Source organism: Bufo gargarizans, chromosome 8, assembly GCF_014858855.1.
Source record: "Bufo gargarizans isolate SCDJY-AF-19 chromosome 8, ASM1485885v1, whole genome shotgun sequence".
NCBI classification, from domain to species: domain Eukaryota; kingdom Metazoa; phylum Chordata; class Amphibia; order Anura; family Bufonidae; genus Bufo; species Bufo gargarizans.
The window spans coordinates 1-72,089 of record NC_058087.1 but is presented as its reverse complement, the minus strand read 5'-3'; the positions used below and the strand labels follow the sequence as shown (position 1 = coordinate 72,089).

At 49.3% G+C, this 72,089-nt stretch overlaps 1 protein-coding gene across 1 annotated transcript; it reads right to left on the bottom strand.

Annotated features, from left to right (window-relative positions):
* Positions 1-41,579: 41,579 nt before the first annotated feature.
* Positions 41,580-71,151, bottom strand: LOC122945610 (SH3 domain-binding protein 1-like; the record flags this gene model as incomplete). The annotated part of the gene is made up of 9 exons (XM_044304722.1): positions 41,580-42,077; positions 42,197-42,327; positions 45,195-45,318; positions 46,629-46,726; positions 46,815-46,928; positions 61,216-61,296; positions 61,381-61,462; positions 62,127-62,238; positions 70,978-71,151. Coding segments are annotated over 9 exons (1,191 nt in total), but the record flags the coding sequence as incomplete, so codon positions are not given.
* Positions 71,152-72,089: the final 938 nt, after the last annotated feature.

The following is a 72,089-nucleotide window of genomic DNA, read 5'->3' as shown; positions in this document are numbered from 1 at the left end:
TAGGATGCTTTTTCACCTTTCTCAGAACCATTGACACCCCACGAGGTGAGATCTTGCGTGGAGCCCCAGAGCGAGGTCGATTGATGGTCATTTTGTGCTCCTTCCATTTTCGAACAATCGCACCAACAGTTGTCACCTTCTCTCCCAGCTTCTTGCTAATGGTTTTGTAGCCCATTCCAGCCTTGTGCAGGTCTACAATTTTGTCTCTGACATCCTTGGACAGCTCTTTGGTCTTTCCCATGTTGGAGAGTTTGGAGTCTGCTTGATTGATTGATTCTGTGGACAGGTGTCTTTTATACAGGTGACTAGTTAAGACAGGTGTCCTTAATGAGGGTGACTAATTGAGTAGAAGTGTCTAACCACTCTGTGGGAGCCAGAACTCTTAATGGTTGGTAGGGGTTCAAATACTTATTTCACTCAATGAAATGCAAATCAGTTGCTATCTTTTATTTAAAGTTATTTTTTCGATTTTCCTTTTGATGTGCTATCTGCCACTGTTACAATAAACCTACCATTGAAATGATGCTGTTCTGAGACTTTTCATTTCTTTGTCATTGGACAAACTTACAAAATCAGTGAGGGGTCAAATAATTATTTCCCCCACTGTATATGCACAACTGCATGTGGCTTTGAGCACTTCCTGCCTATTTAACACCACGCCATTCTTTTCAGTTTGTATATATAGAGATGCCTGGAGGTGTATAAAGTCCAATTTAAATTAGCCTGTTTTCCATGCACAGGCTACATTTAGGTGCACCTGCGAGGCCTGGGCCATATCAGCCAGTCTTGAGTGGGACTCGCAGACTCCTCCCTCCTCCCATTGATGGCATGGTTCCATGCTGGAGGTAACTGGTGAGTTGTCTGTGAGTCGGACCTCACGCACCTGTAATTCGCTCACTGGTATTGCCCATATGGCACAGGTAGTTGAGTGTTAGGTCCCGGGCTACTTGAGAAACCTTGGCGCGGTGCTCGGGCTCAGACATGTCCTACATCGTAGGACATGTTCACTAATCTCTCAATTTTAAAATCAGTTTGAGGGTTTAGTAAGACCACAGAGTGCACCTGTCTTTGCTATTATATTGTTATATTGATTATCACATCCACATTTATGCTATCTTGCGGGCATCCTCCACTGTATGCATTTTTTCTGTGGATCGCCATTAGCAACGGGCCACAAGTGCAGGATTTGCTCCCCTGTGTATATATATGCACAACTGCATGTGGGTTTGAGCACTTCCTGCCTGCCATTCTTTTCAGTTTGGGCCACTATGTTGACTCCTCGTGCTGTTGCCACCCTCACCACTATGTGATGGGGCCACTATGTTGACTCCTCATGCTGTTGCCACCCTCACCACTATGTGAAGGGGCCACTATATTGACTCCTCATGCTGTTGCCACTCTCACCACTGTGTCGCTGGGCCACTATGTTGACTCCTCATGCTGTTGCCACCCTCACCACTATGTGATGGGGCCACTATATTGACTCCTCATGCTGTTGCCACTCTCACCACTGTGTCGCTGGGCCACTATGTTGACTCCTCGTGCTGTTGCAACCCTCACCACGATATGACTAGGCCACTATGCTGACTCCTCATGCTGTTGCCACCTTACCACTGTGTGACGGGGCCACTATCTTGACTCCTCATGCTGTTGCCACTCTCAACACTCTGTTTTGACTCCTCATGCAGTTGTCAAGCTCAACACTATGTGACTGGGCCACTATGTTGACTCCTTGTGCTGTTGCCACCTCACCACTCTGTGACTGAGCCACTGTTTTGACTCCTCATGCAGTTGTCAAGCTCACCACTCTGTGACTGGGCCACTATGTTGACTCCTCATGCTGTTTCTACTTCAGCACTATGTGACTGGACCACTATCTTGACTCCTCATGCTATTGCCACCCTTACCACTATGTTGACTCCTCATGCAGTTGTCAAGCTCACCACTCTGTGACTGGGCCACTATAATGACTCCTCATGCTGTTGCCACCCTTACCACTATGTGATGGGGCCGCTATGATGACTCCTCATGCTGTTGCCACTCTCACCACTGTGTCGCTGGGCCACTATGTTGACTCCTTGTGCTGTTGCCACCTCACTGCTCTGTGACTGGGCCACAGTGATGACTACTCATGCTGTTTCCACCCTCCCCAATCTGTGATGGGGCCACTATTTTGACTTCTTATTAGTTTTCCACCCTCCCCACTATGTGATTGGGCCACTATGCTGACTCCTTGTGAGGTTGCCACCTCACTCCTCTGTGACAAGCCAATATGTTGACTCCTCATGCTGTTGGACCCTCACCACTCTGACTAGGCCACTATGTTGACCTCTCATGCTGTTGCCACCTCACCACTGTCACTGGACCACTATGTTGACTCCTCATGCTGTTGCCACTCTCACCACACTGTGACTGGGTCACTGTGTTGACTCATCATGCTGTTCTCAAGCTAACCACTATGTGACAGGGCCACTATGTTGACTCCTCATGCTGTTGCCATCTGTAATGACCGACGTCACGCACAGGGAGGAAAACAGGGAAAGCCCTGCCCAACGGAGAGGGAAAGGTGGTGACCCCTAACTCACCTTGCGGCTGGCACCTGACTGCCCTGACGTCCCTAGACGGGTTCCTCACCCGTGCGGCGATCACGTGCCTAAACCCTGGCTTTCCCTGAAATGAGCCCTAGATAGTGAACGGGCCGGTGGGATCGCTAGTCCGCACCACTGACACTAAGAGGGAAACACCAGGGAGAGGACAGACAAATACAGACAAACACATACACCCAGGTGGACGACAACAGCAGTCCACAAAGGTCCAACAGGGATCCGGAGGGTAGCGTTCTGAATCAACAATCAGAGAACGCAGCAACACAGCTCCAGTGGGTCAGAATAGATGTCCAGGCAGGAAGCTCTATCTCTGGAAACCAGAGAAGTGTGAGAGAGGAATATAAGGAGGTTTGGGAGTGCTGGACAAGGAACAGCTGAGGAGAAGGAGCTACGGATCCCTGAGTGAGCCAAAAGGGTTTGCAAAGCAAACCCAGAAAGCTACCATAAGGAAAACAGCCCTATCTTAAATAGAGCGTGCAGCCAACCGCTAGGACTTCCTGACCCCGGGTATAACGGAGTCAGGCGTGGTTCTCGATACCCTCGTGACAGTACCCCCCTCTCTACGAGGGGCCTCCGGACACTCAGGACCAGGTCTCTCAGGATGAGAGGCATGAAAAACCCGAACTAACCTGTCGGCGTTTACCTCAGACGCAGGAACCCACATTCTTTCCTCGGGACCGTAACCTCTCCAATGCACCAGATATTGAAGAGAGCGGCGGACCCGACGAGAATTAACAATTTTGGATATCTGAAACTCTAGATTACCATCCACGACAACAGGAGGGGGTGGCAGCGGTGATGGTTCTAGAGGTGGAACATATTTTTTGAGTAACGACTTATGAAAAACATTATGAATTTTAAAAGTCTGAGGTAACTCCAGGCGAAAAGCCACGGGGTTGATGATGGCTACAATCTTGTAAGGGCCAATAAACCTAGGACCCAGTTTCCAAGAGGGAACCTTTAATTTAATATTCCTAGTAGACAACCACATAGTCATTCACTCCTAGGTCCGGACCTGGCGACCGTCTCTTATCAGCCATGCATTTGTATTTACCTCCCATATTTTTCAAGTTAGCTTGCACCTTCTGCCATACCGATGAAAGAGATGACGAAAAACGTTCCTCTTCGGGAACCCCAGAAGACCCCCCCTCTTTGAAAGTACAGAATTGGGGATGAAAACCATATGCACCAAGAAATGGTGACTTGCCAGTGGATTCCTGACGACGATTATTTATGGCAAACTCGGCTAACGGTAAATATGATGACCACAACTCTTGGTTTTCAGACACAAAACATCTTAGATATGTCTCCAGGTTTTGGTTGGTACGCTCAGTCTGTCCATTCGACTGAGGATGGAAAGCTGAGGAAAAGGACAAGTGTACCCCCAAACGGGAACAAAAAGCTTTCCAAAATTTAGAAATAAACTGGGTACCCCGATCCGAAACAACATCGGAGGGGACCCCGTGAAGCTTCACGATTTCACTGATGAATACCTGAGCAAGAGTCTTAGCATTAGGTAGTGCGGGTAACGCAATGAAGTGTACCATTTTGCTAAACCTGTCCACTACCACCAAAATAACAGTTTTACCCGCAGACAAAGGTAAGTCAGTGATAAAATCCATTGACAGATGTGTCCACGGTCTATTGGGAATGACGAGTGGTAATAGAGACCCTGCAGGACGTGTACGTGAAACATTTGCGCGCGCACAGGTAGAACAAGAAGACACAAAATCCAATACATCCTGACGCAACCTTGGCCACCAAAAACGACGAGACAATAGCTCCAAGGTTGCTTTACTACCCGGGTGCCCAGCAAGTGCCGAATTATGATGTTCCTTTAATAATTCGAAACGTAGGTTCAGCGGTACAAACAATTTCTCTGCTGGGCAAGAGACCGGGGCGTCCCCCTGGGCCTCTAGCACCTTCCCCTCCAGAGCAGAGTGTACAGCAGAGACAACCACTCCTCTTTGTAGAATGGGCACCGGATCACTCGCATTACCCCCTCCAGGGAAACTACGAGAGAGTGCATCAGCCTTGGTGTTTTTTGCCCCAGGACGATGGGTAATTACAAAGTTAAACCTGGTAAAAAATAGCGACCACCTAGCCTGTCTAGGGGTGAGACACTTAGCTGATTCGAGGTACAGAAGGTTTTTGTGGTCCGTAATCACAGTGACGGGGTGGACTGCCCCCTCTAAGAAGTGACGCCACTCCTCAAACGCAAGTTTAATAGCTAACAGTTCCCTATTGCCAATATCGTAGTTCTTTTCTGCTGCAGATAGTTTTTTTAGAAAAGAAAGCACAAGGACGCCATTTGCCAGGAGACGGACCCTGAGACAGCACAGCCCCCACTCCCACCTCTGACGCATCGACTTCAACAATAAAAGGCTGGGAGACATCAGGTTGGACTAGTACAGGTGCTGAGGTAAACCTCTCTTTTAGAGAGGAAAAAGCAACTTTAGCGGCGTCAGACCATTTAGAAAAATCAGTCCCCTTCCTAGTCATGTCAGTAAGCGGTTTTACAATAAGTGAATAATCTTTAATGAATTTCCTATAGAAATTCGCGAAGCCCAAGAACCGTTGTAGTGCTTTGAGGTTCTCAGGAAGATCCCAATCTAAAATTGCCTGGACCTTCCTAGGATCCATACGGAAACCTGACGCAGATAAAAAATAACCCAGGAATTGTATTTCCTGAACGGCGAAGACACATTTTTCAATTTTAGCATATAATTTATTCGTCCGTAGGACCTGCAGTACTTGTCTGACATGCACCTCATGTGTTTTCAGATCAGACGAATAAATTAAGATATCATCTAGGTATATTACCACAAACCTGCCGATTAGATGACTAAAAATGTCATTAACGAAATGTTGGAAGACAGCAGGGGCATTGGTCAGGACCGAAAGGCATAACTAGATTTTCATAATGCCCCTCAGGGGTGTTAAGCGCTGTCTTCCACTCATTCCCCTCCTTGATATGAATCAGATTGTAGACCCCCCTAAGATCAAGTTTGGAGAACCACCTAGCACCCGCAATCTGGTTAAACAGGTCAGGAATGAGAGGAAGAGGGTATGGGTCTCGGATGGTTATCCGATTTAATTCGCGAAAATCTAAGCAAGGACGCAGGCCCCCATCTTTCTTTTTAACGAAGAAAAACCCTGCAGCCACGGGTGAAGAAGAGGGTCTGATGTGCCCCTTAGCCAAGCTCTCGGAGATATAATCTTTCATGGCTTGTCTCTCCAGACCTGAAAGATTATATAACCTGGTCTTGGGTAATTTTGCGCCGGGAATAAGGTTAACCGGGCAATCATAAGGACGATGAGGTGGTAACTTCTGACAACCCTTTTCAGAAAAAAAATCCGAAATAAATGTAGGTAGGGTAGTTATGGAGGCGACTAAGCAATTGCTATTTAAGCAATTTTCTCTGCAATGCTCACTCCACTCCAATATCTCCCTGGCCTGCCAATCCACCACTGGATTGTGCGCTACCAACCAGGGAAGGCCCAGCACCACCGGAGTGGGAAGCCCCTCCAGAACATAACATGAAAGACACTCGTTATGGTGGTCCCCTACCCGAAGGTGTAAATTATGAACAATGTGGGTGAGGTTTCTCTGAGACAGAGGAGCAGAATCAATAGCGAATATGGGAATGGGTCTCTGTAACGTACAGAGAGACAAACCCAAAGTGCGGGCAAAATGGGCATCTATCAAATTTACCCCTGCTCCACTGTCTAGAAAGAAAGAAATAGTCTCCGTCTTATCACCAAAAATAATAACCGCTGGCAACACAAATTGCGATGTTCGTATGGAGGAAACGTATACCCCCCGGCTGACATCCTCCGCACAGCCTGGGGTTAGTAGTTTTTCCGACGGTCTTTTGTTTCTGAGGAAAGAAGGACAGACATTAATGAAATGACCCCTCTCCCCACAAAAAAAACAAACCCCACGCCTACGGCGAAAGGTGGTGACCCCTAACTCACCTTGCGGCTGGCACCTGACTGCCCTGACGTCCCTAGACGGGTTCCTCACCCGTGCGGCGATCACGTGCCTAAACCCTGGCTTTCCCTAAAATGAGCCCTAGGTAGTGAACGGGCCGGTGGGATCGCTAGTCCGCACCACTGCACTAAGAGGGAAACACCAGGGAGAGGACAGACAAATACAGACAAACACATACACCCAGGTGGGCGACCACAGCAGTCCACAAAGGTCCAACAGGGATCGGGAGGGTAGCGTTCTGGAACAACAACCAGAGAACGCAGCAGCACAGCTCCAGTGGGTCAGTATAGATGTCCAGGCAGGAAGCTCTATCTCTGGCAACCAGAGAAGTGTGAGAGAGGAGTATAAGGAGGTTTGGGAGTGCTGGACAAGGAACAGCTGAGGAGAAGGAGCTATGGATCCCTGAGTGAGCCAAAAAGGGTTTGCAAAGCAAACCCAGAAAGCTACCATAAGGAAAACAGCCCTATCTTAAATAGAGCGTGCAGCCAACCGCTGCGACTTCCTGACCCTGGGTATAACGGAGTCAGGCGTGGTTCTCGATACCCTCGTGACACCATCTTACTACAATGTGAAGGGGCCACTATCTTGACTCCTCAAGCTCTTGCCGCCCTCCCCACTCTGTCACTGGGCCACTATGTTGACTCCACATGCTGTTGTCTGCCTCTCCACTCTGTGACTGGGCCACTACGTTGACTCCTCATGTTGTTGCCACCCTCCACACTCTGTGACTGAGCCACTATGTTGACTCCTCATGCTGTTGCCACCTTTCCACTCTGTGACTGGGCCACTGTGTTGACTAGTGATAAACTAACATCGGCCGGGATGTTTCATGAACATTTCGTGAACATTCACTTTAATGGCAGGCGAACCTGAAAAATCTTCAGGTCATATTTGCAGCCACCAAATATTTACTAGAAGTGCACAAATAGTCCCACAACATGGACAGTGACATACCAGATGGGGATCAATAGCAAAAATTCCCACAAAAAATATGTATTTTAATCCAGGGCCATTTTTATGCATCTTAAAGGGAAACTCTCAAAAATGTGCCCTGCTGGAGCCTAGAGAAATTTTATTTGAGGCCACGGGAGTACGGGCCCCAAAAATTATGCTCTCATCTGACAGAAAAGAACAAGTGACTATGTGGCTGGAGTAATATATGACGGCCAGTGGAGTACAGGCCCAAAACATTAGGCATTCACTGGACAAAAAAGTGATTATGTGGCTGGAGGTACAGTATATTTGTGGTCAGGGCTAGGACAACGTCGGCGTACGCAGAGAGACCTGCCCTGAACATAGTGGCTGAATTGTGCCGGAAGCCACGGACGCGGGCACACCAGTGAGAAAAAGGGGGCAAAAAACAACAGGTAGGTACAACACTTTTATTTACAAATTACAAAGCCAGTGATTGAAAGGCGTGAGATATCTCGACTTGAGGATCGGGTATATACCGGGTAAAGCAGGAGGACCGCCACCGCCCCATGGACCGGATGACGTGTGCCGGCACCCGATGTCGAGAAGCGGCAGAGGCCGCCCCTATGCGAAAGGAGTGTCCTGAAATTACCTTGGGGTCATGGCCTAGTCCCTGGGCGAGGGCGCGGATGTAGGAGATAAATTGAGAGGTGCTGAGTGGCTTGCCTGCATGCGGCAAGAGTGGGCTGTCGGGCAATGAACCTCGGGTGAGTGCCGTCAGTTGATGCAGCACTTGAACGGGGCACCATTTGTTCAAAGTTGGGTAGAACTTGACTTGAGTGGGGGGACCCGTCTGATTGGTTTTGGTGGAGGGTAGGGAGAGTGTGTAATGGCCCTGGCCCCATGACAAATGTTGCTTCAGAGGATGATTAGTACGATTTGGACCGGCCAAAACCTCTCCGGGCCGAAGGAACCCATAAAAAGTGAGAAACATGGCCGCTTTCAGAATCAGGCTAATGGAGGGCCCAAAAGGATTACCATCCAATGTCGAGGAGAGATCCCTGAATAATTTGCTGGACACTGGTTGCCTATGGCTCACGGACCCCTTCCCCTCCTTTTGAATGCCCCGAAGGGTGGCTTTAATAGCTTGGACGGAAAAAAAGGACCTGTGATGAGGAGTGGCCAGCATGGCATGATGTTGAAGTCCGGCTAAATAAAGTCTGATGGTACCATGCGATAGAGAGAGATGCGAGTGACAATAGGCCAGGAAAGCCATGATGTGGGAGATTTCGGAGTGTTGACCCCTCGGATGACTCTGAGAGAATTTATCAAACGCTCTTAGGCCAGCCCGATAATTTCTCGCCGTGTTGTGTGACAGCGATTTGGTGACCAGACCCTTGGCCTCCTCTAAGAGTGAGTCTAAACCAGAACGAGGGTGCTGAATTGGGGCACCAGCGTGCCTGAGCGATCCGCGTCGGGCATTTCCTGGAAGAAAACCGCAAAATTAGCACGGGAAAGCGCGTCCGCAGCCCTATTCTGTTCGCCTGGGATGTGCACGCAGCGCATGTGAAAATTGTGATGGAGGGATAACCACACTAGCTTGCGCAACAACGCCATGATCCTGGGGGACTGGGCCCTGCCCTTGTTGACAATGTCTACCAAGGTCTGACTATCTGTAATGAACGTCACCGAAGTGTTGGACCAGTGGTGACCCCAGACCTGAGCAGCCGCCACAACAGGGTAAAGTTCCAAAAGGGGGGAGGATTTTAGGGCTGCGGAGTCTGAGGCTAGTTCTGACGGCCATCCGGCAGCCAGCCAATGAGACCTGAAGATGGCAGCGAACCCGAAGGAACCAGCGGCGTCAGAAAAAACCATGGGGGAAGAGGAATCCCACTGCGGAACGAACAAAGAAATGCCATTCCAGTCAGAGAGAAAACCGCTCCACATGTCAAGATCTGCAATGGCCTGGCTGTCCAAATGGATGACAGAATCTTGCTTCGGGGCGGAGGGCAGGAGACATAGCAACCTGGAAAGGAAGGTCCTGCCTTGGGGCATAATTCTGGAGGCGAAATTGAGCATCCCCAGCAAGGATTGGAGCTCCGCCCTGGTCAGAGAGTGACACTGAACTGCCCGGGAGATGGCTGAGCGAATCCTGAGCAACTTCTCGCTGGTGAGGCTAGCATCCATTTTAACGGTATCTAGGATGATGCCCAGGAAGGTGACTGTGGTGGCCGGACCCTCAGTCTTGGCTGTGGCCACGGGGACCTGGAGTCGAGAAAAAATATCCAGAAGTGACTGGGGAATGGAAGGGACCTGGCTGGGCCTTTCAATGAGGAGAAAGTCGTCCAAGTAGTGAACGACCATGGATAAGCCACCGTGATGGTTGAGAATCCAGTGCAGGGCCTTAGCAAGTTGTTCAAAAAGCCAGGGGCTGCTCTTAGAGCCAAAAGTAAGCCGGTTGGCAAAGTAAAATTTATCTGCCCACTGGATGCCGTAGTACTTCCAAAGCTGCGGGTGTATTGGAAGCAGCTTGAAAGCATCGGCAATGTCTACCTTGGCCAACCAAGCCCCAACACCTGCTTGAAGAATGTACTGGATGGCCTCGTCAACTGAGGAGTACTGCATGGAATATTCCTCAGAAGGAATAAGTGAATTAAGACTGGGAATGGAGGACATATGAGGCGCGGACAGATCATAATTGAGACGTTTTTTATTTGAGGATAACTTTGTGACCAGGCCGATAGGGTTGATGCGCCATGACTGGAACGGGATCTTAAGGAAAGGACCGATGACTAACCCTTTGTCAACCTCTGCCTGAATGAGGGTGGTCACCGCCTCAGGGTCACCGGAGGCGGATAGTAGATTGGGGCCCATCCAGCAGCCCTGGGGGCGCGTGATAATGCCGGTGTGAAACCCCTCTCTGCACCCGTCCAATAAGAAGGTGACAAAGGAACGATCTGGGTGGCCTTGCAGGAGTGCAGCCAGCAATTCCAAATTGAGGTCGGCTAGTCAGGAGTCCCTGGCTGACTTCCTGGGACAAGAAGGACGAGGGTGAGCCCGAAAACAAAGGGAGCAGATGTGCAGTGCTCGGCACGCGTTGAACGCACAGCCCTTGGCATTAAAGTTATTGCACACCTGGCTACTGCCGAGGTACACAATAGGCCTACCCAGTTTATCCAATGACGAGGAAGACCTGGAGGATCCGGAGGGACCTGGAGTGGGTGCTGACCGAGGATCTTGCACCGGATTAGGGCACCATTCCGTGGAATGAAAGATGAATTGGCAGATGGCACACAGGGGAGCCTTCAGACCTGCGAAGTGCCGGCAAAATAACTCCATGTCCAAGTCTGCCCAGTTGGACATGAACTGAAATTGATTCAGGGCCGCGGCGGCTTTGGCAGAAAACGAACGGTGATGGTCGTAAAATGCCGAGCCGCCGTACTTGTGCCCCAAATCCGTAATCCGATACAAGTAGGTGTCTAATTCTTCCCTGCGATTGGGGTGAGCGGAGCACAGTACGTCCCTGTAGAGGCTGAAGGCCAGGACGAACTCAGAAACCGACAACTTCCTGTTTAGCCGAGCATCCTTGGCCTTCAACACCACGGAAACCTCTCCGCAATTGATCACCCGGTTTTCGGAAATATCCTGGGAGGCAATCAAAATGGATGCCAAATTAACATCCTTGCCTGCCAGGATATCCTTCTTGATGTGCTCCGGAACGAAATGGGAAGGAGCAATCTGGGGGGTGGTAGAAGGCCTACCTGCAACGTCCGGAGGGATGGCAGAAATGACTGCCGACCCAGGATATTGCGGCGAGGCTGCTGGCCTGGTTTCTAAAACCGCGACCCTATTCTGGATGTCCGTGACTGAGCTGACGAGTCCGGCGATGGATGACTGGATCTGGGCTAGTGCCAGCCGGACGGAGTCGTTGTTGGATCGCTCAGCTGTCGGACCCGGAGTGGTCATCAGGAGCCGGTATAATTCGGCCTTGCGGGCAGTCGCGGGATGCCGAATTCCCCTGCGGTTGAGTTCGGCAAGCAACCTTGGCACGGTCCAACTCCTTAATGAAGTGTTGCTATGATGCCCCGAAACGGATGATCCTGGCATGGAGAGGTTGTCCTCCATATCGGATATGTGAGACATGATGACCTGGGAAAAAAGGGGGAATTTGTATCTGTCGGAAACAAGAAGCACAAACGGAATCGGAGATAGCGGCCGGAAGAAAGTGAAAGACTGAAGCGTGAAAGTGATCAGCGGAAGCACCTACCTGACGAAATGCGAACAGATCTGAAAAGACGATTTCCAAAAACAAACCCCCAATCGTTTGAGAGGAACTAATAAAAAGAACGGACTTGAGTATCAAACTGACAGTTAACCCTGCCTCAGTGACCGTCTCTAAGCCGACTTACCTGGAAGTGCCTCGAAATTCCTAGATGACACGAAGGAGAGGAGGAATGAAAATAACAACTGCCCAATCTAAAAGAAGGAACAACCGACATCAGAATAGATGTAAAACCCTAGGATAAAGGGGACAAAACCTGGGCGATCCAGGAACACTGACAACCTGGGCGATCCAGGGACGCTGACAACCTGGGCGATCCAGGGACACTGACAACCTGGGCGATCCAGGGACATTGACCACCTGGGCGATCCAGGGACGCTGACCACCTGGGCGATCCAGGGACGCTGACCACCTGGGCGATCCAGGGACGCTGACCACCTGGGCGATCCAGGGACGCTGACCACCTGGGCGATCCAGGGACGCTGACAACCTGGGCGATCCAGGGACGCTGACAACCTGGGCGATCCAGGGACGCTGACAACCTGGGCGATCCAGGGACGCTGACAACCTGGGCGATCCAGGGACACGAAACGAAAACCCGCTGACTTAAAACAGGAAAGTAAAAGCTCCCCCACCTGGACCGCAAATTCTGGTACTATGATGCTTAATTCTGCTATATATGAATGAATACATACATATACACATACATATATACACATAGATATATGTATACGTGCATACATACACAAACATGTACGCACATATCCATACCATACGCATTTCTCTTTTTTTTTTTTTTTTTTTTTTTTTAACCAGCCTATGTAACGCTGCCCTGAGCTCTGAACGGGCACATGCACGGTGTTTTAACCCGCCGGTAACCCGCTGGAGGGGTTGGGGAGCCCAAATGAAGCTGCGACCCCCCCAGAAAACGGGAGTACCCCTGCAACATAAAGCCAGAATTTGCCGACACCTCCTGCGCTGGAAGGACAGTTTAGACTTAATTACCAGTCTCAAAATTGCCTCACACTGGCTCTGCCACTAACTGAGCTTGTAAACCCCTCCTGACACATGTCCTGAGCGGCATGTGACCTGAAGGGCACGAGGCTAGGACACCGCTCCCCCAGCCCAGCCGCCTGTAATTGCGTGGGCGGAACATACTGGGGGAGAGCGGCATCTCAACCCCGCACCACCGGACCCAGACCCGGCCGGACGCGATATACAGTTGGAGCGGGGCGAGCTGCGCCCCGATTACCTGGCTGGCGTGTGGCGAGGCTGACGTCGGCGGCACGTGACCACGGTAACCCGGAAGTGACAATACTGACCGGAGGAGGAAGGCGATGCCGCAGTACTGCGTGAGGCTCGGGCGCCTGGCTGAGCGAAGGGGAGGCGAATATATGCCAGACGCCCCTCCCACAAATGCAGGCTGGTCACAGCCTTATAATTAGTCGGTCATTGGATAACAATTTTACTGTAGGCCAGTACAGGCCCCAAACATTAGGCATTCACCTGACAGAAAAGAACAAGTGATTATGTGGCTGGAGGTACATTAGGCGGTCACTGAATAACAATTTTGCTGTAGGCAGTGGAGTACAGGCCCCAAACATTAGGCATTCACCTGACAGAAAAGAACGTGATTATGTGGCTGGAGGTAAATTAGGTGGTCACTGAATAACAATTTTACTGCAGGCCAGTGCAGTACAGGCCCCAAACATTCACCGGACAGAAAAAAAAACTTGTGATTATGTGTCTAGAGGTACATTAGGTGGTCACTGGATAAAAAATATTTTGGAGGCCACTGGGGTACAGGCCCCAAAAATTTGGCATTCACCTGACAGAACAGGCCTTTTATGCCGCTGTATATACATAAGACAAGGACCATTCTTTGTTCTGGGTTGTGGCGGATATGTGTGGGCTGGCATGAGGAAATTCAATTACACATGGTTGTCACAGGTGTTGAATTCCTCCGAGATCTATGCCTCATTCATTTTTAGGAAAGTGAAGTAGACGAGTGCGCTTATCAGTCACGATCCCCCCCCTGCTGCACTGAACGTCCTTTCGGACATGACACTAGACTAGGGGCAAGCCAAGAGTTCCATGGCAAATTCTGGGATTCGCATCCTCAACTATCCATTGGTTGAATTTGATGGACGTATGTCTTTTTTCAACCGTATTAACTATGTAACTATGTAAATTGTGCCAGCTCTGGCTACAGGTCAAGCCTTCACACCGAGTAGTCCAGGGGTTCCTCGCTTCTCAGAGCGTCCACATCGCCCGTTACCTGATGATGTAGTTGGACACCTGTCCATCTAGGCGTTCCCTGAGACTGGATCCGGAGGGCGGCTCTCGATGGGTTGATTGCAAGAAGGATCTCATATCGGAAGTGTCCAACACATCTTCAAACCGCCCTCTTCTTGCAGGTGCGATAGCATTGGTACACGCACCTGTTTAGCTGTGGATGGAAATTCGCCTGGAAATGCTGCATTCTGACAGCCCTCTGTAATGCTGGTAACATGTCTGCCATTTTATTTTTGAACCGGGGGTCTAAGTACATTGCCATCCAGTACTGGTCCTTGCCCTTTATGCCTTTTATACGGGGGTCCCTCTTTAAACACTGGAGCATGAAGGCCCCCATTTGCACTAAATTGGAAGCGGTGGAGCGCCCTGGCTCCTACTCATCGGCCAGGAGAATGTCGTCCTCTGTCTCCTTCCCCCCCTAGCCATGGACAACACCAGGGATCCCCGAAAAGTTAAATTTCCCCCTCAAAGCCTGCTCTTCTTGCTCCTCCTCCTCACCCAGCCACCATCCTCCTCTGTCTCCTCTTCAGACTCCTGCTGACTTGTCTCAGATGGAGCAGCCCCCCCTGGGAATTTGTTCAGCATTGCGGCTCCTTCATCTTCCTGCTTCTGCTCCTCGACGGCTTTATCAATGACACAACGCAATGCACGCTCCAGCAACAAGGCGTAAGGTACGATGTCACTGATGATGCCCTGGCTGCAACAGACCAGTTTGATGATCTCATTAAATGCCACAGAAGTCTGCATTTGTCGCGCATGAGAAGCCACTGGCGCAGTAAAAAGAAACCAAGCTCCCCAGAACCTGTCCTGCTGCAGAGTTCGTACAGGTAGTCGTTAACGGCACGTTGCTGCTGGAGCAGCCTATCAAGCATATACAAGGTGGAGTTCGAGTGTGTCAGGCTGTTACAAATCAGACGTCTGACGGGCAGGTGGTGTCACCGCTGAACATCAGCAAGGCGAGCCATGGCCGAGTAAGATCTTCTAAAATGGCCAGAGATTTTCCTGGTCTGCCGCAAGACGTCCTGGACCCGGGGTATTTGGCAACAAATCGCTGCACGACTAAGTTCAGGAAGTGTGCCATTCACTGCACATGTGTAATTTTGCCCCGTTTCAGCGCGCTCAGCAGATTGGCACCATTGTCGCACCACTTTACCAACTGTCAAATTGAGCGCGGTTAGCCACTGATCGGCCTGTGACTGCAGAGCTGAAAGCAGTGCAGGACCGGTGTGGCTCTTGGCTTCCAGGCACAACAGCCGCAGCACAGCATGGCAACGTCTCACCTGGCACGTCGAATAGGTTCTGGAGAGCTGGGCGGGTGCAGCGGAAGAGACTGAGGATGGAGTAGGAGGAAGAGAAGAGGAGGCAGGCTTGCATGAAATCTGTGGCAGTAACACCAAATCCACACGGGTGCCACGGGTAACATGCTTCATGGCCTTCAGAAGGGTCACCCAGTGGGCAGTAAAAGTTATGTACCTTCCCGCCGGTATATCGCACTCCTCAATCAGTATTTTGTAGAAACGGGTATATAGAACCCCTTAACCAGTATTTTGTAGAAGCAGGTATATCGCACCCCTCAATCAGTATTTGGTGGAAACGGGTATATAGAAGATGTCAGAAATATGGATTAATATTTACTGTCAGCCATGTCCTCACACCCACCATTTGCTGAAAGATAGCAGAGGTAGTGAACTCCACAGGAGGGCCCTGATTCAAAGCCGCAGCCAGAAACTCCTAGCAGGCCACATTTGGCTACATTTCACACCTCCATTCACACAGCACGGATCCTGCAGCAAAACCTCCCTGCAGGGGGTCTAAACCATTTCCCAGTTCAATCGAATCTAGCAGACATGTTGGCACCAACATTTCATAAGGAATTATGAATCGGCCGTCCATCCCAGGCATAATTCGGTCATCTTTTTGCGATCCTGGCGCAAAGCCAAACCTCCACGTGGTCCTGGCTTGATGCTAAGATGCCAGGGAACAGAAACCCAATAACGGTACCATGCTTGGACTCTACTTGTAGCCTGGAACCCAGACGCATCCGTTGGTCCCAGAACCATCTCCCTGTGACCTTCTGGCCTGGATCTATGAACCCTAAAGGGTTTTGTGGGTCATTTGCAGCCAGTCCAGCAGAGGGGGTTGGACCCCTCCCAAAGGCCGGGAGGGGAGGGACCGGCTACAGGTTAAAAGGCTTGTGCCAGCGAGCGGGTGTGTCTTTTCTCTGAAAGGCGGTCACATCGTGCAATGTGTTTGGAAATACCTGGAAAACGGTGACATCACCGCCCCCACGTGACTGCAGCCAAGGACTATTCCACCTCATAACCCCAAGGAACTTTCATCTACCTGGTAACTGACTTTTGCTCTGCTTAACCCTGTTGTACCTATATCACCTGTAACTGTAACCTCCGAGCACTATATATATTCCGTGTGTAGAGTGTCTAGTGTGCCCTTAAGGCGATTTTAATCTTGCGCTGTTCTGGTTCTGATCAATGGTCAGGTATTTTTTTTTACATCATACAAAATAAGTTTTAACAATCATTTGATTTCATAACATTAAATACCATTCCCGACCCACCTCCCTTATTCGTTGTCTGCTCCCTCTCGAAAAAAAAACAAAAAAAAACTCCAGAATCAGTTTTTTCTTAATATTTGCCAGATGAAAGTGAGGTTCTAATAAGCTTCTCCCAGTCCCTGACCGTGGGAACAGCACTACCTCCCCAATGTCCAATAATACATTTCCTAGCTTGAAAAAGTAGTTTAGATGCTATTTCTCGGTGTTGGGGTATCCATTTTATCCATCACCCCCAATATGCGTATCTCAAATTGCCTGGGGACTTTGAGCCAATGGTATTGCTCTATTCTATCACTGACCTTTCCTCAGAACTCTTGGATCTTTATACATGTCCAAAGTATATGAGCATCATCCACTCCTACCTCCCCGCATTTTAAGAAGCTAAAAACTTTAGGTTTGTAGTACTTCAATAAAATCTTAGGGGAGTAGTAAAGACGGTATAATATATTAAATTGGGTAATCCTATGGGAAAAGTTCTTTGAGACCCTACTTCTTTCCTGTATGGCCAGTTCCCAAAACTCTTCACGCTGGGGGTTTATAACATCTTGCCATTTCTGCATTAAGCTATTGGCTGCTCTTTTCTTAGTCTTTTGTTGTAGCAGACATTGATATATCTGAGAAACTAGTTTCCCCCCTGCTGTTAGTTTGGAGATATTAACTAGCGACTGCGAAAGGGTAACAATTTGTGTACCCTTCCCTAGCGACGTTCGCAGTGCTTGTTTTAAGTAGATAAAAGAACCACCGTCCTATATTACCCAGTCCATACTTCTTTTTAAGATCTTCATATAGTATTATGTCCCCCTGTCTCCATACCTGGCCCAGTTTGCAACTCCAGGTTTGGTCAGGTAGGTTGATACACTGCTCCAAATTAGATAGATAGATACGTGCATGCACGGCGAGAGAAATAACACGGACACTAGATAAGGTCAAAGCATGACTCTCATTTATTAGGTGGGGGTGCAGCATCCCATTACGTGTGTGGGCACTGCTTAAAAGTACTTTTTGATCTCAACAATTGCATTGTACAGTATGGTATAACTTTGCATTTATGTATCTGCAAAATCCCTGTTAACAGGCCTATTAGGTGTAATTTATACATCCCACCACTAGATGGGGATAAAGTTCAGGTCCTATATATACCTAGTTCAGGCCTAGTTTAGTGAGTTCAGACCAGCAGATTAAGAATGGAGTTGAGTTGAATAGAGTGGGACGAGAGGTCAGTGTGGAGATCAGTAGGTAGACTGATACTGAGAGAGTGAAAAGGTGCAGATCCAGCACTTCAGCCCTGAAGAACAGTTTTAATCCAGCAAGGGACAAGAGAAAAAGGACAGACTTGAATACATCCAAAGGATAAAGGCCGTAAACCAGGCATAAAGGACCTTTGAGATATTCAGGTGAAGGATACCATAGCCTCTGGCAACCTCACCAAAATTGCACTGATATTAAGCTGACCCACTGCTCCAAAACTAGAAACCTGAAAAGCCTAGAAACTGTGGATTTGCAGAATTAACTCTGCACCTTCAAGAGACTGCATATTTGTGCTGCTGCAACCAAGGACATCCAAAGTAAAAGTTGTGAGTTGCATTTCCCCACTGCCTACCTCATTATTGCCACTTATGGTTGTACCACCATTAACGGTACTGGCGTCACGACAAAAACCATCAAGGGACTCAGCCGCAACAAGCACCCTAAGCACCCCTAACATCAAGGGCACCTCAACCACCAACTTGGCTGATGCTTCCCTACACAGAGCGTGCCCCGGAGGATTTCGTGCTGTCCACCTCAACACTGTGCTGCCGGCCCAGGGAGGCTTCTGCTAACCGTGAGTAACCTGATGAACTGTGTGTTATTGGCCCCTCATCGGCCCACTGTGCACCTCACGTGTTGCCCCTGCGACTGGCTGGCTGCAGGGGCTTCACATTATATACCCTCCATATTAGTGGGAGGAGGGGGCTCACATGGTTGGTCTTTTAGCAAGAAGGAATGTAAACAGGAAATAAGTGTAAGGCAGATGTATGAGAGACTCGGAGGAATTCCTGACAGTGTCAAGTCTTTGCTGCAAATAGTTCCAATCATAGAATGCATACTGGGGGTTGTCTCTCTGCATACTGGGGGTTGTCTCTCGGACAGACACCATCTTGTAAGTGACAAGCAAGTGTCCATTATATTCCATAACAGTCCCCCCTTGGTTTCCTAATTGTAGAACTTTTCCTGCCTAGTGAACCCCTGGGTATACCATTCGCAATCCTCTTCACCCACAGTGGTGACAACCTACCCCTTTTGGGTAGACTCCCGGTTAATCGGACTTATGATGGTTCCCTGGGATTCATCTTTCCCTATTTCGGTACAACATCGTAATCGGTGGGGGAACTTGTGTTGATTTCTTTGGTTCCCATTTCTTCTTCACCATATAGCAGCATGATGGGCTGTTCAGTAGTTGAGGTCACAATTTTTTTTCACATATTTTTCGGACACCGTGTACAATGCTCACTGGTATGGAAATCTGTGGTATAGAAAACGCACTATGGTGTAGCGAGTTCAAACATCAAAGGCACCATATGAACAGGATATACTCACAGGATTCCAGATAGGTAAGTGCACGTAGAGATCTAAACGATATTTCCTATAGGGTTCTGTTGGAAGGAAAACACTATAGAGTAGTAAAAAAGGACACGGTGCACGCCTGCAAGACAATTGTACTCACAGAACTTCTCTGGAAAAATGCAAAAAGGATCCTGGCAAAATCTTCACAAGCGGCCGGGCAGATCGAAAGGGAGGAAGTCCAGAGACGTCAGTATAGGATTTTTCAATCACCCGACTGAATACTCCTTTCACATGCAGTTTTAGCTGTAATTCTTTGTTTTATCAAGTATATTAAATACATTTTCATCTGACCCCTTGGTGCGTATTACATCTGTGATTCCTCTACTGAAAGCGTTCTGAAAGCTGTGGTTCGTTACCATCTAGGCATAGGAGTATTCAGTCGGTTGATTGAAAAATCCTATACTGACGTCTCTGGACTTCCTCCCTTTCGATCTGCCCGGCTGCTTGTGAAGATTTTGCCAGGATCCTTTTTGCATTTTTCCAGAGAAGTTCTGTGAGTACAATTGTCTTGCAGGCGTGCACCGTGTCCTTTTTTACTACACTATAGTGTTTTCCTTCCAACAGAACCCTATAGGAAATATCGTTTAGATCTCTACGTGCACTTACCTATCTGGAATCCTGTGAGTATATCCTGTTCACATGGTGCGTTTGATGTTTGAACTCGCTACACCATAGTGCGTTTTCTATACCACAGATTTCCATACCAGTGAAGGTTGTAAAGTTGGTCTGTGATCCCAATGGTTTAAGACTTTCATAAGGGAGCTTACATTTACAAGAAGATTCTTTTCCTGCAGCGCAATCCTCCTCCACATTTATCTACATAGCGGACTTTTCCCACATCGTCTTTCGGATTTGCAGCGCTAGAGAGGACAAGTATTTCAAATAGAGACTCTTATCTTTTTATTTCTTACAGTGTACAATGCAACATAACACTACTGACATTAATACTAGCATCAAGACTATCACCAGACCCATCTGGGTGAGGAAGGATTTCTAATTTTTGAACCATCCAAAGTACTCATCCCATGGGTCTGTTATCCCTGAGTTGCGTTTTAATTCCTCTGAGAGGTTAGTAAGCTTGTTTATTGCTTCAGTTACCTTCCCTTTGGGGCCAGTATTATCTGGGATGTAGGTGCATTTTACAAACTCCCCCCAGTCTCAGCTAGGATCACATCTAGGGCGGCCATCCTGTTCTGAAAGGCCACAGCAGACATGGCCTCTAACTGTTCTGCAATTCCTTTTAGGGCATCACAGGTGTAGTTTACAAATCTTTGCTGATTATAATATATGTAGTTTATCCAGTCGACGTTCTTGTTGATTGTCTCCATTGAGAGTAGGGATTCAAATCCAGCTGCCACTTGATCTCTGGCCTTAAACTCGTTGGGTTTACACAGATCCCCCAAAGATACCCTCTGATTCTGTGTTTCAGTGGACTGGTTGCTGTAGGATGAGCAGTACCACTCTGTGAAATTGCCCAAGAATCTCTGACTGCCAGGGTTGAAGTAACAGGTGTAGTTACCGGGGTATATGGCTATGCCTTCACCTGGTTTGGGGGTTTTTACTTCCAGGGGGTATTTTCTCTTCCACTTTTCACAGGCAGTGTCATTCAGGCTAGCGTTGGTGTATAGGCTGAGGAAGCAGCTTTCAGTCTCAGGAGGCAGATGCAAGGGCGCTGTGCCTAGGTGTGGGCGTGCCCCCCCGCCCCACATATGTAACAGTTCGTCTTATTGTGTGTGTCAGCATTGTATTTCATCCATTCTAACCACAGGTTGGGGTCAGAAAATCCTGTCTCGGCGGCCATAGTGTCTTTAAAGGTGGGGTCTGCTATCGCTTGTCATCTGCCTAAGGGAGGAAGTGTAGGGTTTGGACAGATCCTTCTCTTATCTTTATGAAATTATATAGGTCTTTCAGGTGGAACATGCCCATGTCCCCAGCAGTTACCCCCATCCAGGTGCCTATAAGGTATGTCCCTGCGTCATTAGGGCTGGGCTTTTCTATTGTGAGGGCAAGTGGCATGTTGGAGCCTGTCTGTCCACTTGGGTGGCATCTTCCACTCTTAAACAGTGTCATGCGGGTAAGCAAGGATTTTGTCTTTTTTGTCTCGGGCACTCTGAGGTCTGTATCCCCATGGGTCACCCGTGTTCCACCCAACTGCTCCCCACGAGTTACACTGTTCCCAATACTGGTTATCAGTGACACAGATGTATGTGGCTCTATGGCTGCCCGTTTGGTATATGCTACATTGCCATGCTGGCATTGGGCACAATACTAGACTGCAGTAATCTGGAGTGCTGGAGGAATTAAACCAGAAAGTGGTCAATATGTAGACATCCTTCTCTTTTTGCTGGGTGATGGCCACTTGTCCTCCTGTCTTTGGAAGAGTCTGTGTATATGTGACCGTGTAGGTGTAGACAAAAAGTAGCAGAGCGATAACTGTTGCAACAGGCATCATGCAGATTCAGCAGTGGTTCCCTCAATATCTGGAGCTAGCTTATTTTGCAATGTGATGCGTGGATCCAGTTAGGTCTCCCCTCGAGTTTTACAGAAGTTGGGGTGGTCAGCAGCACCTGGTAAGGTCCCTCGTACCGTGGTTCGAGGGTGCTTTCGATATGCTTTTTGACCACCACCCACTCTCCAGGTTTCAGAGTGTGGCTTCCTACTAGGTAGTTAGGATCTGGAATGGAAGAGAAAACTTGTGTATGTGTGTTTACTCAGAGCTATCACATATTTGGCAACAGATTCATAATGCATTTGCAACTGTTGCGGGAAACACTGTCCCATTTTTGGCCCTGTCCCAAATAGGATCTCGTATGGTGTCAGTTTGTGTGGAGGCCTTGGTGTGTGCCTAACTTTTTTTTTATTGTCTTCTACCTCAGTTTTTTTTTTGCCTTCCTCTGGATCAACTTGCAGGATGACAGGCCGAACTGGATGGACAAATGTATTTTTTTCGGCCTTATGTACTATGTTACTATGAGTGCTATAGGCAAGCACTAAACCCAATTGAGCCCTGTCTCCCTGGTAATCTTCAACATTTTTTACTTCAACACCCCGTTCAATCTTTCAACTTTGCCGCTGCTTTGGGGTCTGTAGGGGGTGTGAAACGCCTGGTGCGATGTCATGGTCTTACCTTCTTGCTGTTCTCCTTCGTTTGACATGTGCTGGCGGCCATCTTGGTTTCTGGGTTTCTTGTAGCCTCCCACCCTGCGGCTTCTCCTTCCCACTGGGAGGAGCTGGATGCCTAGCTCATATATATAGGAGGTCTGTGGCTTCAGTTCCTTGCTTGGTCCTCCTGTGTTCACATGCTTCTAAGACTGCTGCTGCTTCTGGTTCCTGATCCTGGCTTCGTCTGACTACCCTGCTGGTTCCTGATCCTGGCTTCGTCTGACTACCCTGCTGGTTCCTGATCCTGGCTTCGTCTGACTACCCTGCTGGTTCCTGATCCAGGCTTCGTCTGACTACCCTTCTGGTTCCTGATCCTCTGGCTTCGCAAGACCCTGCTTCGGTTTAGCCATCCGTTTGGACTTTTGCCTTACAGCTTGATTTTCAATAAAGCCTTCTTATTTCCACTTATCTCTTGTTGTACGTCTGGTTCATGGTTCCATGACATTAGGACCAAGCCATGAATTCTGACGGTACAGGGCCATCCTCGCTACCTACGCTGGTTGCCAGACTTGATCAGCAGGATCACCTGTTGGGTCGGTTCGCTGTGGCGTTGCAAACCCTGCTTGAACGCACGGCTCATTTAGCTTCCGTTGCCGATGGGTCGGTTGTCGCTCCTGGGCCCGCTCCTACTGCCGCTCCGGTTGTTGCGCCAGAGTCTACCCCGACACCTGTTGCTGCGCCTACGGTGTTTCGGGGTATGACCGGTTCTGCCCCCCTTCCACAGCGCTTTGGGGGAGAGCCAACTCAGTGCCGAGGTTTCCTTAACCAGGTGGGCATTTATTTCGAGTTGCTGCCACATGCCTTTCCTACTGAGAGATCAAAGGTGGGCTTCTTGATCTCGCTGCTCTCGGACAAGGCCTTGGCCTGGGCCAGCCCTTTATGGGAGAACAACAATCCGGTGGTTGCCGAGTTTTCCGGTTTTGTTGCTTCTCTTCGGAGGGTATTCGATGTGCCGGCTCGTGCTGCCTCTGCTGCGAAGCTCCTTATGTCCATCAGACAGGGTTCACGATCCGTAGCTGAATACGCCATTGAGTTTCGTACCCTGGCAAGCAGAGGTGGGCTGGAATAATGAGGCTCTGGTCGCTGCTTTCTCTCATGGTCTCTCGGATGCCTTGAAGGATGAGGTTGCAGCTAAGGACCTACCAGTGGAGCTCGAGTCTCTTATTTCTTTCCTGATTTTGATTGACACCAGACTCAGGGAGAGACCTTCCTTTAAGGAGAGCCTGCGGAGGTCTTCTAACAGATTGGCGCCTACGTTTGCTGTCCCACCCGTGCCTCCCTCTCCTCCCACGCCTCCTGGGGATGACTTGTCTGGGGGTGAACCCATGCAGCTGGGGTTTGCTCGCCTGTCCGAGGGGGAGAGGGTACTCCGGAGACGCGAGGGCCGATGCATGTACTGTGGTCTCGGTGGGCATTTTCGGTTGGCATGCCCGAACCGTCCGGGAAACGCTCGCACCTGAGATCCTGTCGGGGGCAGATCTTGGGTGGAGTCTCCTCGTCCCCGGTTTCCCGTGTTGACAAACCACTGATTACTGTTGTCCTCTCCTGGGTCGGGGGCTCGGTGACGACCCAGGCGTTGGTGGACTCTGGTGCTGGTGGTTTGTTCATTGATGGTGTGTTCGCTGCCGCCAATTCCATTCCTCTGCAGCCTCGAGGTTCCCCACTGGCTCTTGAGGCGATAGACGGCAGACCCCTTCTGCCGCCACACGTGACTCAGGAGACCCTTCCAGTGGGGATGGCCATTGGTGCCGTTCACAGAGAGTCGGTCTGTCTCCAGGTTATTTCGTCTCCACACTACTCGGTGGTCTTGGGGTACCCCTGGCTCCAGAAGCATAATCCGACTTTCGATTGGAGATCGGCCGAGATCCTCTCGTGGTCACCGCAGTGTGGGGCTAGTTGCATCCATGGGCCTGTCAAGTTGCTGTGTACTTCCTCGGACTCTCTGTTGCCTCCTGAATACGAGGAGTACCGGGATGTATTCGATAAGGTGCGTGCGGTTGCCCTACCTCCGCACCGCCCATACGATTGTGCCATAGAGTTACAATCTGGTGCCGTTCCTCCTCGTGGCAAAGTCTATCCACTGTCGGTAGCGGAGAATGAGGCCATGGAGGAGTACGTGAGGGAGGCGCTTTCACGCGGACACATTCGCAAATCCTCGTCCCCGGCAGGGGCTGGATTTTTCTTTGTGAAAAAGAAGGGCGGTGAGTTGAGGCCTTGCATCGATTACAGGGGTCTCAATCGCATCACGATCAAGAACGCTTACCCGATACCCTTGATTTCCGAGCTGTTCGATCGCCTCAAAGGGGCCACGGTCTTTACCAAACTCGACCTGAGGGCGGCATATAACCTGGTAAGGATCAAGGCGGGCGATGAGTGGAAGACCGCGTTTAACACCAGGACCGGTCATTATGAATCCTTGGTTATGCCCTTTGGGTTGTGCAATGCGCCCGCAGTCTTCCAGGAATTCATCAACGATGTTTTCCGTGACCTGTTGCAGCAGTGTGTGGTGGTCTATTTGAATGACATCTTGGTATATTCTGAATCCATGGAGGCCCACATTCTGGATGTCAGACAAGTGTTGCAACGGTTACGAGAGAACAAGCTGTTCGGTAAGCTTGAGAAATGCGAATTTCACCGATCCCAGGTAACCTTCTTAGGTTACATCATTTCCGCTGAGGGGTTCTCCAAGGATCCTGAGAAGGTTTCGGCTGTCTTACAGTGGGCCCAGCCCAGTGGTCTTCGTGCCCTGCAGCGCTTTTTGGGCTTCGCCAATTATTATCGGAAGTTCATCAGGGACTTTTCCATGCTAGCCAAGCCTCTCACGGATCTGACCAGGAAGGGCAGTAATCCCCAGGTCTGGCCGCTCGAGGCCATCCGAGCTTTTGAGGCTCTAAAGTCCGCCTTTGTGTCGGCTCCGATTCTGTCGCATCCCAACCCTGGGTTGCCTTTTGTCCTCGAGGTGGACGCGTCTGAGACGGGAGTAGGCGCCCTTCTGTCTCAGCGTAGAACACCAGAGGGTCCTCTGCTTCCTTGTGGGTTTTACTCCCGGAAACTGTCTTCCGCGGAGTGCAACTATCAGATTGGTGACAGGGAGTTATTGGCCATCGTGCAGGCCCTTAAAGAATGGAGGCACTTGCTCGAGGGCTCGGTGGTTCCGGTTCTCATCCTGACGGACCACAAGAATCTGACCTACCTCTCTGAGGCCAAGAGATTGACACCACGTCAGGCCAGATGGGCTCTGTTCTTGTCACGTTTTAATTACGTGGTCTCCTACCTACCCGGTTCCAAGAACATCAGAGCGGATGCCTTATCACGGCAGTACTCCGAGCTGTCCGGGGAGGAGTCGATTCCGACTTCGGTCATACCTCCGAATCAGATCCTGGCCGCCATTCGCACCAGCCTGACCTCTCCCCTGGGTGAGCAGATTTTGGCGGCTCAATCTGGTGCTCCCTCTGGGAGACCCAACGGCAGATGTTTTGTGCCTGAGGAGTTGCGCACTCGGTTGTTGCGAACCTACCATAACTCCAAGGCTGCGGGGCATCCTGGAAAGAATCAGCTGTCCTGGGCTGTTTCACGTCTGTTCTGGTGGCCTTCTCTACGTTCCGACATCGCCGCATATGTAGCGGCATGCTCCGTTTGTGCCCAGAGTAAGTCCCCTCGGCACCTTCCGTTGGGCCTTTTGCAACCCATAGCCACCGGTGAGCGTCCATGGTCACACCTGGGGATGGATTTCATTGTGGACCTCCCTGCATCCCGAGGCCATACGGTCATTCTCATGATTGTGGATCGGTTTTCCAAAATGTGCCACTGTGTTCCTCTCAAGAAGTTACCCTCTGCACAAGAGTTGGCCTCGATTTTTGCCAGGGAGGTCTTCCGGTTGCACGGTTTGCCCAAGGAGATTGTGTCGGATCGGGGGAGTCAGTTTGTGTCCAGGTTCTGGCGCGCCTTTTGCTCCCAGTTGGGGATTCATCTCTCTTTCTCCTCGGCCTACCACCCTCAGTCCAATGGGGCCGCAGAACGATCCAATCAGGCCTTGGAGCAATTCCTTCGTTGCTATGTCTCCGATCACCAAGACAATTGGGTTGACCTCCTGCCTTGGGCTGAGTTTGCCAGGAACACGGCGGTGAACTCTTCCTCTGGGACGTCTCCCTTCATGGCCAATTATGGGTTCCAACCTGCCGTGTTACCGGAGGTATTCTCTCCCCAGGATATTCCGGCTGTGGAGGATCACCTTTCCGTCCTACGTGCTTCTTGGGTACAGATCCAGAGGTCCCTTGAGGTCTCTGCGCAGCGCCAGAGACTCCAGGCTGATCGCAGACGAGCGCCCGCTCCTTCCTACCAGGTCGGAGACCGCGTATGGTTGTCCACCCGCAACCTCAACCTTCGAGTGCCCACTCCCAAGCTGGCGCCTCGCTTTGTTGGTCCCTTCCGAGTGCTTCGCAGGGTAAACCCGGTAGCCTATGCCCTTGCGCTTCCTCCTGGCATGCGGATCTCCAACGTGTTTCATGTCTCCCTGTTGAAGCCACTGGTGTGTAATCGTTTCACTTCCTCGGTTCCTCGGCCTCGTCCGGTCCAAGTGGGCAATCGTGAGGAGTATGAGGTGAGCAATATCCTGGACTCACGCCTGGTCCGCGGCCGGGTGCAGTTTTTGGTCCATTGGCGTGGTTACGGTCCAGAGGAGCGTTCCTGGGTTCCCTCCGCAGATGTCCATGCTCCTGCCTTGCTCCGAGCCTTCCACGCACGCTTCCCTCAGAAACCGTTCTTTACTCCGCGGAGGAGGGGCCCTTGAGGGGGAGGTACTGTCATGGTCTTACCTTCTTGCTGTTCTCCTTCGTTTGACATGTGCTGGCGGCCATCTTGGTTTCTGGGTTTCTTGTAGCCTCCCACCCTGCGGCTTCTCCTTCCCACTGGGAGGAGCTGGATGCCTAGCTCATATATATAGGAGGTCTGTGGCTTCAGTTCCTTGCTTGGTCCTCCTGTGTTCACATGCTTCTAAGACTGCTGCTGCTTCTGGTTCCTGATCCTGGCTTCGTCTGACTACCCTGCTGGTTCCTGATCCTGGCTTCGTCTGACTACCCTGCTGGTTCCTGATCCTGGCTTCGTCTGACTACCCTGCTGGTTCCTGATCCAGGCTTCGTCTGACTACCCTTCTGGTTCCTGATCTCTGGCTTCGCAAGACCCTGCTTCGGTTTAGCCATCCGTTTGGACTTTTGCCTTACAGCTTGATTTTCAATAAAGCCTTCTTATTTCCACTTATCTATTGTTGTACGTCTGGTTCATGGTTCCATGACATGCGACCAGAGTCCACAGAAAATCTACTACTAAACGAGATAGATGAGGCGGCAAATCATAATGAGGTGGTTATTATGGGGGACTTCAACTACCCAGATATAGACTGGGAAACTGAAACTTGTATATCTCATAAAGGAAACAGGTTCTTGGCAATAACCAAAGACAATTACCTCTCCCAACTGGTTCAGGACCCGACTTGAGGGACGGCCATACTTGACTTAGTATTAACCAATAGGCCTGAAAGAACAACAGACGTGCAGGTCGGGGGACACCTGGGAAATAGTGACCAGAAAGTAATAACCTTCCAATTATCATTCAAAAGAGCATTTCTACAGGGAGGAACAAAAATACCAAACTTCAAAAAAGCTAAATTTAGCCAAATAAGAGAGGCCATAGGCCTAACTACCCGGGACAAAGTCCTCAAAAATAAAAATACAGTCACAAAATGGGATATCTTTAAAAACATCCTAAAATCTAATTGTGAGAGGTACATACCGTATGGGAATAAAAGGGTTAAGGAACAAGAAGAAACCAATGTGGATAAATAGAACTGTAAAGAAAGCAATAAATGACAAAAGGAAAGCATATAAATCACTAAAACAGGAGGGAAGCGAGGAAGCACTGAAAAACTATAAGGAAAATAATAGAACATGTAAAAAACAAATAAAAGCGGCCAAACTAGAGACCAAGAGATTAATTGCCAAATAGAGTAAAACTAACCCTAAAATGTTCTTCAATTATATAAATGGTAAAAAGTCTAAATCCTGAAGGTGTCGGCCCTTTAAAGAGTAATGAGGGGGGAGTCGCAGAGAGCGACGAGGAGAAAGCAAAGCTGTTATATATTTTTTTCTCCACTGTATTCACTGAGGAAAATAAACTGTCAGATGACATGCCGAATGCAAAAATAAATTCCCCATTAAAAGTGTCCTGTCTGACCCAGGAAGAAGTGCAACAGCAACTTAAAAAGATTAAAATAGACAAATCACCAGGACCAGATGACATACACCCCCGTATCCTAAGGGAATTAAGTAATGTCATAGCCAGACCCTTATTTCTAATATTTGCGGACTCTATACTGACAGGGAATGTCCCACAGGATTGGCGCATGGCAAATGTGGTGCCAATATTCAAAAAGGGTCCAAAAACAGAGCCTGGAAACTATAGGCCGGTAAGTTTACCATCTGTTTTGGGTAAACTGTTTGAAGGTTTTCTAGGAGATGCTATCTTAGAGCATCTCAAGGGAAATAAGCAAATAACGCCATATCAGCACGGCTTCATGAGGGATCGGTCATGTCAGACTAATGTAATCAGTTTCTATGAGGAGGTAAGTTCTAGACTTGACAGCGGCGAATCAATGGATGTCGTATATCTGGACTTCTCCAAAGCATTTGACACTGTACCACATAAAAGGTTAGTATATAAAATGAGAGTGCTCGGACTGGGAGAAAACGTCTGCAATAAGTTCAGCCTCCTGTGCTGACTGGTCTCTGCGCAATCGTCTTGCACACAGCACTTCATGCTCACTAGTGACTGCTATGCCTGTATGGAATTTTCCCTTTGTCATCGGCGTACCTTGAGCCGTCCACAAAGAGAATCCAATGAGGGTTTGTCAGAGGAGTGTCTTGGACTGATGTCGGTGTCCCTACTTTAGCTTCTATCATTGTCAATTGAGGTCCATAGTTCTTCTTCCTGAAGATCTTCTTCAGCATGCAGATCAAAAAAATCTTCAGAAGCATCTCCTGAATCTCTAGTATACTCCCCTTTGAAAGAGGAAGGAGTGCAGCAGGGTTAAGGATGTGACATTTCTGAATGGTGACATTATCTGGCAGGAGTAGACTACACTGCAGCCGGAGGTGGCGTTGTGCAGTGAGGTGTTTGGTTTGTGTCTGCTGGAGGATGGCAGAGATGTCAAAATAGTGAGCGGGTGCCCAAGCACAACGTTAGATGTGACGTCCAGAAGAGAGCTGGCAGCATGGATAGCTCTGACACAGGAAGGGGCAGCTCTGGCTACAGAGTTAAGGCGCTTGGAGTAGTAGCCCAGCCGTCTGTTGCATCCACCATGAGTTAGGCTAAGAACTACGTATTGTAGGAGTTAGACCTCCGGGTTGTCTGCCTGCCATGGTTGGAGCACGGAGGACATAGCTTTGCTAAACCATGAAGGGCTATTTTGTGCTCCCTGAGGCATCACAGTCCAAATGTATTGCTTGCCTGCATGTGTGAATGCGACAATCTTCTTTTAATTCTCTCTTTGGCCTTGCAGACAGTGTTCTCGCTTATCACACATGCCAATGTCATGACGTCACTCCCCCCTTCCAGCTATGCCCCCCTGTCTCTCACTGTACTATACTTTGTAGATCTGACCACGTACACCCATATGTCTTTTATAATTGATCTAATTTACAGTAAAACGGCATAGGGTGGGTCTTGGGGTCCGGCAAATGACTGACAATTGAATACAGCTTATTTGGTGTGAATCACACATATCTATTTGGATAAAATGGTCTCATTTGCATATCTAAAAAATTCTGACTGTTCTCCTGCCACATTCTTCATCTGTTCTTTTATCTCATGTAACTCATACTGTATCCGCCGCTCCGCCTCGGTCAAGTCTGACCGCTGTTTTGGAGTGCTAATATCTGCAGGAGAGGGGAAAGTTGTATGCACGGGGGGAGGGGGGCGGGTTCTGCTAGGTTCTCATCCCCACCATTCTCCGCCTCCTTCTTCCTGACCATCACTTGAACAACCTGCTGTGGCAGACTGAATGTGCTATCAGGATTTATCATGGGATAGAGTGCTTGCACTTGTGGGCTTACAGGTAGGACAGAGGGATCTGGGTTACCGGGGGTTAACAGTCCAGCCGTGGGCGTCGCCTGGGAATATGACGGTGTCTCATGAAGAGCTGTGGGTAGGAGGTGTCGGGAGCTACAGGAATGTGGCTATATGGGCATGAAGAACCACATACGAGGCACGTAACACTGGAGGGAGGATTCTGTTGCCCACATACGGCACAGGTCCACCACCCTCTTCTTGATGACACCATAATTATAAGGTGGCTGCTGCCCGGGCATACAGTAATATCTTCCTGTCTTTTCATTATATTTCTGTTCTCCCCCTGTCCGTTCAAATTCTTTGCTGCAGTCAAGCCACACCTCCACTGCATTTACTATCTTTTCATCAGCAAGCTTGCCTTTTTTTCATTTAACAATGCTCTCCAGGTATCAACACAGAGGGCCACCTTTACACATCTCATAATGTTTCTCCAACCTGGGTAAACACTTTATGAAGCGTTTCCCTCTCTTATCCGCCATGTACTGCTCCGGTGAGCAGCATCCCTTCGGGACACTTTCAACATTTCCCATAATGTAATAGCTCCTGGAGCCATCTCGTCCGTAACCTGTGCTTGCACCCTGTGTTCCTGAACTACCTGAGTTCGTCTTTGAGTCAGACACTAAGTACACCTTTGGACTGGTTCTGACTGCCTCCTCCCCTTCTACTATCCAGACAGATGCCTCTGGCTGTACCGTGATGTAGGCTAATGAGGTAGGCTTCCTTGTAACTCTGTGGTTTATACATAGGTGCTCAAGGTCATAACGACATCAGAACAACACAACACATAAAACAGTGTATCAAAATCTCATCAATTACTGTGGGGTTCTTATCTGCGTGCCCTCAAAGGCTCCCCAACTGCTGCTGCACTCCTTCCTCAGACAGATAACAAGAGGCTACACCAGGTTTTCTTACCTCATATCACGGGTAGCGATCCCGGTGTTCGTTGGTGCGCCCCTCCTATGTCTGATCTCCGAGGGTACGGGAACAGGGGGGTCCAACCTTCGAGCCCCACGTTGGGCACCAAAATGTTCTGGTTCTGATCAATGGTCAGGTAGGTTGATACACTGCTCCAAATTACATAGATACATGCATGCACGGTAAGAGAAATAACACCGACACTAGATAAAGTCAAAGCATAACTCTAATTTATTAGTTGGGGGCTTCACATTATATACCCTCCATATTAGTGGGAGGAGTGGGCTCACATGGTTGGTCTTTTAGCAAGAAGGAATGTAAACAGGAAATAAGTTTAAGGCATATGTATGATAGAGGAATTCCTGACAGTTTCAAGTCTTTGCTGCAAATAGTTTCAATCATAGAATGCATACTGGGGGTTGTCTCTCGGACAAACTATTTTGTAAGTGACAAGCAAGTGTCCATTATATTCCATAACAGTACTGTCTTGCATCTCGATCACGAATCCCCACATCCATGTTTCGGCCTAGTTATAAGCTACCGCGGGTTGGTTTCTCACCCTATATAATCCCGTTAGCGGATCAGGCTTACGGTATATCAAACTAGAAGCTGGTGGCAGTATACCCGGGCTGAGAAGTCGCTGTTTCACGGCAGCAGTAAAAAAGCTCTCTCAGCTTGTTGCCTCTCTGTGCCCACGTGGACGGGTGTCTTTGTAAACTGTACCAAGCTGACCTTACCTGCTTCTCTGGAGGGCCTAATGTCACGCTTTGGTAACCAGTGACCATACTGCGCCCGCGTCTCATGAGCTTGACGTAGGGGATGTCAAGCGGGCACAAGGTGTGGTATCCGTCACAGAACACCTGAATCAATATTTGGTGGAAGCAGGTATATCGCAGCCCTCAATCAGTTTTTTGGGGGGCAACAGGTATATCACACCTGTTGCAAATAGTTGTTCCAAAAATGCTTGTCCCTCCATATACCTGCGGTATCGCAGCAGAACTGCACACAACTGCTGAACAATACAAATACACTATAAAATACTTTCTATGTTATAGGTATATCACAACCACTCAATTAGTTTTTTTGGGGCAACAGGTATATCGCACCAGTTGCAATTAGTTATTCCAATAGCGTTTGTCCCTCTATATAGCTGCGGTATCGCAGCAGAACCGCACACAACTGCTGCACAATACAAATGCACTATAATATACTTTCTATGTTAGAAAGTATATTATAAGTATATCCCACCCCTCAGTATATCACACCTATCGATAGCACACCTATACCAGTTCTTAAAAGGACTTTTGTGGCCCTATTAGCTAGCGTTTGGTGTCCCTAATAGTCTGTTCATGTTCCACAAAGCAACCTCTCCCTACACTGGCAAAACACAGAATGTAAAATGGCTGCCAGATCGGGTTCTGTCTCAATTGGATGTCCTGTCCCAACTGATGGATGTGTCATGGGTCAAAGTTCGGCGCAATGCAAAAGAATATGGCGCATGCGAACATCGCCATATCTTCGCATGTTTGGCAAATCGTGAACGAGCAAAGTTTGCAGCAAAACGACCGCAGGGCGAACCGCAAGGCCATCTCTAGTGTTGACTCCTTATGCTGTTCCCACCCTCACCACTCTGTGATGGGGTCATTATGTTGACTGCTCATACTGTTGCCACCCACTCTGTGACAGGGCCACTATGATGTCTCCTTATGGAGTTGCCACCCTCACCACTCTGTGACTGGGCCACAGTGACTCCTCATGCTTTTGTCACCTCACCACTCTGTGACTGGGCCACAGTGTTGACTACTCATGCTGTTGCCACCCTCCCCACTCTATAAGGGGCCACTGTGTTGCCTTTTAATGTGGTTTCCACCCTCACCACTCTGTGAGGGGGCCATCATATTGACTCCTCATGCTGTTGCCACCCTCCCCCACTCTGTGACGGGGCCACTATGATGACTCCTCATGCTGTTGCCACCCACACAACTCTGTGACTGAGCCACTATGTTGACTCTTCATGCTGTTGCCACATTACCACTCTGTGACTAGGGCACAGTGTTGACTACTCAAGCTGTTGCCACTCTCCCCACTTTGTGAGGGGCCACTATGTTGACTCCTCATGCGGTTGCTATCCTCACCACTCTGTGATGCGGACACTACATTGACTCCTCATGCTGTTGCCACCCACACCACGGTATGACTGGGCCACTATGTTGACTCCTCATGCTGTTTCTATGCCACCAATATGTGACGGAACCACTATGTTGACTCCTCATGCTTTTGCCACCCTCCCCACTCTTTGACTGGGCCACTATGTTTACACTTGTCATGCGGTTTTCACCCTCACCACTCTGTGACGGGGCCACTATGTTGTCTCCTCATGCTGTTGCCCCCTCACCGCTATGTGACGGGGGCCACTATGTTGTCTCCTCATGCTGTTGCCACTCTCACCACTATGTGATGGGGCCACTATGTTGACTCCTTTTGCTGTCGCCACCCTTCCTACTCTGTGAATGAGCCACAACAGATCCTATGTTTGGAGCAGCCGTAAGGCCTGTATCACACAGTCCCTATTTTGTAGCAGTATTGTCACCGCCACTTCTGTGAGAAGGTTTGACAGACATCCTTCTCTACCTATTGCATGATGTTCTTTGTTTTGGTTTCACTTTCTCATCTCATTTCCTTCTCCCAGGTGTCACCAATTTAGACTAATCCTCTTTCCTTTATATTCCATCCCATACTGCCTCACTTTGCGGTTTATACTACTTCCTGGATTGAAGTGTTCACTGCTGGAGACTTCTGCTGCTTGTTTAGATAAGTCCTTTCATGGATTGTGTTTCCTTACTGGCCTGATTCTAGGTGACCCTGATTCCCTCGGCATGAAGTGTAGGGAGCCGGTGGTTGTGTCCCCTCACTATTATAGGGTTTTCAGGTGTCAAACAGTCTTGGGTACGGGGGCATACAATCGTCTACCTTTTAAGACCCTTGTATGTGCTTAGCAGTCAGAGTGAGCTCTTAGGGTTTTATAGGGGTCACCTATATGCTCCTTAGTTTGGGATCAAGCCAGTCAGACGTTTATTTATAACTTCCAGCTATGTTCAGCATCATCCGTGACAAGTATTTACTCATGATTTGCAAGCCAAAAGCAGGCGTGGGTACAAAACAAAGAAGACATGCAAATACTCCATTCACATGCCATCTCTGTTTTGGATCCACTCCTGTTTTTTGTCTGGCCTTAGCAACACTGATGGATTACTGACCAAACACTGACCATGTGAAGGTGGATGCTTAAAAGACAGGATCCTTTTTTCTTATGACTAAGGATCAGCGAATCGACTTTAGATGAAACATTCAAAGTCAATTTGCATAAAACTTAGTTAGAATACTAGTATTAGAATGTACTGGCTCCTATGAGCCGAAGTTATTACTTCACAAAGTCTCGCAAAATTTCGGGTAATAACTTCAAGGTACCACTTGGAACCGAAACAGAGTTTGGTAAAAGGTTTTTAATAGTAGAAATTAATATCTGAAGTTATTACCCAAAGTCTCGCGAGACTTCACGACATAATATGAAACATCCCTACTATGAAACATATCGATTTGCTCATCCCTACTTATGACGGATGAGAAGGGCAAAATAATTAGTGACGTCAACAGAAACTTACTGCTGACACCCTCTCCACTATGTCCGCGGGCTCAACTTGTATCAGCAGGTTCTATAGACATCTATGTGGAATCACCTGACGACGGTGTAAAAGGAGTGCGCTCTTTCACGCTATAGTAGGATCTTGGGCTGCTGCACGGTTCTTCATACCTGACGCTAACATTAACCTATAAGGCTGAGTTCACACTTGAGTTATTTGGTCAGTTTTTGCCCCGTAACTGCCCAAATAAGTGAAGTGATTCTAAGAGCGACACCTGTCATCTGCATGTCATACTGACTCACAGTACTGTTTCAGTACCACAGCAGACTCCCTATGCATGTTTCTGCAATGCATAGTGTTCTACACAGATATACAGGCTCTCAGCAGCCAGGAAAAAGCACATTTTTAACGCACTTCGCCACTAATAAATTCTGATCCGATTGAAGTTTTTGGAAAAATTCAGCAAAACGTCCAAATTAATTTTTTTTTAAACTTTGCTCATCTGTAGCCATCATGTACAGTACAGACCAAAAGTTTGGACACACCTTCTCATTCAAAGAGTTTTCTTTATTTTCATGACTATGAAGACATCAAAACTATGAATTATCACATGTGGAATTATATACATAACAAACAAGTGTGAAACAACTGAAAATGTGTCATATTCTAGGTTCTTCAAAGTAGCCGCCTTTTGCTTTGATTACTGCTTTGCACACTCTTGGCATTCTCTTGATGAGCTTCAAGAGGTAGTCACCTGTAATGGTCTTCCAACAGTCTTGAAGGAGTTCCCAGAGATGCTTAGCACTTGTTGGCCCTTTTGCCTTCACTCTGCGGTCCAGCTCACCCCAAACCATCTCGATTGGGTTCAGGTCCGGTGACTGTGGAGGCCAGGTCATCTGGTGCAGCACCCCATCACTCTCCTTAATGGTCAAATAGCCCTTACTTTCAAAGTTTTCCCAATTTTTCGGCTGACTGACTGACCTTCATTTCTTAAAGTAATGATGGCCACTCGTTTTTCTTTACTTAGCTGCTTTTTTCTTGCCATAATACAAATTCTAACGGTCTATTCAGTAGGACTATCAGCTGTGCATCCACCTGACTTCTCCACAACACAACTGATGGTCCCAACCCCATTTATAAGGCAATAAATCCCACTTATTAAACCTGACAGGGCACACCTGTGAAGTGAAGACCATTTCAGGTGACTACCTCTGGAAGCTCATCAAGAGAATGCCAAGAGTGTGCAAAGCAGTAATCAAAGCAAAAGTTGGCTACTTTAAAGAACCTAGAATATGACATATTTTCCGTTGTTTCACACTTTTTTGTTATGTATATAATTCCACATGTGATAATTCATAGTTTTGATGCCTTCAGTGTAAATATACAATTTTCATAGTCATGAAAATAAAGAAAACTCTTTGAATGAGAAGGTGCGTCCAAACTTTTGGTCTGTACTGTATATTGTGGAGACATATAGAGCAAGCACCAAGTGTCATGCCAGGGCTCATTTTCTACCATGTCCGTGGGACCAGCACCAGGTGTATATTATAACCACAGCCTGCTCTGCCTCTTTATATGACTGTATATTATAACCACAGCCTGCTCTGCCTCTTTATATGACTGTATATTATAACCACAGCCTGCTCTGCCTCTTTATATGATAGTATATAATAACTCTGCTTTATATGATGGTATATTATAACCCTGCTTTATGTGACTGTATATAATCACAGCCTGGTCTGCTTTTTTAGATGACTGTATATTATAACCGCAGCCTGGTCTGCCTCTATATATGACTGTATATTATAACCACAGCCTGGTAAAGCCTCTTTATATGATAGTATATAATAACACTGCTTTATATGATGGTATATTATAACCATGCTTTATGTGACTGTATATAATCACAGCCTGGTCTGCCTCTATATATGACTGTATATTATAACCGCAGCCTGGTCTGCCTCTATATATGACTGTATATTATAACCACAGCCTGGTAAGCCTCTTTATATGACTGTATACACTACTGCCCGTCCAAAAATATTTTGTTGGACCGTATTTAGCTTTGATTCCGGCACGCATTCGTTGTGGCATTGTTTCGATAAGCTTCTGCAATGTCACAAGATTTATTTCCATCCAGTGTTGCATTCATTTTTCACCAAGATCTTGCATTGATGAGTCTGACCGCTGTGCAAAGCCTTCTCCAGCACATCCCAAAGATTCTCAATGAGGTTAAGGTCTGGACTATGTGGTGGCCAATCCATGTGTGACAATGATGTCTCCTGCTCTCTGAACCACTCTTTCACAATTGGAGCCCAATGAATCCTGGCATTGCCATCTTGGAATATGCCTGTGCCATCAGGGAAGAACAAATCCATTGCTGGAATAACCTGGTCATTCAGTATGTTCAGGTGGTCGCTGACCTCCTTCTTGAAGCACATACTGTTGCTGAACCTAGACCTGACCAACTGCAGGACCCCAGATCATAGCATCTGCCCCCCACAGGCGGCACTAGGTATGATGGGGGCATCACTTCATCTGCCTCTCTTCTTACCCTGATACCCCCATCACTCTGGAACAGGGTAAAGCTGGACTCATCAGACCACATCACCTTCTTCCATTGCTCCAGAGTCCAATCTTTATGCTCCCGAGCAAATTGAAGCCTTTTTTTCTGGTTTGCCTCACTGATTAGTGGTTTTCTTACGGCTACACAGCTGTTCAGTCCCAATCCATTGAGTTCCCTTCGCATTGTGCGTGTGGAAAAGCTCTTACTTTCACTGTTAAACATAGCCCTGAGTTCTACAGTTGTTTTTCTTCGATTTGAGTTCACCAAACGTTTAAGTAATCGCCAATCCCGATCATTCAGGATTTTTTCCCCCGACACATTTCTTCGAATACGATGGGTCCCCACTATGCTTCCAGTTTTTAATAATGTGTTGGACAGTTCTTAACCCGATTTTAGTAGTTTCTGCAATCTCCCTAGATGTTTTCTCTGCTTGATGCATGCCAATGATTTGACCCTTCTCAAACAGACTAACATCTTTTCCACGACCACGAGATGTGTCTTTCGACATGGTTGTTTAAGAAATGAGAAGCAACTCATTCACCAGTTGGGGTTAAATAACTTGGTGCCAGCTGAAAGATAATCGCCCATGCAGTGATTATCCAATAGGAGGCTCAGAACTATTTGCTTAGTTAAATCCACAACTTTTTTTTTGGACAGGCAGTGTATTATAACCACAGCCTGGTCTGCCTCTATACAGTCAGGTCCATAAATATTGGGACATGGACACACTTCTAACATTTTTGACTCTATACACCACCACAGTGGATTTGAAATAAAACAAACAAGATGTGCTTTACCTGCAGACTGTCAGCTGTACCTGCAGACTGTCAGCTTTACCTGCAGACTGTCAGCTGTACCTGCAGACTGTCGGCTTTACCTGCAGACTGTCGGCTTTACCCGCAGACTGTCGGCTTTACCCGCAGACTGTCAGCTGTACCTGCAGACTGTCAGCTTTACCCGCAGACTGTCAGCTTTAATTTGAGGGTATTTACATCCAAATCAGGTGAATGGTGCAGGAATTACAGCAGTTTACATATGTGCCTCCCACTTATTAAGGGACCAAAAGTAATGGGACACTTGTCTTCTCGGCTGTCCCATGGCCAGGTGTGTGTTATTCCCTCATTATCCCAATTACAATGAGCAGATAAAAGGTCCAGAGGTCATTTCCAGTCTGCTATTTGCTATTTACATTTGGAATCTGTTGCTGTCAAATCTCAAGATGAGATCCAAAGAGCGGTCACCATCAGCGAAGCCATTATTAGGCTGAAAAACACAACAAACCCATCAGAGAGATAGCAAAAACATTAGGCCTGGCCAAAACAACTGTTTGGAACATTCTTAAAAAGAAGGAATGCACCGGTGATCTCAGCAACACCAAAAGACCCGGAAGACCATGAAAAACAACTTTGATGGATGACCGAAGAATTAATTCAGTTGGCCAGATCAAGAACCCTCTCCAGGAGGTAGGTGTATGTGTGTCAAAGTCAACCACCAGGAGAAGACTTCACCAGAGTGAATACAGAGGGTTCACCACAAGATGGAAACCATTGGTGAGCCTCAAAAACAGGAAGGCCAGATTAGAGTTTGCCAAACGACATCTAAAAGAGCCTTCACAGTTCTGGGACAACATCCTATGGACAGATGAGACCAAGATCAATTTGTACCAGAGTGATGGGAAGAGAAGAGTATGGAGAAGGAAAGGAGCTGCTCATGGTCCTAAGCATACCACCTCATCAGTGAAGCATGGTGGTGGTAGTGTCATGGCGTGGGCATGTATGGCGGCCAATGGAACTGCTTCTCTTGTATTTATTGATGATGTGACTGCTGACAGAAGCTGCAGGATGGATTCTGAAGGGTTTCGGGCAATATTATCTGCTCATATTCAGCCCAATGCTTCAGAACTCATTGGACGGGGCTTCACAGTGCAGATGGACAATGACCCAAAGCATCCTGCAAAAGGAACCAAAGAGTTTTTTTAAGAGAAAGAAGTGCAATGTTCTGCAATGGCCGAGTCAATCCCCGGACCTGAATCCGATTGAGAAAAGTTTAGAAATCAATAGTTGTGGATAGCTCACCACCTTTCTCCGTGTGGTAAAGGTGCTCTAGTCTGAGACTGATCACCCAATCAGTCAGAATAGGGTAAAAAAATAAGTAAATGAGCGACTGGCACTCGCTATGTGGGTCACAGCAACAGTATTTATTTACCATAAAATAGCATGAATTATCTCACATAATATTAAAACATCACAAAAAATTGTCACATAAAATATCCCCCTAAAAATTATAAAATATATGATCAGCAATCCACTGGTGTATAAGCCCTGTATGTCATACGGCCTATGACATACAGGGCTTATACACCAGTGGATTGCTGGTCTTATATATTATATATTTTATAATTTTTAGGGGGATATTTTATGTGACAATTTTTTGTGATGTTTTAATATTATGTGAGATAATTCATGCTATTTTATGGTAAATAAATACTGTTGCTGTGACCCACATAGCGAGTGCCAGTCGCTCATTTACTGAACCCGATTGAGCATTTCACTTGCTGAAGATAAAACTGAAGGGAAAATGCCCCAAGAACAAGTAGGAGCTGAAGACAGGTGCAGTAGAGGCCGGGCAGAGCGTCACCAGGGATGAGACCAGCGTCTGGGGATGTCTATGCGTTCCAGACTTCAGGCTGTAATTCACTGCAAAGGATTTGCAACCAAGTATTAAAAAGTGACAGTTTGATTTATGATTATTATTCTGTCCCATTACTTTTGGTCCCTTAACAAGTGGGAGGCACAGATGCAACTGCTGTAATTCCTGCACCGGTCACCTGATCTGGATGTAAATCCCTCAGATTACAGCTGACAGTCTGCAGGTAGAGCTGACAGTCTGCGGGTAAAGCTGACAGTCTGCAGGTAAAGCTGACGGTCTGCAGGTAAAGCTGACAGTCTGCGGGTAAAGCTGACAGTCTGCAGGTAAAGCTGCCAGTCTGCAGGTAAAGCTGACAGTCTGCAGGTAAAGCTGACAGTCTGAGAGGTAAAGCCGACAGTCTGCGGGTAAAGCCGACAGTCTGCGGGTAAAGCCGACAGTCTGCGGGTAAAGCCGACAGTCTGCGGGTAAAGCCGACAGTCTGCGGGTAAAGCCGACAGTCTGCGGGTAAAGCCGACAGCCTGCGGGTAAAGCTGACAGTCTGCAGGTAAAGCTGACAGTCTGCAGGTAAAGCCGACAGTCTGCGAGTAAAGCCGACAGTCTGCAGGTAAAGCCGACAGTCTGCGAGTAAAGCCGACAGTCTGCAGGTAAAGCCGACAGTCTGCGGGTAAAGCTGACAGTCTGCAGGTAAAGCTGACAGTCTGCAGGTAAAGCTGACAGTCTGCAGGTAAAGCTGACAGTCTGCAGGTAAAGCTGACAGTCTGCGAGTAAAGCCGACAGTCTGCGGGTAAAGCACATCTTGTTTAACTTCAAATCCATTGTGGTGTATAGAGTCAAAAATGCCTCTTTATATGATGGTACATTATAACCACAGCCTTGTCTACCTCTTTATATAACTGTATATTATAACCACATCATGGTCTGCCCCTTTATATGACGGTATATTATAACCCTGCTTTATGACGGTATATTATAACCCTGCATCATATGACGGTATATTATAACCCTGCTTTATATGAAGGTATATTATAACCCTGCATCATATGACGGTATATTGTCACTCTGCTTTATATGAAGGTATATTATAACCCTGTTTTATATGACTGTATGTTATAACCCTGCTTTATGACGGTATATTATGACCAGATCGTAATCCGCCTCTTCTGTCTGCCTTATTACTTTGTTGCTTTTTCAATGTTAATTGTGAAAAGTTGATCATTTACATATTTCTGCATCAATAACGTGTGGATGAAAACACAGTTAGGATCAATTAACTCTTTATTGACCATAGGAGCCAGTCCTATGTATTATAGAAAGGAAACCAACCAGTCTCTAGAAATCACATCTGGTACGGGAACCTGCACTGGATCAGATATTCCTTTCCTTATCATGTTTCAGTTCCTCGTATTTCCACTAGGAGTCCCCTACACTCCTTGTGGCCCCACCAGGGTAAAATACAAGTTTTAGGAGGAGAACATCCCCGCCTTTAGTTGTCTGTAGACTGAATGCGGTTCCGGGGCAGAGGTTGTGGAGCATTTCTCATTGAGGGATCAGTATCCCCTCCATCTGACTTTCCATCAGGATGCTTGGCTAGTTGGGGAGGATTAGGTGGAGGCATGTTAGGTACTTTAAGGCTGCCACCCAAATTCCTCCTAGGAATGGGTCGGGGGCTCTGGAGTTCATCAGAGGTTTCATTATTGGCAGATCCTCGAGGCTGCATAGGCGGAGGGACACTGGGGCGCTGAGGAGCCAGACGTTTCACTGCAAACAAAAGAAGAAAAGCATATGTGACCCCAACAGAAGTAAATGTGTATAGAGGCTGAAGACCAGGCCACTAGATGATAATGACAAGATCTGTGACAATGTCATTCTGTTCTCACCTCTACGAGCTGTGGTTGGACTGAGCTCTGGTTGATTCAATGTATTACTGCCCACCTCAATAAGAGGCGATCCCTTCACAGGAACCTTTTTGGTAGTAGCTTCTGGAGGAACACTTGGAACTTCAGCATCTCTGAAATAGACCTTTGTCAATAGCACTTCTTAAACAGGACAAGAGGAGGCATCCAGCACTGTAAGGTCACTACAGCAATGGGGGACGGGTGGGCAATAACTGGTCAGGAGTCGGGATCATTTACAGCACTGGCTGGTAAAGAAGGCTATGTACTTGGTGTCACGGCTGTGTCATGGTCTGGTGTAGTGGACCATGACACTTTTGCCGTGCATTCTTATTGCTGGTGGCAACATGTGGTGGTTTTGCATGTTTTGACACTTCCCCTTTAAGTCGTGTGTCCCTTCCCATCCTGGTGTGTTCGGGGTTAAGATGTGAGCTTGGTGGAGCTGGGTGTGGCCTCTGGCTCTTTTATACTGTTGTGTATCCCTTCCCATCCTGGTGTGTTCGGGGTTAAGATGTGAGCTTGGTGGAGCTGGGTGTGGCCTCTGGCTCTTTTATACTGTTGTGTATCCCTTCCCATCCTGGTGTGTTCGGGGTTAAGATGTGAGCTTGGTGGAGCTGGGTGTGCCCTCTGGCTCTTTTATACTGTTGTGAGCCTGAAGGTCAGTTTGTTGTTTGCCTGCATATGTGTAGGAGCTCTGCTCCTTTTTGGATGTCTATCTTACCTGTGTGAGGGCTTCCTAGTTGGACATCGTTTGTCTCCCTTGTTCCCCCTTTTTCAGTTGGGGGGGGGGCTTTGAGGGGTGGGAGTGTCACGGTCTTTGCTGTGTGCGCCGTGACACTTGTGCCATGCTTGCGGTTGCCGATGGCAATGTGTTGCTGTTATGGCATGTAGTGGCAGTGTCTCGGCTTTGGCTGTGTGCGCGGTGACATGGTTGCCATGCATGCTGTTGCTGGTGGCAACGTGGTGGCTGGTGTGTGCACTTCCCCTTAAGTTGTAGCCTTCCCTTGTCTGGTGCTTTAAGGGTTAACCCCCTGATTGGGTGTGGTCACTAGGTGCTTCTTATACCTGTGGCCTTTGGCCAGGAGTCAGTTGTACTCCAGCCTTGGTGTGTGCTGGAGTTATGCTCTTTGACAGAATGTCCCACTACGGCTCCTCTGTCGGAGCCTTTGAAAGAGGGCTCGGCATGTGTCGCCTGCCATTTTCTGGCACACATGCTTATCCTCCGGAGGGAGGGTGAAAGGGGAGTTAGTGCTAACAGCGCGGTTCTGGGTAACAGGTGTTGCCATTGCTTGTGCTGGTGTGTCCCCTCGTTCCGTTCTCAGTTGTTCCTTGCTCTTGGGCTGGTTGCTGGCAGCATTCCTTTGGTGTGCTGGTTGTGTGCTGGTTGGGAATGCTTGCTGATAGCTGCCCAGAGTGTGAACTGTGTCTGAGATGGACGCTGTGTTCAGTATGGTTTCTCCTTACTGCTTGTTGGCTGGCTGCCAGGGGCCTAGTTGGTGGTCCTGGCATGCTGGCAGCAGTTTTGAGGGATATGCCGACACAGAATCTGCACTTTTTTTATTTTTATTTTTTATTCCCCATTATTTTTTGGGGAGGGCTTTGAGGGGTGGGAGTGTCACGACTGTGTCATGGTCTGTTGTAGTGGACCATGACACTTTTGCCGTGCATTCTTGTTGCTGGTGGCAACATGTGGTTGTTTTGCATGTTTTGACACTTCCCCTTTAAGTTGTGTATCCCTTCCCATCCTGGTGTGTTCGGGGTTAAGATGTGAGCTTGGTGGAGCTGGGTGTGCCCTCTGGCTCTTTTATACTGTTGTGAGCCTGAAGGTCAGTTTGTTGTTTGCCTGCATATGTGTAGGAGCTCTGCTCCTTTTTTGGATGTCTATCTTACCTGTGTGAGGGCTTCCTAGTTGGACATCGTTTGTCTCCCTGGTCTCCTTTCCCTTCCTCACCTGTTATGTTGTTTGGTGTGGTTCATGTTGGGATTTAGTTGTTTGTCATGTCTGGTGTTCCATGTCAGGTCGGTTGGCGTTGTGATCTGCATGGATGTTTGATATTTTCCACAGTACGCAGCGCTGCCTGGAGCTTCCATGCATCTGGTGTTCGCACGGAGGTCCGGGTAGATGTTTGGCGCCGTCTTTCCATCTTTACTGTGGCAGGAATGATACGATCCTCTCTTCTGGGACCCACCGGCCTCGCTGAGGCCTGGATTGGCCCTGAAAGGATCTGAACCCTGCCTACCCCTACCCCTAGAGGTTTGAAGGGGGCATTTACCTTTCTTATCGGCAAGACCCTCCATGATGCGGTCCAGTTCGGCCCCAAAGAGCCTACCTGGCTTGTAAGGAAGGCTGCATAGTATATACTTGGAGGCATTATCTGCCACCCAAGGTTTTAGCCATAGTGGCCTCCTTCCAGCTGAAGAGAGGGCCATAGCCTTAGAGGCTAACTTTAACTGCTGTGGGCCGGAGTCACACAGAAACTCCACGGCAAGTAGAATGGACTTAAACTGCACCAGCGTGTCATCATGGGATATGCCCGAATCTATACCCGACTACACCTGCCGGAGGCATTTATGAAGGAAGTGCATACAAAACCATACGTTACCACCGGCAACAGCATGCGTGGCAACCATGTCACGGCAATCACCCAGAAGGCCGAGACGCTGCCACCGCATGCTCTCACAGCAACACATTACTGCGGGCAACCGCAAGTGTGGCAACAGTGTCACAGCATACACCATAGGCCGTGACACTTGGTGCCTCTGCAACTGTAGTGTGTATGGCCTTGAAGCTCCTGCCTAATCCCACAGTAGTAAGAACACAGTGGGATTTTGGTAATGCAGAAGCTGGTCTAGAGAGGCCAAGGTCTGGGTCATACAAGATTCACAGACATATGAGGGGCTTGCGGTCTAATAAGAATTCTCTATAGCTTAAAGGGTTGGTTTAGAACAACATGGTGCCAGACCTTTCCATCTGAGGACTCACCTGCCTGATACAGCTGGAAGTGGGGAGCTTGCTGTGGGGACATGTTCAGTTCTAGGTGTCACCTCGCTCAGTCCTGGAGATGCTGGTGCATTCACAGCATATTCTGGAACCCCAAAATCTACAACTGAAAATGAAATGCTTGTGGGAAAGCATATACGGTTCTTGACTACATCCTGCACCAGTATCAGGATATGCTGATATAAGAGCAGGAAACTACAGATTGAAGTAACTGACAGAGGAGGCTAGAGAGGACAGAAGTCTGGAAATAACAAAGGAGTCTAGAAAAGGACAGAAGACTATGGAGTGACAAAGCAGTCTGGAGGAGGACAGAAGAGCCTAAAGAAGAACAGAGTAGTCTGGTAGAAGGGAGAGGATGCTGGAGGGGGCGGATTAATCTGGAGGAGGACACAGAAGCATAGAGACAGAGGAGTCTGGAGGAGACAGCGAAATCTGAAAGATACAGAGGGGTCTTAGGGGACAACACCAGTCTGGAGGAGGACAGGGGAGTCTAGAGTACAACAGAAATCTGTTAGAAGAAAGGGGAATTTGGAGGAGACTGAGGACTCTGGAGGGGGCAGGGGAATGTAAAGGAGGACAGATGAGTCTGTAGGCAACAGAGGATTTTGAAGGGACCGAGGGGTCTGGAGGAAACAGGAAAGTATGGAAAACACAAAGGGGTCTACAGAAGAAGGAGCGTTCTAGAAGCGATATAGATATCTGGCAAGAAAAGAGATTTATGGAGGAGGACAGCAGTGTCTGGAAGTGACAGAGGAATCCAGAGGGGGCAGATGTGTCTGTTGGGTGACAGTAGTCTGGAGGAGACAAAGGAGTCCAGATAGGAGTCAGGTGTCTGATCAGGCACCGGATCCTGGAAAGAACAGAGTGCTGGAGGAGAACAGATGAGTCTTGAAAGCACAGGAGTCTGGAGGGGGCAGAAGGGAATGGAGAAGACAGAGTGTTCTGGAGGTAATAGAGGTATGGAGGGTCAGCAGTATCTTGACACGGCAGAGGGCTTTGGAGGGGGCAGAGGTGTCTGGACACAGGATCCTGGAGGGAATAGATGGGCTGGAGGGGGACAGACACACTTGGCAGCATCTTGCCCCCCCCCCCATGCAAGCAATATTTACAGCCTGAGCATGTTTATGCTGTAGTCAGAGATAACAGATGATGGCCAGGAGGACCTTAAGTTGGTGGTACTTATTACATAATTCTCTGAATCTGACAACCCTCATATGTATTTCAGAATGGGCATCTTCAATGACAAGGGTCAGGCATATTAGATTTCAATGTGCTTGACAACCACTAACCACCCTTTCCCTCAGGCAGTAGACATGCACATATGGCCCAATGCCAGGAGACAGTGGATGAGAGACCAAGCGAATTTATGTGTTTTTACTGCTTCAGTCTCACAAAAGATTATTAAATCAATTTTACCTCCAGGAAAAACATCATCGGTACAACTTATCAATCCTTCAACCACGTTCACAACCAGGATAGGAGAAGCAGAAGCCATGTCGACTATGGATGGGCTCCTGCAAAGATGGAAGTGGTAGATGATAAGAGGTGTGATCATCTCATGACCTCATACGATTTCTAGACAGATCCAATTATTGTTCTTACCCCTCAGTGTGAGCCCACAATAGGTTGGGACCCAGCACAATGGCAATGTTGCTTGGCGTCATCTTGTTCACCTCATGCTGTTCAGCCAACTTTACCAGAAACTTCATTAAATATCTGGAATTAACCAAATATAATAATGTAGTGATCTTCCAATAGACTGGAGGAACCCTCTGGGTCAATGACATGGAAATGGGTCAGTCAGGGCTCATACAACTTCTTTGGATATGATGCCCCCCCCCCCCCCCATAGACTCTATGTCTACAGACCTCGCAGACACTTAGGGCCAAGTTCATCATAGCCCGGTGGCGTATGCTTTGTCCTAAATTAGTCACAGCATCCTGCAGTCTGTGGAACTGAGTTGGCAGGTGTAGATTTCAGGGCTGTTCCACGCCATAAAACTAGCGTAGAAGATGATAAATATGGTGGGGCCACTGGCTCCGCACCCCTAACCACACTGCCATTGCCAGAAAGTGGCTAGACCAGCAGAGTAATAAAATATTTGAAGTGCCATTGCAAAGCCACAAATGTGGCAAATCTTAATGAGACTCCACAGTGCACACTGTGCAGATACCTACCTTCTAAAGATGGGAATACACATTAGGCAAACCTAGGCCTGAATTGACTAGCAGGATCAGCCAACAGTATAATGTGTATTTAGGCCACTGGACTATCCTGCCATGAAGGAGCAAGCCGTACATGCCTGTTTATGGTGGACTCAAGAGAAATACAGTAGCTTTCGGCTGTCAAATCGTCATCTACTTAAGGAACCTTAAGGACTCTATTATTAGGAGGACAGGCAGGGTCATCTGTCGCAAGACCGTGAATGCTGAACAGTGTGTCTGCCGGGTGCTCGGGTTCGGCATGTTGCAGATCGGATTGACAGATTGCTGGGTGGGGCAGGCACCAATGACAAAGTCAGGGGGAGATGGAAGGTCCTTTAAAAATGATTTTGGGGAACTAGGTGAGAAGCTCAAGTCCAGGACCTCCAAGGTAATGTTTTCAGAAATACTACCAGTGCCACAAGCGTCACCAGAGAGACAACGGGAGTTAAATGAGTGGCTCAGAAGCTGGTGCAGGAAGGAAGATTTTGGGTTCACGGAGAACTGGGCCGACTTCTCTGTCGGTTACAGGCTCTACAGTAGGGACTTAATGGGGAGGGTGCAACTGCCCTGGGGGAAAAAATGGTTAGATGGCTGGAGGAGCTTTTAAACTAGGATCTGGGGGGAGGTGTCATACTAATAAGGGGGTAGATAGTGTAGATAGAGAGTAGGTTATAGAAGGGGACAGTGGGTATTTAGTGGGGGCTGGGGTTATCGAGGAATGTAGGGAGAAGACTGGGCATAACTATACACCGATGAAAAACAGCTGGGAACAAGAACCTGTTAACCTGTTACATACAAACATCAACCATGGTAACCAAAAAATCCCGGATATTCACTTTACAGGTAATAGTAATTTAACAAGGCAAAAGTACTGATCCCCTAAGGGACAGAGGGGTAAAACTTAACATTTAATAACGGTAATTCTAAAATAAGTGGACACTAGAGGATGGACCTCTGTAACAAACAACACGGAAACAGCCCATGGGCCTAGACTGAACATACACAAACAGTATGGAAAAAATGATATAAAAAACAGGAACGTTCTCACCCAGGTGTAGATATGGACCGCGGGTTCTCTCAAGCAATGTTGAAGTTAGAGACGGACCTGTGATGGTGGATCGCCATACTGAAAGGTACCAAGCGTGTGTGCCCCTGTACGTTATTGGGTAACAGGGCAAACCCTGTACGGTGCCGCCTGTAAGCATTATCCACCCCATCATGACTTATGACAGGGCTGCAGGTAACATCAGACATCCTCCAGAAGAATTGGGGCATCCTTCAACTAGACCCAGACCTGAGAGAGGTGGTGGGGGACTACCCACACCTTACTTACCGTCGAGGGCGCAGCCTCCGCGACACACTGGTGTCTAGCGAATTTACGCCCCCCATTCTGTCAGACTCAACATGGCTCAGATCCGACGTGAAGGGATGTTACAGGTGCAGTGGTTGCATTGCCTGTCCCTATGTGAAATCTGGGAAAGTTTTCAGCAGTGCGGTCACAGGCAGGGAATACCGTATACATCATTTCATCAACTGCAGGACTCGCGGTGTCATATACCTCCTGTCATGCGAATGTGGCAGGGGGTATGTGGGTAAAACCATCCGTGGGTTCCGCAGACGTATTGGGAACACCTCAGTGACATAGCAAAGGCAAAAGACACCCCTGTTGATAATCATGTCCACAATCAACACAACGGAAAAGCCCGCATTTCAGTGATGGGCATTGATCAGATCTTACCCCCAAAGCGTGGGGGAGATTGGGATCGCGCCATCTTGCAGCGGGAGACATGCTGGATTTATTACCTCAAAACCATGGCTCCTTTGGGCTTAAACGAGCAGCTCAATTTCAGTTGTTTTATTTAATCTGCTTTCTCTCCTCACCTTACTCCTAATCTCTATGCCTCCACCGTGCCAGGTATATTTCTCCTGGGGCTGGTGTCCTCTGAGAGCCTGCCTCTAATACTTTGGTTTAATAATATTTTTTCGTTACTAAGGGCTCCCTCTTAGTATGGGCCCCAATCGCAACCATGTTGGTTTGCACTTATTTTGCGACAATATGGGTGCCCTGTACCTAATCCCGGCCCCTGTTTACATTTTTAACCGCTCCCACTCTGGTACTTTGGTGGTGGGCGTTGCTTACTGGGTGTGACGCGCTCCGTGATCAGCCCCCTGATCATGTGATTCCTTACATGGTGTGTGACGTCACCTAACGGCGCCGCGCACCACGGACCGCGTTGCCCTGGAACGCACGCTCACTTCCTTGCGTTCCACCGGACATGTGACTTCCTTTTACCTGAGTCACATGACCGGAAGTGGGGCGTTACAGGGCAACTGGCGGGATTCTCTGCACCTTTAAAAGACGCTGACAGGTGGGCATACTCTGCTGACAGCCCCTTTTTAGATTTTGATTATCCTGTGGTCATTATTTGACTTCTATAGGTATCACCCACTGGTGCACCTATACCCTAACTAGGAGGTTCTTGTTGCGGTCATTCTGGGTGTTTATGTCCGACTGACTACACACCCCTGTCCTCTTTGACATTGACTGACCCTTGCAAATCCCTCGCTCTTACCATCTTTTCCTGGTTATACAAGCCCCATCCATAGTCTTGTTATTTCCATTTTCTCCCTGGATGATTTCACTCACGGAATGAAACTTGACACGTCGGGAGTACACACTTAGGGTTTATTAGGGATTCCGCCCTTATAGGGTCAGGTATCCTGACGGGGACGCCTCTTGCGGGGCAAGTTCCTCGTATAGATAGGTAGGGCGTACTAGCCCCTGTCCCCACATTTCTAGGGTGAATTTGTCCTGTTACCCAATAACGTACAGGGGCACACACGCTTGGTACCTTTCAGTATGGCGATCCACCATCACAGGTCCGTCTCTAACTTCACCATTGCTTGAGAGAACCCGCGGTCCTATATCTACACCTGGGTGAGAACGTTCCTGTTTTTTATATCATTTTTTCCATACTGTTTGTGTATGTTCAGTCTAGGCCCCTGGGCTGTTTTCATGTTGTTTGTTACAAAGGTCCATCCTCTAGTGTCCACTTATTTTAGAATTACCGTTATTAAATGTTAGGTTTTACCCCTCTGTCGGGGATCAGTACTTTTGCCACATTGATTTTGGGAGTAACTAGGCCTGGTCGTCGAACACGGCCTCTCTGTGTTTTTTCTAATAGTAATTTAAAATGTATTTTCACAAATGCCAGAAGTCTAGCTAGCAAAATGGGGGAGCTGGAGGCTATGGTACTAGAAGAACATATAGATGTAGTTGTTGTGGCTGAGACATGGTTGGACTCTTCACATGGCTGGGCTGTAAATATTGAGGGTTTTACACTATTTAGGAAAGACCGGGTCAATAGAAAAGGTGGTGGTGTGTGCCTGTATGTGAGGAGTGATCTGAAGACAAGTGTGAAAGAGGCAATTGTGGGCGAGGATGTGAAACCTTATGGGTGGAAGTTCAAAGGGATATAAACACTGAAAAATTAATACTTTGAGTAATCTATAGACCCCCTAACATCACAAAGGAGATGGAAGCTACACTGTATAACCAAATAGAGCGGCTGCACAGGCGGGTACAGTGGTCATAATGGGAGATTTTAACTTCCCAGACATTGACTGGGGTCATGGTTCTGCCTCAATCGCAAAGGGAAGAAGATTCTTCAACTTGCTGTAGGACCACTTTATGGGCCAGTTTGTAGAAGCTCCCACTGGGGGCGATGCTCTGTTGGATCTGGTAATTTCTAATGATGCAGAGTTTGTTGGAAAGGTTACTGTTCGAGAAACACTAGGTAATAGTGACCACAAATAGGGAAGGCTTAGTATTCAGCCTGCAATTGTGGGAGGGGCGGAAGGTCTTTATATCCCCGCCTACCAGTCACCTGTGCACGCGCATTTCCAGTGCTGAGGGGCGTTCCTGAACTGAATCTGCACGCTGCCGCTTGGGGAAGTATCCCTACCTCACCGCAATATGATCCGGCCTGTAGCCAGCATACGGGTAAGTGCAATACGCCACGGGCATCTTCCCAGCTGTTTGGGACAAATCTCGTGGTACGCGGTAATTTTCTTGCGTTGAGGGCAGCATTTCAGGGCATAGACTGGGAGCAGGTACTGTCACATAATACTTAGGATAAATGGGAGAGCTTTAAATCCACATTGAATAACTACACAAAAAAATTATTCCTTTAGGTAAGAAGTATAAAATGCAAAACTTAACCCCCCCCCTCCCCCCCTATAGATTACAACTACTACAAAAAAGGGCATTTAAAAATACAAATCTGAGGGGTTAGCTGGAGCGTTTGAACATTACAAAGGGCTTAATAAAATCTGGAAAAGAGACAAAATTAGCAAAAATACAAAATGAACAGCAGGCAGCAAAAGAGAGCAAAACAAATCCACAAAAATCCTTTAAATATATAAATGCTAAAAAACCTAGGTCTGAGCAGGTAGGTCCACTAAATAACGGTAAAGGGGGGGTAGTCACTGAAGATAAGGAAGAGTTACTAAATGTTTTTTTTTAGCTCTGTATATACAAAAGAAGAGAAAGGAGCTGATATCTGTGGTGCTGGGGATGTTGGTACATCAAGTGATATACTCAACTGGCTAACTGTAGATATGGTCCAAGATAAGTTAAATAGGGTAAATGTGAACAAGGCTCTGAGTCCAGATGGATTACACCCAAGAGTGCTTACTGTGCCCCTGTTTATAATTTTTAAAGATTCTCTACGTACTGGTACAGTGCCAAGTGATTGGCGCAAGGCAAACGTGGTGCCCATATTCAAAAAAGGATCAAGGTCCTTCACAGGCAATTATAGACCAGTTAGTTTAACTTCTGTTGTAGGAAAAATGTTTACAGGACACTTAAGGGACTATATACAGGAGTATGTGACTGTAAATAATATTATAAGTGACAACCAACATGGGTTTACCAAGGACAGAAGTTGTCAGACTAACCTGATTTGTTTTTATGAGGAAGTGAGTAGTAGCCTGGACAAAGGGGCGGCTGTGGATGTAGTGAGGTGAGTAGAAGCCTGGACAAAGGGGCGGCTGTGGATGTAGTGAAGTGAGTAGAAGCCTGGACAGAGGGGCGGCTGTGGATGTAGTGAGGTGAGTAGTAGCCTGGACAGAGGGGCGGCTGTGGATGTAGTGAGGTGAATAGAAGCCTGGACAGAGGGGCGGCTGTGGATGTAGTGAGGTGAATAGAAGCCTGGACAGAGGGGCGGCTGTGGATATAGTGAGGTGAGTAGTAGCCTAGACAGAGGGGCGGCTGTGGATGTAGTGAGGTGAGTAGTAGTCTGGACAGAGGGGCGGCTGTGGATGTAGTGAGGTGAGTAGAAGCCTGGACAGAGGGGCGGCTGTGGATGTAGTGAGGTGAGTAGTAGCCTGGACAGAGGGGCGGCTGTGGATGTAGTGAGGTGAGTAGTAGCCTAGACAGAGGGGCGGCTGTGGATATAGTGAGGTGAGTAGAAGCCTGGACAGAGGGGCGGCTGTGGATATAGTGAGGTGAGTAGAAGCCTGGACAGAGGGGCGGCTGTGGATGTAGTGAGGTGAGTAGTAGTCTGGACAGAGGGGCGGCTGTGGATATAGTGAGGTGAGTAGAAGCCTGGACAGAGGGGCGGCTGTGGATGTAGTGAGGTGAGTAGTAGCCTAGACAGAGGGGCGGCTGTGGATATAGTGAGGTGAGTAGAAGCCTGGACAGAGGGGCGGCTGTGGATATAGTGAGGTGAGTAGAAGCCTGGACAGAGGGGCGTCTGTGGATGTAGTGAGGTGAGTAGTAGTCTGGACAGAGGGGCGGCTGTGGATATAGTGAGGTGAGTAGAAGCCTGGACAGAAGGGCGGCTGTGGATGTAGTGAGGTGAGTAGTAGCCTGGACAGAGGGGCGGCTGTGGATGTAGTGAAGTGAGTAGAAGCCTGGACAGAGGGGCGGCTGTGGATGTAGTGAGGTGAGTAGTAGCCTAGACAGAGGGGCGGCTGTGGATGTAGTGAGGTGAGTAGTAGCCTAGACAGAGGGGCGGCTGTGGATATAGTGAGGTGAGTAGTAGCCTGGACAGAGGGGCGGCTGTGGATGTAGTGAGGTGAGTAGTAGCCTGGACAGAGGGGCGGCTGTGGATATAGTGAGGTGAGTAGAAGCCTGGGCAGAGGGGCGGCTGTGGATGTAGTGAGGTGAGTAGTAGCCTGGACAAAGGGGCGGCTGTGGATGTAGTGAAGTGAGTAGAAGCCTAGACAGAGGGGCGGCTGTGGATGTAGTGAGGTGAGTAGTAGCCTAGACAGAGGGGCGGCTGTGGATGTAGTGAGGTGAGTAGTAGCCTAGACAGAGGGGCGGCTGTGGATATAGTGAGGTGAGTAGTAGCCTGGACAGAGGGGCGGCTGTGGATGTAGTGTTTCTGGATTTTGATACTGTCCCTCATAGATGTTTAATAGGTAAAGTAAGGTCTATAGGCTTGGAAAGTATAGTTTGTAATTTGATTGAAAACTGGCTGAAGGACCGTGTCCAGAGAGTTGTGGTCAATGACTCCTATTCCGTATGGTCCCAGGTTATAAGTGGTGACCCCAAGGCTCAGTGCTGGGCCCTTTATTATTTAATTTATTTATTAATGATATCGAAGACAAGATTAATAGCACCATTTCTATTTTTGCAGATGACACTAAGCTGTGTAGTACTGTAAAGTCTATGGAAGATGTCTATAAACTACGAGCTGACGTGGACACTGAGTGATTGGGCATCAACTTGGCAACTGAGGTTCAATGTGGACAAATGTAAAGTTCTGCATCTTGGTAGTAGTAATCTTTGTGCTTCATATGTCCTAGGCCAGGGATCAGCAACCTCCGGCACTCCAGGTGTTGTGAAATTACATCTCCCATCATGCACACTTGCTTGGCTGTTCTCTGAACTCCCACAGAAGCTGAAAGGAGTATGCTGGGAGTTGTAGTTTCACAACAGCTGGAGTGCCAAAGGTTGCTGATCCCTGTCCTAGGCGATGTAACACTGGGAGAGTCACTTATAGAGAAGGATTTGGGTGTCCTTGTAGATGTTGGATTATATTTCAGACTGGCGGGGCAGGGATGTAATATTACCACTTTACAAAGCGCTGGTGCGGCCTCATCTGGAATATGCAGTTCAGTTCTGGGCACCAGTCCATAGAAAGGACGCAGTACAGCTGGAAAAAGTACAGAGGAGAGCGACTAAGGCTACTTTCTCACTTGCCTTTTGGCTTTCCGTTTTTGAGATCCGTCATGGGCTCTCACAATGGTCCAAAACAGATCAGTTTTGCCCTAATGCATTCTGAATGGGAAAGGATCTGCTCAGAATGCATCAGTTTGCCTCCGATCAGTCTCCGTTCTGCTCTGGAGGTGGACACCAAAACGCTGCCTGCAGCATTTTGCTGTCTGCTTGACAAAACTGAGCCAAACTGATCTGTCCTGGCACACAATGCAAGTCACTGGGGATGGATCTGTTTTCCCTGACACAATCTAGCACAATAGAAAATGGATCCGTCTCCCACTGACTTTCAATGGAGTTCATGAATGATCCGTCTTGGCTATTGTGACGAAAGCACCTTCGTCACTGGGAGTTGGAGAGGCCTGCTTGCCAGCCTCTTGCCCTATGACTATGGCCCCATGGACACTATTTGGGCATATTGGATTTCAAAGGCTCTGTTTCTGCCCCGTGGACTTTTTACTGGAACTATTTGGGGCATGTGACCATGTTGTCACGGCTGAGGATGGGGAAAACCCTCAGCCGTGCGATGCCAGATGGTGTTAGGCTGCTCGGCCAGGAAGACAGGATTAGGGAGCAGGTCACCTCCTAACGCGTCCCTAACCTGACCCTAACTCCTAGCTGCATGGGCCGACCTTTAAGGTAGGAGGACCCATGCTCCGGAACCTCGGATCCCTGACTCACCCTCCGTCCGGTCCCTGGACTAGGAGTCAGGGTAAGACGACCTACTCCTCCTAGGCACGGAGGAGCAGGAGTCTCAATGGCCAAGCTGCTGGGAAAAGGGAAACACAAACAGACTAACGGAAATGGCAGGCGAACTAAGTACAAACCGGATTCCCAAAAAGTTGGGACACTATACAAATCGTGAATAAAAACTGAATGCAATGATGTGGAGGCGCCAACTTCTAATATTGTATTCAGAATAGAACATAAATCACGGAACAAAAGCTTAAACTGAGAAAATGGACCATTTTAAGGGAAAAATATGTTGAATCAGAATGTCATGGTGTCAACAAATCCCCAAAAAGTTGGGACAAGGCCATTTTCACCGCTGTGTGGCATCTCCCCTTCTTCTTACAACACTCAGCAGACGTCTGGGGACCGAGGAGACCAGTTTCTCAGGGTTAGAAATAGGAATGCTCTCCCATTCTTGTCTAATACAGGCCTCTAACTGTTCCATCGTCTTGGGCCTTCTTTGTTGCACCTTCCTCTTTATGATGCGCCAAATGTTCTCTATAGGTGACAGATCTGGACTGCAGACCGGCCATTTCAGTCCCCGGATCCTTCTCCTACGCAGCCATGATGATGTGATTGATGCAGAATGTGGTCTGGCATTATCTTGGTGAAAAATGTAGGGTCTTCCCTGAAAGAGATGACGTCTGGATGGGAGCAGATGTTGTTCTAGAACCTGAATATATTTTTCTGCATTGATGGTGCCTTTCCAGACATGCAAGCTGCCCATGCCACACGCACTCATGCCACCCCATACCATCAGAGATGCAGGCTTCTGAACTGAGCGTTGATAACCACTTGGGTTGTCCTTGTCCTCTTTGGTCCGGATGACATGGCGTCCCAGATTTCCAAAAAGAACTTGGAATCGTGACTCGTCTGACCACAGAACAGTCTTCCATTTTGCCACACTCCATTGTAAATGACCCCTGGCCCAGTGAAAACGCCTGAGCTTGTGGATCTTGCTTAGAAATGGCTTCTTCTTTGCACTGTAGAGTTTCAGCTGGCAGCGGCGGATGGCAGCGGTGGATTGTGGTCACTGACAATGGTTTCTGGAAGTATTCCTGAGCCCATTCTGTGAGTTCCTTTACAGTAGCATTCCTGTTTGTGGTGCAGTGTCGTTTAAGGGCCCGGAGATCACGGGCATCCAGTATGGTTTTACGGCCTTGACCCTTACGCACAGAGATTGCTCCAGGTTCTCGGAATCTTCGGATGATGTGATGCACAGTTGATGATGATAGATGCAAAGTCTTTGCAATGTTTCGCTGGGTAACACCTTTCTGATATTGCTCCACTATCTTTCTGTGCAACATTGTAGGAATTGGTGATCCTCTCCCCATCTTGGCTTCTGAGAGACACGGCCGCTCTGAGAAGCTCTTTTTATACCCAATCATGTGGCCAATTGACCTAATTAGTGGTAATTGGTCTTCCAGCTCTTCGTTATGCTCAAATTTACTTTTTCCAGCCTCTTATTGCTACTTGTCCCAACTTTTTGGGGATTTGTTGACACGGTGAAAATTTGAATCAACGTATTTTTCCTTTAAAATGATACATTTACTCGGATTAAACGTTTGATCCGTCATCTACGTTCTATTACAAATAACATATTGACATTTGCCATCTCCACATCATTGCATTCAGTTTTTATTCTCAAATTGTTTAGTGTCCCAACTTTTTGGGAATCCAGTTTGTAGTTCCACCAACCTGCCACAGCCTTGCTGACTGGATCCCTGTGCACACAGGAATCCAGAACCATTAGCTGCACAAACCAACAAAGGAAGGTCCCAACAGAACATCCGATGGACATCTCACACAACATGACATAAACATAGTGACAATATCTTTATGACCACAGGGGTGGCTCTCACTGGCAGGTGGAAAACACAGGAGGCTGCTCCAGCAAAGCATGGCTGAAGCAACCCTCAGACCTGTGCTAACAGTGAGACTTTATAGGCCAAGAAGCCACACCCCACAGTCGGACACACCCAGTGACACACACACACACACACACACACACTGGGAAGGGAGTTAACCCTTCCAGCACCACAGAAGGGAAAACACAACTTAAAGGGGAAGTGTCCAAACAACGAACACACCGTGGCTGTTGCCGCAGGCAACGACATGGGTGGCAACCGTGTCCTGGGAGTCACCCTGAAGGCCGGGACACTGCCACCACATGTACACTAATAACAAAACGTTGCCACGGACAGCCACAGTGAGGGGAAGATGTAAGTGCACACCACACATAACACAGAGTGCAAACAGACATACGAAAGTGCATACAAACGCGCACACAACTCCAAGGGAACCGCACACATAGCTGTTGTCCCCAGCAACAGCACTTGAGGCCAACAACACTATGCCTCCAGCTGCGGTTGACACTACAACCCAAACCGCGGGCAACTGTATGCGGCTCCCAAGGAGTCACGGCCATAACATGGTCGTGACACATGTGCACGGTGGGGCAAAAATAAGACTTCCAGGAAATTCCTGAACCCCTGAACCAATCTGGGTGATTTTTGGTTAGGTTGTTCACCCAGATCGAGGCTATCAGGGGATGTAACTTTTATGGGGATATGTGGTGTTTTGGTGTGTTTTCTGTGGTTGGGAAAAATGTGTATTTTATGCCTGTGAGTAATTAAGTCCATTATGTTTGTTAAATATGTCACAGGCAGAGTCCATTGTGTTTGTTGATTGCGTCACAGGCAATGCCTATTCTGTTATTGATTGCGTCACAGGCAATGCCTATTCTGTTATTGATTGCGTCACAGGCAATGCCTATTCTGTTATTGATTGCGTCACAGGCAATGCCTATTGTGTTATTGATTGCGTCACAGGCAATGCCTATTCTGTTATTGATTGCGTCACAGGCAATGCCTATTCTGTTATTGATTGCGTCACAGGCAATGCCTATTCTGTTATTGATTGCGTCACAGGCAATGCCTATTCTGTTATTGATTGCGTCACAGGCAATGCCTATTCTGTTATTGATTGCGTCACAGGCAATGCCTATTCTGTTATTGATTGCGTCACAGGCAATGCCTATTCTGTTATTGATTGCGTCACAGGCAATGCCTATTCTGTTATTGATTGCGTCACAGGCAATGCCTATTCTGTTATTGATTGCGTCACAGGCAATGCCTATTCTGTTATTGATTGCGTCACAGGCAATGCCTATTCTGTTATTGATTGCGTCACAGGCAATGCCTATTCTGTTATTGATTGCGTCACAGGCAATGCCTATTCTGTTATTGATTGCGTCACAGGCAATGCCTATTCTGTTATTGATTGCGTCACAGGCAATGCCTATTCTGTTATTGATTGCGTCACAGGCAATGCCTATTCTGTTATTGATTGCGTCACAGGCAATGCCTATTCTGTTATTGATTGCGTCACAGGCAATGCCTATTCTGTTATTGATTGCGTCACAGGCAATGCCTATTCTGTTATTGATTGCGTCACAGGCAATGCCTATTCTGTTATTGATTGCGTCACAGGCAATGCCTATTCTGTTATTGATTGCGTCACAGGCAATGCCTATTCTGTTATTGATTGCGTCACAGGCAATGCCTATTCTGTTATTGATTGCGTCACAGGCAATGCCTATTCTGTTATTGATTGCGTCACAGGCAATGCCTATTCTGTTATTGATTGCGTCACAGGCAATGCCTATTCTGTTATTGATTGCGTCACAGGCAATGCCTATTCTGTTATTGATTGCGTCACAGGCAATGCCTATTCTGTTATTGATTGCGTCACAGGCAATGCCTATTCTGTTATTGATTGCGTCACAGGCAATGCCTATTCTGTTATTGATTGCGTCACAGGCAATGCCTATTCTGTTATTGATTGCGTCACAGGCAATGCCTATTCTGTTATTGATTGCGTCACAGGCAATGCCTATTCTGTTATTGATTGCGTCACAGGCAATGCCTATTCTGTTATTGATTGCGTCACAGGCAATGCCTATTCTGTTATTGATTGCGTCACAGGCAATGCCTATTCTGTTATTGATTGCGTCACAGGCAATGCCTATTCTGTTATTGATTGCGTCACAGGCAATGCCTATTCTGTTATTGATTGCGTCACAGGCAATGCCTATTCTGTTATTGATTGCGTCACAGGCAATGCCATTGTGTTTGTTGAATGTATAGTTTTTGTGTTTAAACTGTAAAACTGTAAATGATTTGCTGCTATGTTATGTCCTCAGTTCCCAACCAGGTCCACGGGTACCCTTGTTTGAAAATGTGTATAAAAGACAATGCTTGTGTGGTAAATAAAGAGTTCCTGTTTTGGCCTTCAACATAGAGCCTCGTCTCATGTGTGTGGGGATTGCTATATGCTGTATACTCCCCTGGCTATAACCCCTAGCTCTTGTAGGAGCTGTTTTTTGTTCCTAAGGTGGTTACAGTGTCGAGCGGAGTGCTTGGAGCCCTCAGGAACCACTAGGAGAATCCATCAACGGAGGTACCCAGTCGGGGTGCCAGGAGATGCGTTACAGCTATGTTACAAATAATACAAACGGATCCGTTCATGATGGATGCATGCGGTTGTATTATTGTAACGGATCCGTTTTTGCAGATCCATGACAGATCCGCCCAAAACGCGAGTGTGAAAGTAGCCTAAAATTATAAGGAGAATGGTAGGTCTTAGGCTACTTTCACACTAGCGTTCGGGTTTCCGTTCGTGAGCTCCGTTTGAAGGAGCTCACGAGCGGACCCGAACGCAGCCGTCCAGCCCTGATGCAGTCTGAATGGAGCGGATCCGCTCAGACTGCATCAGTCTGGCAGCGTTCAGCCTCCGCTCCGCTCGCCTCCCCACGGACAGGCGGACAGCTGAACGCTGCTTGCAGCGTTCGGGTGTCCGCCTGGCCGTGCGGAGGCGTGCGGATCCGTCCAGACTTACAATATAAGTCAATGGGAACGGATCCGCTTGAAGATGACACCATATGGCTCAATCTTCAAGCGGATCCGTCCCCCATTGACTTTACATTGAAAGTCTGAACGGATCCGCTCAGGCATCTTGCGCACTAAGAAATTTTTCTAAGTTATTAATGCAGACGGATCTGTACTGAACGGAGCCTCCGTCTGCATTAATATGAGCGGATCCGTTCAGAACGGATCCGCCCGAACGCTAGTGTGAAAGTAGCCTTAGTTATAAAGAAAGATTAAAATAATTGAATTTATTTAGTCTTGCGAAGAAACGTCTAAGGGGGGACATGATTAACCTGTACAAATATATAAATGGGCCATACCAAAAATACGGTGAAAAACTGTTCCATGTAAAATGCGCTCAAAAGATAAGGGGGCGCTGCCTCCGACTGGAGAAGAAAAAGTTCAGTCTTCAGAAGCGTCAAAGCTTCTTTACTGTAAGAGCTGTGAATCTGTGGAATAGACTCCTCAGGACGTGGTCAAAGCAGGAACAGGGGACGGTTTTAAAAATGATTTAGATGAATTCTTAAAAGTAAACATTAATGCTTATGAAAATGTGTAGAAATCTGAGTCTCACTTCCTTCTAGGATTCGCGTCCCCACCTATCCCTTGGTTGAACTTGATGGACTTATGTCTTTTTTCAACTGTATTAACTGTTACCTCCGTACAATCCAAATGAAACAAACTATGTTCATAAGGTGCCTCACCTTAAGATCCAAAGAAGCAGTAAAAACTGCCCAGGTCCAGGGGCTCCAGAAAGGTTAGAGGAGGCATCATTACTTACTGCCACATCAAAAAGCTTTCCAACCTCTTTTCTAGGAGAGGGTCTGCCCATAGACACTGATGACCGTGCCCACCTTAGGTTCTGATTAGAGGCTGACTAATGTATTGAGGCTCAGAGCTGACACAACTTGTACCTGAGGTTGGTGTAGTTTTCATCGGGAAGTTTCTGGAGAACCTCCCTATAATTCTCCTGACGTTTTTCTGCCTCTTTGATGCTGGAAGACAATGCAGAGATGATAAAATGCTGTTCTTACAGTAGAAGACTAGCAGACCCCCAGTTCTGGCATGGTCTCTGGTACCTGGCAGCTTTCATCCAGTCACTGAAGAGTTCTGATGTCATCAGCGGCTCAGGAAGCTCACGCAGATACGACTTTAATGCTCCTACAATAAGGGTTGAGGTAGAGAATCTGAGACTATGACTATTCAGAAAACACCAGCAATAAGGAGACCAGAAGTGTCAAAACCTGATCCTCTGGCTACAAACATCTCAAATGGCAAACTAAACCACAGGAAAAATACAGGTAAAACTCAAAACACTATATCGTGCAAAAGTTCATTTATTTCAGTAATGCAACTTAAAATTTGAATATTGTGAAAAGGTTCAATATTCTCGGCTCAAAGTGTCACCCTCTAGTCAGCTAATTCAGTGTTTCCCAACCAGTGTGCCTCCAGCTGTTGCAAAACTACAACTCCCAGCATGCCTGCACAACCAAAGGCTGTCCGTGTATGCTGGGAGTTGTAGTTTTGCAACAGCTGGAGGCACACTGGTTGGGAAACACTGCGCTTATTAATCCATACCCCCTGAGCAAAGGGGACCGGAGATTGTGACTTTGGGGTTTTCATAAGCTGTAAGCCATAATCATCCAAATTATAGCAAATAACGGCCTGAGATATCTCGCTCCTCCTGTAATGAGTCTCATGTGTTAGCTTTTCATTTGCATTACTGAAATAAATGAACTTTGCACGATATTCAAATTTTTCGAGTTTTACCTATATATTTGTCATCAAACATAAGGCCTAGAGCAAAGACTCAGAAGGAACTGACCTGCAACTGCATGAGGTTCAGAACTGAATTCCCCCAGATCGCTGGCACCTGCATCAAGACGAGCCTTCAGCTTCTTTAGGACAGATGCTCCTGCAGCCAATCGGAAGAGACCCTAGTGTAGAAGAATCGCTTGTCACACCCTGTACCTCCCTGTAGCCTAGACATCGCCATGGTTCAAGTGGGAAATAGAGAAGCCAGGAACTGTCTAGTTTATTAAATATTTGTATTCCTTATGATACAATTCAGGAAATCTTTCCTCTGTACGTCCTACTAGAAATGCATAAATAAAATGGCTAACTGGGTTCCCACTCCTCTTGGCAACAGGCTGTGTCTCTACACAGTCCGATACAATCAGTGATGATTGGAGAAGACAAATGGTAACTCTCACTTTCACACAGCGTTTGGTCAGTAATTGTGAGACAAAACCAGGAGTGGAGGCTGCAAATTCACCCCGCTTCTCCCCTCCTCCCCCATTCACCCCGCTTCTCCCCTCCTCCCCCATTCACCCCGCTTCTCCCCTCCTCCCCCATTCACCCCGCTTCTCCCCTCCTCCCATATTCACCCCACTTCTCCCCTCCTCCCCCATTCACCCCGCTTCTCCCCTCCTTCCCATATTCACCCCGCTTCTCCCCTCCTCCCCCATTCACCCCGCTTCTCCCCTCCTTCCCATATTCACCCCGCTTCTCCCCTCCTCCCCCATTCACCCCGCTTCTCCCCTCCTCCCATATTCACCCCGCTTCTCCCCTCCTCCCCCATTCACCCCGCTTCTCCCCTCCTCCCCCATTCACCCCGCTTCTCCCCTCCTCCCCCATTCACCCCGCTTCTCCCCTCCTTCCCCATTCACCCCGCTTCTCCCCTCCTCCCCCATTCACCCCGCTTCTCCCCTCCTCCCCCATTCACCCCGCTTCTCCCCTCCTCCCCCATTCACCCCGCTTCTCCCCTCCTCCCATATTCACCCCGCTTCTCCCCTCCTCCCATATTCACCCCGCTTCTCCCCTCCTCTCATATTCACCCCGCTTATCCCCTCCTCCCCCATTCACCCAGCTTCTCCCCTCCTCCCATATTCACCCCGCTTCTCCCCTCCTTCCCATATTCACCCCGCTTCTCCCCTCCTTCCCATATTCACCCCGCTTCTCCCCTCCTCCCATATTCACCCCCACTTCTCCCTCCTCCCATATTCACCCCGCTTCTCCCCTCCTTCCCATATTCACCTCGCTTCTCCCTCCTCCCATATTCACCCTGCTTCTCCCCTCCTCCATATTCCCCGCTCCCATATTCACCCCGCTTCTCCCCTCCTTCCCATATTCACCCCGCTCTTCTCCCCTCCTCCCATATTCACCCCGCTTCTCCCCTCCTCCCATATTCACCCCGCTTCTCCCCTCCTTCCCATATTCACCTCGCTTCTCCCCTCCTCCCATATTCACCCTGCTTCTCCCCTCCTCCCCCATTCACCCCGCTTCTCCCCTCCTCCCCCATTCACCCCGCTTCTCCCCTCCTCCCCATTCACCCCGCTTCTCCCCTCCTTCCCATATTCACCCCGCTTCTCCCCTCCTCCCATATTCACCCCGCTTCTCCCCTCCTCCCCCATTCACCCCGCTTCTCCCCTCCTCCCCCATTCACCCCGCTTCTCCCCTCCTCCCCCATTCACCCCGCTTCTCCCCTCCTTCCCATATTCCCCCGCTTCTCCCCTCCTCCCATATTCACCCCCGCTTCTCCCCTCCTCCCATATTCACCCCGCTTCTCCCCTCCTCCCATATTCACCCCGCTTCTCCCCTCCTCCCCCATTCACCCCGCTTCTCTCCTCCTCCCCCATTCACCCCGCTTCTCCCTCCTCCCCCATTCACCCCGCTTCTCCCCTCCTCCCCCATTCACCCAGCTTCTCCCCTCCTCCCATATTCACCCCGCTTCTCCCCTCCTTCCCATATTCACCCCGCTTCTCCCCTCCTTCCCATATTCACCCCGCTTCTCCCCTCCTCCCATATTCACCCCACTTCTCCCCTCCTCCCATATTCACCCCGCTTCTCCCCTCCTTCCATATTCACCTCGCTTCTCCCCTCCTCCCATATTCACCCTGCTTCTCCCCTCCTCCCATATTCACCCCGCTTCTCCCCTCCTTCCCATATTCACCCCGCTTCTCCCCTCCTCCCATATTCACCCCACTTCTCCCCTCCTCCCATATTCACCCCGCTTCTCCCCTCCTTCCCATATTCACCTCGCTTCTCCCCTCCTCCCATATTCACCCTGCTTCTCCCCTCCTCCCCCATTCACCCCCGCTTCTCCCCTCCTCCCCCATTCACCCCCGCTTCTCCCCTCCTCCCCCATTCACCCCGCTTCTCCCCTCCTTCCCATATTCACCCCGCTTCTCCCCTCCTCCCATATTCACCCCGCTTCTCCCCTCCTCCCCCATTCACCCCGCTTCTCCCCTCCTCCCCCCATTCACCCCGCTTCTCCCCTCCTCCCCCATTCACCCCGCTTCTCCCCTCCTTCCCATATTCACCCCACTTCTCCCCTCCTCCCATATTCACCCCGCTTCTCCCCTCCTCCCATATTCACACCCGCTTCTCCCCTCCTCCCATATTCACCCCGCTTCTCCCCTCCTCCCCCATTCACCCCGCTTCTCCCCTCCTCCCCCATTCACCCCGCTTCTCCCCTCCTCCCCCATTCACCCCGCTTCTCCCCTCCTTCCCATATTCACCCAACTTCTCCCCTCCTCCCATATTCACCCCGTTTATCCCCTCCTCCCATATTCACCCCGTTTATCCCCTCCTCCCATATTCACCCCGCTTCTCCCCTCCTCCCCCATTCACCCCGCTTCTTCCCCTCCTCCCATATTCACCCCGCTTCTCCCCTCCTCCCATATTCACCCCGCTTCTCCCCTCCTTCCCATATTCACCCCGCTTCTCCCCTCCTCCCATATTCACGCTGCTTCTCCCCTCCTCCATATTCACGCTGCTTCTCCCATATTCACCCTGCTTCTTCTCCCCTCCTCCCATATTCACCCCCTTCTCCCCTCCTCCCATATTCACCCCCTTCTCCCCTCCTCCCATATTCACCCCGCTTCTCCCCTCCTTCCCATAATAACCCTGCTTCTCCCCTCCTTCCCATATTCACCCCCGCTTCTTCTTCCCCTCCTCCCATATTCACGCTGCGTCTCCCCCCTCCCATATTCACGCTGCTTCTCCCCTCCTCCCATATTCACCGCTGCTTCTCCCCTCCTCCCCCCGTTCACCCCGCTTCTCTCCCCTCCTCCCATATCACCCCCGCTTCTCCCCTCCTCCCATATTCACCCCGCTTCTCCCCTCCTCCCATATTCACACCCGCTTCTTCTCCCTCCCTCCATATTCCACCCCGCTTCTCCCCTCCTCCCATATTCACCCCGCTTCTCCCCTCCGCTCATATTCACCCTGCTTCTCCCCTCCTCTCATATTCACCCCGCTTCTCCACTCCTCCCCATGCACCCTGCCTTCTCCCCTCCTCCCCATTCACCCTGCTTCTCCCCTCCTCCCCCATTCACCCCGCTTCTCCCCTCCTCCCATATTCACCCGCCTTCTCCCCTCCTCCCCCATTCCCCCGCTTCTCCCCTCCTCCCCCATTCACCCCCGCTTCTCCCCTCCTCCCCCATTCACCCTGTCTTCTCCCCTCTCCCCCATTCACCCCGCTTCAACCCCCATTCACACCCGATTCTCCCCTCCTCCCCCATTCACCCCCGCGTCTCCTCCTCTCCATGCACCTCGCGTTTTTCCCTCCTCCCCATTCACCCCGCTTCTTTCCTCCCTCCATTCACCCCGCTTCGTCCCCTCCTCCCCATTCACACCCGCTTCTCCCCTCCTCCCCATTCACACCCGCTTCTCCCCTCCTCTCCATTCACCCCGCTTCTTTCCTCCTCTCCATTCACCCCGCTTCTCCCCTCCTCTCCATTCACGCTGCTTCTCCCCTCCTCTCCATTCACCCCGCTTCTCCCCTCCTCTCCATTCACCCCCGCTTCTCCCCTCCTCTCCATTCTCCCCGCTTCTCCCCTCCTCTCCATTCTCCCCGCTTCTCCCCTCCTCTCCATTCACGCTGCTTCTCCCCTCCTCTCCATTCTCCCCGCTTCTCCCCTCCTCTCCATTCTCCCTGCTTCTCCCCTCCTCTCCATTCACGCTGCTTCTTCTCCCCTCCTCTCCATTCACGCTGCTTCTCCCCCTCCTCTCCATTCACGCTGCTTCTCCCCCTCCTCTCCATTCACCCCGCTTCTCCCCTCTTCTCCATTCACCCCGCTTCTCCCCTCCTCTCCATTCACGCTGCTTCTCCCCCTCCTCTCCATTCACGCTGCTTCTCCCCTCCTCTCCATTCACCCCACTTTTCCCTCCTCCCCATTCACCCCGCTTCTCCCCTCCTCCATAGTCCGGCATTAACCCTGCTTGTCCCCTCCTCCCGCATTGACTCTGCTTCTCTCCCTCCTCTCCATTCACCCCGCTTCTCCCCTCCTCTCCATTCACCTCACTTTTCCCTCCTCCCCATCTCCATAGTCCGGCATTAACCCTGCTTGTCCTCTCCTCCCGCATTTACCCCGCTTCTCCCCTCCTCTCCATTCACCTCACTTTTCCCTCCTCCCCATTCACCCCGCTTCTCCCCCTCCTCCATAGTCCGGCATTAACCCTGCTTGTCCTCTCCTCCCGCATTTACCCCGCTTCTCCCCTCCTCCATAGTCCGGCATTAACCCTGCTTGTCCCCTCCTCCCGCATTGACTCTGCTTCTCCCTCCTCTCCATTCACCCCGCTTCTCCCCTCCTCTCCATTCACCTCACTTTTCCCTCCTCCCCATTCACCCCGCTTCTCCCCTCCTCCATAGTCCGGCATTAACCCTGCTTGTCCTCTCCTCCCGCATTTACCCCGCTTCTCCCCTCCTCCATAGTCCGGCATTAACCCTGCTTGTCCCTTCCTCCCGCATTCACCCCGCTTCTCCCGCATTCACCCCGCTTCTCCCCTCCTCCCCCATTCACCCCGCTTCTCCCCTCCTCCTCCATTCACCCCGCTTCTCCCCTCCTCCCATATTCACCCCGCTTCTCCCCTCCTCCCATATTCACCCCGCTTCTCCCCTCCTCTCATATTCACCCCGCTTCTCCCCTCCTCCCCCATTCACACCAGCTTCTCCCCTCCTCCCATATTCACCCCGCTTCTCCCCTCCTTCCCATATTCACCCCGCTTCTCCCCTCCTTCCCATATTCACCCCGCTTCTCCCCTCCTCCCATATTCACCCCACTTCTCCCCTCCTCCCATATTCACCCCGCTTCTCCCCTCCTTCCCATATTCACCTCGCTTCTCCCCTCCTCCCATATTCACCCTGCTTCTCCCCTCCTCCCCCATTCACCCCGCTTCTCCCCTCCTCCCCCATTCACCCCGCTTCTCCCCTCCTCCCCATTCACCCCGCTTCTCCCCTCCTTCCCATATTCACCCCGCTTCTCCCCTCCTCCCATATTCACCCCGCTTCTCCCCTCCTCCCCATTCACCCCGCTTCTCCCCTCCTCCCCCATTCACCCCGCTTCTCCCCTCCTCCCCCATTCACCCCGCTTCTCCCCTCCTCCCCCATTCACCCCGCTTCTCCCCGCCTCCCCCATTCACCCCGCTTCTCCCCTCCTTCCCATATTCACCCCACTTCTCCCCTCCTCCCATATTCACCCCGCTTCTCCCCTCCTCCCATATTCACCCCGCTTCTTCTCCCCTCCTCCCCCATTCACCACCCGCTTCTCCCCTCCTCCCCCATTCACCCCGCTTCTCCCCTCCTCCCCCATTCACCCCGCTTCTCCCCTCCTTCCCATATTCACCCAACTTCTCCCCTCCTCCCATATTCACCCCGTTTATCCCCTCCTCCCATATTCACCCCGTTTATCCCCTCCTCCCATATTCACCCCGCTTCTCCCCTCCTCCCCCATTCCACCCGCTTCTCCCCTCCTCCCATATTCACCCCCGCTTCTCCCCTCCTCCCATATTCACCCCGCTTCTCCCCTCCTCCCATATTCACGCTGCTTCTCCCCTCCTCCCATATTCACGCTGCTTCTCCCATATTCACCCTGCTTCTCCCCTCCTCCCATATTCACCCCCTTCTCCCCTCTCCCCCATTCACCCCACTTCACCCCCATTCACCCCGATTCTCCCCTCCTCCCCCATTCACCCCGCTTCTCCCTCCTCTCCATTCACCTCGCTTTTCCCTCCTCCCCATTCACCCCGCTTCTTTCCTCCTCTCCATTCACCCCGCTTCTCCCCTCCTCCCCATTCACCCCGCTTCTCCCCTCCTCCCCATTCACCCCGCTTCTCCCCTCCTCTCCATTCACCCCGCTTCTTTCCTCCTCTCCATTCACCCCGCTTCTCCTCTCCATTCACGCTGCTTCTCCCCTCCTCTCCATTCTCCCCTCCTCTCCATTCACCCGCTTCTCCCCTCCTCTCCATTCTCCCAGCTTCTCCCCTCCTCTCCATTCTCCCGCTTCTCCCCTCCTCTCCATTCACGCTGCTTCTCCCCTCCTCTCCATTCACCCCGCTTCTCCCCTCCTCTCCATTCTCCCCGCTTCTCCCCTCCTCTCCATTCTCCCCGCTTCTCCCCTCCTCGCCATTCACGCTGCTTCTCCCCTCCTCTCCATTCTCCCCGCTTCTCCCCTCCTCTCCATTCTCCCCGCTTCTTCCCCTCCTCTCCATTCTCCCCGCTTCTCCCCTCCTCTCCATTCACGCTGCTTCTCCCCCTCCTCTCCATTCACGCTGCCTTCTCCCCTCCTCTCCATTCACGCTGCTTCTCCCCCTCCTCTCCATTGCACGCTGCTTCTCCCCTCTTCTCCATTCACCCCGCTTCTCCCCTCCTCTCCATTCACGCTGCTTCTCCCCCTCCTCTCCATTCACGCTGCTTCTTCTCCCCTCCTCTCCATTCACCCCACTTTCCCTCCTCCCCATTCACCCCGCTTCTCCCCTCCTCCATAGTCCGGCATTAACCCTGCTTGTCCCCTCCTCCCGCATTGACTCTGCTTCTCCCTCCTCTCCATTCACCCCGCTTCTCCCCTCCTCTCCATTCACCTCACTTTTCCCTCCTCCCCATCTCCATAGTCCGGCATTAACCCTGCTTGTCCTCTCCTCCCGCATTTACCCCGCTTCTCCCCTCCTCTCCATTCACCTCACTTTTCCCTCCTCCCCATTCACCCCGCTTCTCCCCTCCTCCATAGTCCGGCATTAACCCTGCTTGTCCTCTCCTCCCGCATTTACCCCGCTTCTCCCCTCCTCCATAGTCCGGCATTAACCCTGCTTGTCCCCTCCTCCCGCATTGACTCTGCTTCTCCCTCCTCTCCATTCACCCCGCTTCTCCCCTCCTCTCCATTCACCTCACTTTTCCCTCCTCCCCATTCACCCCGCTTCTCCCCTCCTCCATAGTCCGGCATTAACCCTGCTTGTCCTCTCCTCCCGCATTTACCCCGCTTCTCCCCTCCTCCATAGTCCGGCATTAACCCTGCTTGTCCCTTCCTCCCGCATTCACCCCGCTTCTCCCGCATTCACCCCGCTTCTTCCCTCCTCCCGCATTGACTCTGCTTCTCCCTCCTCTCCATTCACCTCACTTTTCCCTCCTCCCCATTCACCCCGCTTCTCCCCTCCTCTCCATTCACCCCGCTTGTCCTCTCCTCCCGCATTTACCCCCGCTTCTCCCCTCCTCCATAGTCCGGCATTAACCCTGCTTGTCCCCTCCTCCCGCATTGACTCTGCTTCTCCCTCCTCTCCATTCACCCCGCTTCTCCCCTCCTCCCCATTCACCCCGCTTCTCTTCCCCTCCTCCATAGTCCGGCATTAACCCTGCTTGTCCCCTCCTCCTGCATTCACCCCGCTTCTCCCGCATTCACCCGGCTTCTTCCCTCCTCCCGCATTGACTCTGCTTCTCACTCCTCCCCATTCACGCCCCCTTCCCTCCTCTCCATCCTTCCCTCCTCCCCATTCACCCCGCTTCTCTCCCTCCTCTCCATTCACCTCACTTTTCCCTCCTCCCCATTCACCCCGCTTCTCCCCTCCTCCATAGTCCGGCATTAACCCTGCTTGTCCCCTCCTCCCGCATTGACTCTGCTTCTCCCTCCTCTCCATTCACCCCGCTTCTCCCCTCCTCTCCATTCACCTCACTTTTACCTCCTCCCCATTCACCCCGCTTCTCCCCTCCTCCATAGTCCGGCATTAACCCTGCTTGTCCTCTCCTCCCGCATTTACCCCGCTTCTCCCCTCCTCCATAGTCCGGCATTAACCCTGCTTGTCCCCTCCTCCGGCATTCACCCCGCTTCTCCCGCATTCACCCCGCTTCTCCCCTCCTCTCCATTCACCTCACTTTTCCCTCCTCCCCATTCACCCCGCTTCTCCCCTCCTCCATAGTCCGGCATTAACCCTGCTTGTCCCCTCCTCCCGCATTCACCCCGCTTCTTCCCTCCTCCCGCATTGACTCTGCTTCTCCCTCCTCTCCATTCACCCCGCTTCTCCCCTCCTCTCCATTCACCTCACTTTTACCTCCTCCCCATTCACCCCGCTTCTCCCCTCCTCCATAGTCCGGCATTAACCCTGCTTGTCCTCTCCTCCCGCATTTACCCCGCTTCTCCCCTCCTCCATAGTCCGGCATTAACCCTGCTTGTCCCCTCCTCCCGCATTGACTCTGCTTCTCCCTCCTCTCCATTCACCCCGCTTCTCCCCTCCTCCATAGTCCGGCATTAACCCTGCTTGTCCCCTCCTCCGGCATTCACCCTGTTTTTTCTCTTCTCACCCATTTACCTTGCTTACTCACAATGCCTCTCCCTTCTTGCCCTGACCCCGCTACTCCCACAGTGAACCCGATTTTCCTTTCCTCCCAGATTTAGCCTGATCCTCACCTCTTCATGCATTCCATACATGAGCAGTAGTTTAACACAGGCAGATATGGGCACAGCAATCTCACAGTGAAACCGGGAAAGGTGTGTTGTCAGAGAGACTCCATACACATCTGCAGACGGCTGTTTCACCAGCACTTGACCTATAGGAAAACAAGCAATGAACAGTAGAATAGACAGTTACTGTGCAAGCACTGCAATATAGTAGGCCTGCCATTGCAATATACAAACAGAAACAATGTCATCATCTTAAAGGGGTTGTGCCAAGTTTCCCACAGGATAGGGGATAAGTAGCTGATAGCTGGGGGTCTTGTTCCCCGATTCTGATGAAGCGGAAGGTCACGCATGTGCCGGAGATAGCTGAGTGCCGGACCTCTTTATTTATATTCTTGCTTGCATTCAGAGACATGAAACCCATCCGCACATAATCCTGCTCAAACAGCTGAGGGTTTGTTACACTTGTACACAGTTCAAACAATAGCAGGCTTGACTCTAGACTGATACACTGAAACAAATGATCAGGACAACATTTTTAACTGTCCCCACGGGGCGGCATGAAGCATGGCACATGACCCAGCAGTGACATGCCGTTCAGGGACATGTCACCACAGAGGCCAGTCACGCTGACACCTACGACAGCAACCTGGGATCAGTAACCGAGCCGACAGCCGCCTGTGTCCGAAGAAAAATGTCTCCTCTATCATTGTAAAAAACACAAAACATACTACATCTAAATATCATGTTACACACATGTTCACTATGACTTACACACAGTGATACGCTGTACATACACACACGTTCACTATGATTTACACACAGCGATACGCTTCTACATACACACGTTCACTATGACTTACACACAGCGATACGCTTCTACACACACACGTTCACTATGACTTACACACAGCGATACGCTTCTACATACACACACGTTCACTATGACTTACACACAGCGATACGCTGTACATACACACATTCACTATGACTTACACACAGCGATACGCTTCTACATACACACACGTTCACTATGACTTACACACAGCGATACGCTTCTACATACACACGTTCACTATGACTTACACACAGCGATACGCTTCTACACACACACGTTCACT